The sequence below is a fragment of the Polyodon spathula genome, chromosome 12, assembly GCF_017654505.1.
Source record: "Polyodon spathula isolate WHYD16114869_AA chromosome 12, ASM1765450v1, whole genome shotgun sequence".
Classification (NCBI taxonomy): domain Eukaryota; kingdom Metazoa; phylum Chordata; class Actinopteri; order Acipenseriformes; family Polyodontidae; genus Polyodon; species Polyodon spathula.
In genome coordinates this window covers 3,705,251-3,777,339 of record NC_054545.1, presented here as the reverse complement: position 1 = coordinate 3,777,339, position 72,089 = coordinate 3,705,251, and the positions used below count along the sequence as shown (strand labels likewise).

Below are 72,089 nucleotides of genomic sequence, written 5' to 3'. Positions count from 1 at the left end.
AATCTGCTGTGGAATCACTTCCATTGGAGTGGAAATCTGGTCTGGAATCACTTCTATTAGAGTGGAAATCTGGTCTGGAATCACTTCCATTGGAGTGGAAATCTGCTCTGGAATCACTTCTATTAGAGTGGAAATCTGGTCTGGAATCACTTCTGTTAGAGTGGAAATCTGGTCTGGAATCCCTTCTATTGGAGTGGAAATCTGCTCTGGAATCACTTCTATTAGAGTGGAAATCTGCTCTGGAATCACTTCCATTGGAGTGGAAATCTGCTCTGGAATCACTTCTATTAGAGTGGAAATCTGGTCTGGAATCACTTCCATTAGAGTGGAAATCTGGTCTGGAATTACTTCTGTTAGAGTGAAAATCAATCATTGCAGTCTTAATTGTGCTATGCTGTACAGATATGGCTGACAAACAAGCCTGTATTGGTCAGTAACTGGAGGATGAATTTGACATACATCACTTCACAAGACTAAGGATGATGAATGGTTCCGGATAATCTCAGAAGACCTTCAATCATCTTATATCCCTCACACACAGGTATGCCTGAGCTAATACAATACTGGAGGAGGTGCCTCAACAGTTAACGACAGCTGGAAGGAATTCCAAAAGTTAAAACTAAGTGGTATAGGCCAGACAGTCCCCAAAAAGTTATTCCAAAGTGGTAGGAAATAGTTTTAAACAATTCTTCTATTTTCTTTTACCGTGCTGCATCGTGCTGTCACCTGTAAACTCTATTCAAAATATTGAACCTGCAATCATCCCCTTTTTATAAATACGTTCTTTATAAAACAAACCTGGCGCAGTCCAGTGCTGACAGGAGCACAGTGGCGCAATGAAAATGGTTCTTAGCCGCTGGCTGGTGCTGCGCCAGTCGACATGTGCTATCAGGTAGAAACACTGACTCACAATGTGATTTCTTTTTTCAAATGGCTTTATACACAGGCACTCCTTTGGGAATGGGATCAAAGGTTTGGATTTCTGCCTCTGACAATGTTCCTCACCCCTTAAAAGCGCCATGACTCCGGGGGGCTAGATGGCTCAGTAGGTTTGCAATAGAAAATGATGTAATCTGCTATAGGCAGGTTACTTTTAAGCCCAAGCCTCTAGCAGGTAATGACTGTCTGTTGACCTGTCCTGTGTTTCCTGTGTCCCAATAGGTCTACATCCACATATATCTACACAAACTACAGATAGGTGAGGGGTGATTTCACATGCCATTGATGTTCTCTGTATAACTAGAGGGCTTCAGCAATGTCAATTCAGAAGATTTTTCTGTAGTAAACTACAGAGAAGCTAGAGCCAACATGGCAGACACAGGAATGCAGTTTCATAATCTTTTCTACTCTTAAATCATTGTTCTTTAGTGATCTACTGGCTCATGTTTAAGAGTACCTCTGCTCACTTACCTTACCTTGGGTATTGTTGTACTCTAACCAATTATAGCCTATCTGCAATAGGTCATTGATCACTTTTTCCAAACCACTTTGTAATTATCCATGCTCTCAAGCATGAAAAGCAAGCTGGTTCAATCTGTCTTTCATACAAACGGACCTCATTCATAGCAGGAACGGAGAACCCTCTTTCTGAAGGTTACTTTGTGTGGCATTGTGAAATACGGATGCCAGAACAATATTGTGTGAAAGCCAGTCAGTTAAAGAAGTTATTTATGGGAGCTAAGGAGGGAGCTGTCATGCTATGAAACATGTGTCTCTTTGAACATTCAGACTGCTGTGCATTTTCAGAAATAATACTGTTATTGTTACATACTGCTGTTTTTCCTAATCCTAAAAGATCCTAAATCATGGAGGTACTCAATGTGTTACTGATATGCAGTTATGTGAGCTGGACAGCCCTGAACATACATTCTATATATATATATGTCTGCAATTCATATCTATTCTAACTAAAGTAAGTCAACTTGATCATGTGAGACTCTGCTGTATAAAGGAAACCCATACCGTGTGGAATGCCAGCAGGAGGTTTAATGTTACTACGCCATGTGATATTGAAAATTACATTTCTCCAGTCCCCCCGTTGAAGGATTATTTCACCAGATACCTGACAAACAACAACAGCTGAGGCGCTACTGTACATCCCTGGATTTCTCCACTTTAGCGGTTCTACGGAATTGATATGGCAGGAGCTCACAAACAACCGCACCTGACCAAAAAAAAGTTTCCATAACCGAATCAAGCAGGTCGACTCTCTGAGATATTGAAACCTGACCGAAAGAGGAATGCGGGAGTCTCTTAAAACATTATTACACATTTGCACAAGCCCCAAAGACAATGCACACATCATTTAAGAGCAGCTGCACGTAATTCCACAGCAGCTGCAGCAGGCTGAATGTATGCACTGGAGTATAGATCTGTTGTCCGCATGCAAGAAGGAGAGTTGTACACTTGTACAGTACACTATACATGCTGCCCATGTTCCTTAGGAAGGGAAGATAAAATTGCAATTGGTTGCCTATTACTGGTGTTCCTGTCAATCACGCTGGTTTGCAGCTAGATGCCACAATCAGTGCATTAGAAATACAGCTGTCCCACAATCCAACTTGAATTTCACAATGGCTGTCTGTCGTGTTTTGTAGACCTTTTGTTGTAGCATTCTGGAATACAAAGGAATAGCCTTTAACAAGAGAACCCTGTTTTGTATTGTATATCTACACTCTGAGTTTAAACCCCTTAACATACATTAACTAAGCCAGGTCTTTTTTAAGCTCAGATGTGTATTTCTCATGCGATCGAGGGCTTGATCATTTTTTCTCTCTTGATATTTAACTACAGAAGCTACATATTTGAAAAAGTACAATATAATGACATCAAATGGCACAAAAAACAAAGTGAGTATAGAGTAGTTGATTGCAATGACTTTAGGCACCCTACTACGGTACTACACCAGTTTGTAGTACAGTACTCTGTGTTATGTCATTTGGCATGGCGGGGCACACAGACAGTTTTTGCTGAACTAAGCCCATTCACTTACTAAATGAGTTACATAATAGATATATCAACAAAGGTTACATTTTGTTAAAGATCACACACATTTATCTTTGGCTGGCTTTTTAACAGGGCACTTACCCCTCTTCCTTGTTTTGAAATTGTGGTGGTGTGCTTACAGGTAGTTTGACGTGGGTTTCCTTTCTGTACAGGGAGACGTCACAGGTATAAACCACACCCCCTTGTTTACCCTTAAGATCTAGTAGCTAACATTTGGATCAGCATTTGAAAGAATAAGATTTCTGTTGATTTGCGGAATATGGATTCTAGCATTCATTATTAGGCATTAGTCCAAAGTTTGTTGTTGTTGCATGAACTGAACTTAAGGCTCATTAAATACATTACAAGGAGTTTGGTTCTCTGACCTTGTGCAGTGTTTAGAAATTCTTATTCCATTCAAATTATGGGGCGGTTCCTTGGATTTCTTGGATCTTGAAAGTATTGTTAGTATGTGAATTATGGATGGTTTACCGGTTATGGAAGACCTTACTGTTCAAAGAGAGGCTGGATAAATCCTTGGCTAAAGAATCATTTATGCTTAAAAGTTACAGGAAGCCCTGCTCTTTTACCATCTTGGAAAGAGCAGAATGGGGTATTTTGTTTGCAATAACACAACCACTATAAACAAGCCTCCTATTGTACAAGCCAGGAAATGGTACACGCTATTCCTCAAACATTTACTATTCAGGGCTTGTGAGCTTAACTTGACTAAGATTGTCTGTGCAATAGACATTAATCACCCTTTCAGAGGACGATCTTCATAGTTTTAAACAGTAAGCGCACATGGATTGTGTGCGCAGACAAAACCTTTATTCAGGGAAGAACAAATGCTCCAAGCATCCTGTCCATGCGATTCATTTTGTGGTATCTGGCACTGATTCAGGTAGGACAAGGATGCAGCTTTTTACCTCTTTCTAAACGATTTTGCGATCAACAAAGGGTAGAAGGTGCTAGACAATAATTTATGGGAATCCTGTAGTTATTTATAATAAGCGCTTTCACTGTCTAGCTGCTTCCTATACACAAAGGGGTATTATCCTAATGTGAAGAGAGCAGGCAATTCCATTGTTACCGGAGCAAGGCTTTTGAGATATGGGCTTGTGCAGGGCAGTGGTTGCCGTAATTGGGTAGAAAGGCACAGGAAACCAGATCCTGCTTGCATTTTGTAAACAAAATGCAACTGCTGGATAATATTTTGTTACAGTCACATAAGTATCCATGCCAGTGTGCATACTTTAAAAAAAAGGATGATAGTGAATTTGAATGAGGCATCCTCATCTCCCACACACAGTAATTTTGCAGTTTGCTTTGTTTTACCATGTCTAAACAATATACCACAGTAAGTTTTTATAAGGGGTGAAGATTTGACAATGCGCATGTCATCAATCAGCACATAGGTGATTTTATCAGTAAAATAATCTTTTCAGTACAGAGGTCCTAAGCACTGAGAATCATTGCCGTTCATGGTTCAGCGCACGAGAGCCATGCTTTGTGCTGTTCTTCTTCACAGGGGAGGGGCTGCTCATTTTTCCCTTGTACACTTGACTAAACACTTGCTTGTCAGAGGGTTCATGTGTAATTGATGACTTGTGAACTTAACATGTGGCTACATGTCCAAGGTATGGGCAGCTCAACTAACATAGGAAAGTGATTTAAAAAACCACCCCCTACTTATTTCAACAACTGCTTATCAGTTTCACGTTGGTGATTATCAGGAAATAGCACTGCATTCGAAATGGACTTCGAAAGGACAATCAAGTTCAGGTTCCGTCTCACAGATGACCTAATGTACTTTGAATTATATCAAAACAAGATTAAATTGCGTTGCACCGTTGCACTAATAGAAACAAACACACCATACATGGCTTCTCACGTTGCAGGCAAGAAGAAAAGCTTCACTTTGTAAAATATGAAGAATAGAATAGAAATGAAAAATCTCAGATGATTACTGATTTCGGCACCAGATGAAACTTTTGTCAATTTAAGTTGGTCAAGATAAACTGCAGTCGAGCAAAGCAATAATGAACTAAAAAATTAAGTTCTATGTCCCACCTTAAACTTGTTTAGTCATTTGTGGATCTCTTGGAAAACCTCATGACACATTGAGGCTAAAGTAGTCTACTTGATGTAGCCTTAATTAAGGAATTTGAGGGTGCAGTTTGGGAGACCATCCAACAATGGGCTTACACAGATCTTCCTGTACTTTTAAGCTTTGATGGGATTATCTAATGGTCTCGATTATTACCTTCCGGTGTAGGCTCTTCTGCGGCATGCAAAAGCATCGTATGACTAGAGTAGATTGGAAAAAGGGTGCGTGTGAGGAAACGTAAGGAATAGCCCCTGAGGATAAGGGGATTAGAATCTTTTTGTCATTAAATGAGAAAGAGCTAACAAAACAATTTTAGTTAATCTAATGTGAATTACCATCAATTCGAAGGTGTCATATTTTTCCATATGAAATTAGCACGCATTATGCTAAATGTTTAATTGTTTTTTTTTTAGCTATACTTTCAAAAAGATTGGTTCAGTAGGAAAAGCAGTGGTTGGTTCTCCAAGCTTTGGCTGTCCTCCTCAAACAGGAAGAGCTAATGTTGCCAGTTGAGTTCTAGTGCACTTGATGGGTGTTGTTTGTAATATTTCAAATTAGTTAGATTAAAAAAAAAAAAAAAAACAGGGGGAAAGTTTACATTGTTTATTACAGTATTTACAGTACAAGCAATTTCCCCAACATTTAATGCCTAATTGTTCTGTGCTTTCCTTATGGTTGCAACATTAATGTTTGTATGGTTTGCGATTAACTAATAGAATGGGGTCATTCATATCCAGCTGATGGGAGAACTGCACTCTGTACAGCAATAAAAGTGTCCCTCTATTAAAACAGGTAATGATGATAGAGAGACATAGTGCTCAAAACTGCCATGAACTTATAACAACACAACATGTGTCACCAATATTATTACTGAGTGTTGTATAATGAGTTACAATTGCAGTAATCTTTTTTAGTTTATGATAACTAGCAAAGAGGGAAAATAACTCATTATTCAGAGTACCTCACTGGACAGTCTCCCTTAATATTTTATTAATGAGCCAAAACACAACTATTTTCAGAGACTGTAGTTAGAGGTTACCTTGACATCTAAATTGCATGATGTTAGTTTTGTTTGGTTTGAGAATATATATATATATATATATATATATATATATATATATATATATATATATATATATAACTAATCTTATATATAATCTGCACCATTGTACTTAAAAAATCTGAATTTTTTAGACTATTTATAAAATAAGTAAGTAAATAAATAAATAAATAAAACATACACATTATATTCTAATGTTGGTCCTTCCTGTAAGAATATCACGTTTCTATACAACAGCCACGGCACTATAACACCAAGGATAAAGAGGTTTGTAATTACGACAACAACGAATGATTTACTTAATATTACAGAAAGGAGTATACGTACAAACCACTGTCATTCAGGGGGGTTTCTTTCCCCAAAATAACAAAAACACAAAACATGTTCCAAAGTAACTGAACTCTTTTGTTAAATCAACAATCTCAAATGGTGCCTTAGGGGCATAGACTCCACTATGTGTTGTATACACTCTTTGGCACTTGAGAATATTGCACAATTGCAAGAGACTCAGAAGCAAGAACAGCACTATAAATCAGCTTAAGACATTAGAAAAAAAAAAAAAAAAGTTAATACCAGCTCATTTTGCCTTTAAACCAATCCGATGTGTAAATATTGACAAATGACTGGATACTTAAGACGACTAGTGAAATTTGGCAACTGGGATTGCTGGTGACAAGAAATGTGTGAAAAGGAACATTTTCAGAACAGCGTTACTCAGGAAAGCCTTAATAATACCTGTTTTAAAAGCAACCCACCCATCCAGCAAAACCTCCTGAGTCAAATACTTTCACTGCAAGACTATATATATATATATATATATATATAATATATATAGAGAGAGAGAGAGAGAGAGAGAGAGAGAGAGAGAGAGAGAGAGAGAGAGAGAGAGAGAGAGAGAGACAATCTCTCATCTCTCTCTAATAGACTCTGCCCTATCTCTCACTAGCTGTTTTATAGTAATCACTAGCTGACATAAAAGAGGGGGAGTGGATAATTTATTTGACTGTAACAATTGTTCAGGGGACATAAACAATTCTTAAATGTATTCAACATAAGAACACTATGAACATAATAATTAAAAAAATATATTGAAAAACAGACAAATGTCACCAGGTTCAAGAAGCCTGACCCCTGTCACTAATGTACTTTCAAGTACTGTTCTCCTGAATACAATGTTCAGGAACTATTATAGGTGTGTCATTGTGTTTTTATTTGTATTTTTGTAGACCCGATATACAGTACAGTACTTGGTATTTAGTTTATTACCATTCTTTTAACAGTCCTGGTATCAGCTTCACCACTTCAACATTACTGTTACCCACAGCAACCTTTCTCAGCCTTCGCCCCTCTACAGCACACACGTAACAGGCTTCAACTGGCTGATACAGACGAGACAGGCTTGTGTCCCTTTCACAGGAATGATTGATAGTGGCTGTGCTTAAGGGAGATCTTAAAATAATCACAAGTGTTTCCCAGTAGCACCTGGCAGCTGACCAGAAGACAGCACTAGCATTTCATAAATGCTGAAAAAGTGACTGCCACCACAGATGCCTGCTCTAAATATAGAGCCACGGGTAAGGTGAAGTGCTAGGGGAGCCGGGGGCTTACAGGTTATTCACTCACACCCATTACCTCCCGCTTTTGCCCACCTCAATAGCTTGGTAAATGGTCTCAAAGATACAGGACAGTGAGGCTACAATTCCTTTGCTGTCCTGTACATGGGCTCTTTCGTTGTTAGTATTGTCTAAACTATTGTAAACTGAGTTATTTCTGCTTGTGTAGTTGTCTTTGTGAAATATCTTGCTGACATCTACCTGGTAAATGTGTATTTGGCAGGAAACTTGAGTTTGAGAAAATCATGACATTTGTTTTCTTTGCTACTAACTTACCCTAACCCTTGAGTTTAAAGGTAAAGCTAATCATTATTATTAGTTATTACTGGAAAACACACAAGATTACATATAATTAGACTGCATTACAGGTCAATGACCTCAACACCAGAAACATTTCTAAGAATCACAAGGAGAACAAAGAAAAAAGCATTTCATTTGATTTCTTTTGATGCAAGTGGAGGGTGCCGTCTAAAGTCATTGAGTATCGCCATTCATCACAACCATTAAAGATATTTACAAAAGTACTGTTACTTTTAGCAATGCATTGACAAATCAAAAAATTCATACCAAATCATACAAAAGAAATGTTTCTGTAAAGGTTAAAACCCATTTAGAAAATGATCTGTCCCCTGTTACTCTTACAGTAGTTTGGTGTCGTGTACAGCATGTGAATTCTATCTAGTAATGACCATGGGATGACCTCAGCTCTTTTGAGAGATGGAGGATTATGCAAAAGGAGTGTGTGATGTGTTCCATTGTGAGGTCCTGTGTGCTCCATCTCTTCTATCGTGGATTCACTTTGTGTGTGGCCCATTTATTTTGATTTCAAATTGACAAGAATGAGAGTTGAGCTATAGTGAATGTGCAACATCCACCAACACCCAGTCTTGTGAAAGGAAGATCTTTTTGGACATTCTAAACTGGGGAGAAGATAATTGGGCGCTCTAAATTAACGTTCAAAAGAACACAAGGTGTTCTGTTGAAGGTATATATAAAAAAAAATATACAAATAAAAGCCTAATGGGGTATTTAACTATGCTGGAACTGTATCTGAAGTCATTGGATGGAATGGAGCAATCTTTTTAATGTACAGCGTTTACACTGGAAAACTATACAGGTATGAACCTGTAGTGTCTAATTTCCCTGCACAGTCTTATTGTAAACTGTGTTAGAACATAGTCACATTTCTGTTTTGTTCTTCTGTTTTGCTCAGGGTGGTCAGTAATGATTACACAAGTTGAAATGTGAAGAGGGAATTTCCTTCAGTTATGAATTTGTTTCCATAATGCATCGGAGACTGACAGGATGGCAAGTTAGCGGTCTGGCTGCATCACGAGCGCTCTCTCACAGGCACATGCATTCGCTTGCCATCCTTATTATCTTACATAACTCAGTTGAAGGGATGGAAAGTAATCAATAACACATCCTTCTAAGAGCTATACATGTCCTACAGAATATATTCAGAACATGTAGTAGAGTATAGAGTAAAATGGAAATTGTGAGGGATCTGCATCAACAGGCCTGTTATTATTGGATTCACTTTTGGGAGTATCTTTTCATAACACAGAGTGCTCTGTTTATTTCTTTGCTTTTGCTAAGGTGCAGAGAGGCTAGCGTGAACCACACTGCTGTGCCAGGTTCTCAGCCTGTACTTAACTAAAGAGAAAGCCTGCTTCCTCACTGATTTGCTCTTCACAGGTTGAAAAAAGACCAATTATACACTGCCGTTGCCAAGGCAGGGTTAGTGTTGTTTGAAATTATATACAACCGAATACGCTGAGGCATTCATACCAATTACTAGATTAACACGTAATGTTACGTCTCTGGTCAAGCAGGGATATTATAGGCAAACTAACAAGCACAGTGCAGCATACCACAAGTATCATGTATCGAAAAGAGCTATTTATTATGCTCTTTTAAATATACACTATTGGGCTATTACAGTAGCCTACAAAGGCACCTCCTTCTTTCCACTATATCATTCTGCAACCGAATCAGACTGACTACCTGTAGACAAAGGAGCTTATGATGGTTGATCTGGAAAGCATGATGTTGTTGTTTATTATACTGGTAGTTTAAACAGGTATTCTTAAATCAAAATGTTTGAGAGCTATATGCTGCACGATATCTTAAACACTTCTCTCGATCCAGTCGACAATACTGTCGTCCTAAAATGTAGAGACCTGATTTTCTGCTGCCCTCAGTGCACTGTATTTGTATTGTATGCATTTATAGAGTAAAAGGGCAGTATTACGATCTGCACTGCTTAGATCATTAAGCAAAAACTCCATCCACAGGATTTGTCATTAGCCACCTCCACCAATGTTAAGTTGCTCCCATGCTGTACTCTGTTTTTTATTGTGTTGACTTCAATATTTACTATTTTGATATTCATGAAAGTATTCAAGGCTGCTGTTAAAGAAACCATTAACAATCATGAACATGCAGCTGAGTTTTATTAATAAAAAGAGACTTTGGAAAACCATTCTTTAAAAAAAACGCAGGAATTTAAAATTTTATGAATAGGTCCCGTTGCTGAATGAGTTGAAATATTAAGCCCATTAGTTTTATTATAAAGTTATTGATGAACAAACAGCTTGCTTGCAGTAATACATCTGTATCAGTTACCATTGTAATTTGTAAAGACTCTACTACTGCCATGCCCAGCTATTTTGCATCATGTGTTTACCATGGGGAGGGCCTTCCAACAGCTGGTCCTGAGACACCCACGGTACAGTACTGCAATATAGAGGTGCTGTTGAAAGCTAACAAAACAAAGAGCCAAAAAAGGATGGCACAGGGGTTGCACGCTGTTAGGAAAATTGGCTGTTCGCACCTCATCTCAGCTTACACCGTAGCCCAGGTCAGAATAACTAAAAGTGACTTTATACCTGGCAGCTGTTTTTCTAAGTTGGAAGTATCATATTCTCAGGATTTGGTCCTAATATGACAAAAAACAGACAAAAAAAACAAAAAAAACCCTTTGCTTTTAATTGTAGCCTCTTCAGGAGATGCATATATCAGCAAGAATATACTGTAGTGGAGGCAAATTCATAGGTATATACAGTATGTACCACACTTCTAACACTTCTATTTTAAGCTGCGTCTTGAGAACCGCTCAAAATATTTTAAAGGGTGAACACTGTAACACATGACTGTATATGTTACATTGAAGAGCAGGCTTGTCTCGGACAGAAGGGGTGCTGGGTTGTACATTTAAACCCCAGGAAGATGACAAAGAGACAGCCGTGTTCTTCTAGGATTAGTGACTGGTGCCAGTGTTGACAACCACAATGCTACCTTGCACAGTGAAGCGTGGGCTGCAAGCAGGCTGTAAGTGTTGGGTGCATGCCTGGGGTGGCAGCTTTTAGTTTGGCCTCAGCCCATGCTGTGCATGAAGTCCTCTGCACAGCGCTATGTAAACACAGATGCAGGCTTGCACCATGCAGACTTCAAGTCACGCCTAGTTGAGGGAAAGAGCGGCACAAATGCTGCTCGCTTGAGATATCATTTACATTAAAGGAAAAATGGGCAGGGGTAGTAAAAAACATGTTCTCTCTCTCTCTCTCTCTCTCTCTCTCTCTCTCTCTCTCTCTCTCTCTGTGTATGCATTATTGCTGTTTACCGGAACTCCTCTTCAAATACCTGTCTATGTAAATGATACAATTTCCAGTCAGTCTGCAAGTTCTATCATATCCAAACCTCTGAGGCTACTGAGCTCACATGGGGCATTGCAGGTTCCATATGATCTGTTCTTGCAAGGCAGTTTTAATCTTTTAATTGAAAAATGCTGCTGGTTGTAGGGGGGGGGGGGGGGGGGGGGGGGGGGGGGGGGGGGGTGGGGGGGGGGGGGGGGGGGGGGATTGGGGGGGGGGGGGGGGTGGGACAAGAAACCTGTACCTGGATGTGTATCTTATTAACTTTAACATTCATTAACATTCACTTATGCATCAAGATCATAAGAGTGTGCTTTATTACTGCTCTCATTCATTTTACCTGAAACCAGAAACAGAATCTCTGCAAGAAACAAAACAATGTTTGCATCATATCAACTGAGCGGATGATGTTTCCTAGAGAGAAACCTACTTCCTAGTCAGGTAATGAGGTTGATCTTCCATTCTCTTCCTTAAGAGTTTATTATTTCAAAAATGCTCACAATATATTCCTAAATGTAAAGGTGTCCTCTTTTGAATTATAAGAAACTTTCAAACTGGGAGGAGTATTGCCCTGCTTAGCAAAAAATTAAACCACCCATTCAATAACTCTTTTTATAAAAAGTGGTAAGTCAAATTTGATCCCTTTGGTGGAGTTTTCTTAATTTCTCCTTGATGGTGCAACCTGAGCCATATATACATTGGTGTGAGTCTCTTTCTCCTGTTGAATAACTATTTTTGCTTAATAATTAACAACATATTTACTGTTACACATCACCAAACATGCTGCATTAAACGAGGAACCTGGATCAGCAAATTTACCTCAAGCATTTAATGAAGAAGTTAATGAAGTTTTCAATGTTTACTGAACTGAGGGCCATATGCAATATATACCAAAGGGACTTCTCTATGATCCATCTAAACTTGTTGCATGTTAGTATTAATATTACATAGAATCAATGGGCTGTACTGTTTTTTCTTCGTCCAGAGTGAATATCCTGTTTTTCAGATGGCAATACAAGTTCAGCCTTTACTGACATTGTTCCACCTGTAACTCACACACTGTGTACAATGCAACAGAATTAGGCTTGTTGTGTTGACAGCCCCCTCTTACTGCCGAAGGAGTGATAAAGATTTTTAAATCATCACTGGTACCCTTTTCATTGTGATAAAAATATTTCGATTATTTTGGTTTAACCTTAATCTAGGATATATAGATTTGTCTAGCACAACACTGCAGATGGAAAATATATATTATGTTGCTTACCGGTACCTAGTCTGGTGCAGGTCTCATTGCAGACCACTGGACAGGAAGTGACAGAGTGCACAGGAAGTGACTAGATACCAGGAAGTAGCCACAACTTTTATTTCTATAGAGCCGTCTTCTTTATAGCTAACCTCTTAGTTGAGGAAATGTCCATTTGTAGCTTTCTATGGGTCTGATCAATGGGTGAAACAAACAGAAAATAATCTAAAAGGAAAGACCAGACGTACTGTAGAACACACTTGAGTAAAATAATGTTTTTCGAACACCAAAAGAGGTTAACACCAGGGAAAAAACACTGTCCAGAAGCTTCTCAACTCCAGATGTTCCAGTCCTCCTAATCTCTGTAGGAACATGAAAAAGACCTTGCCTGATCTTCCTTCCCCATAATTAAGATGTCTCTTGATATCGTCTTCCAAGCCTTTCTGTTTAATGTTGGCATTTTAGCACAGAAAGATCTATTATCCATAAAAAAAAAAACATTGACAAAAAAAAATCAAATATTGCATAATGGCTTTCATAATTACTACGTTTCTAGAACAATATCAGCCTGAATGTTACTAATGTTGAAATTATCTTTGTGCATTTGTATTTTTTATTTTATTTTTTAATTGCTGTAAGGGTTAGATGAAGTGTTAACAGAGCAACTATTTTATGGTACCTACATAAAAACATAAAGACAAGCCCCAACCGATACTGGAATGCAATAATCCATAATTACAGCATTTACCAATTATGACTTGTTTATGTACTTTAACTACCCCATAAAATATTGTGTTCTAAACCACCGCATGGATTACAAACACAGAGCGCTGCAGAAAGGGAAGTTCAGAAGAAAGTCATTTTTTACACACATAATAGTAGATGCATGAAACCGTTTCCCAGGTGAAGTTATTACTAAGCCTGTTAACGAAAGGAACCTCAGTGTTACGATATCTATACAACTTCCCATGCCTGGTTTGTGAATGACTCTAAGCTGACAAGTCTACATTTGCCTAATGGTGGTATTGCACACATTTAAATATAAGAGCCTCAACAGTTGAAAATGTACACCTTTTTTTTGTTATAAAAGGAAAAATATCTTGATAATGTGAAAAAGAAACAGGAAACAAAATGTATTTCTTTATGTCCTTCAACTAAACAGACAGAATACAGAGCTATATTGGTTAATAACAGACCAGAAACACAAGCTTATAACACCATATAACCTACCCTAAATCCAGTGCTTTAAGAACATTTCCACAGGACTAAGAAGCAAACCCCAGCTCTGATTCAAAGTGTGTAATATTAAGTACCAGTACTTAACTGAGTCAATCTTTGCCATAATAGTTTTCCAGAGGTGAAAGGATTTTGTATTGTCTGACTATGCTACTTAATCCCTTAACTCATGGGCACCAAAGATTAGTTCATAGTTACAGTGTACTTAATGTACACATATTTTTGCATGATGTATATATAAGTACACAATTGCATCAGAAAAGGATTAAGGTTAGGTTTAGGGCTAGGGTTAGGGATGGGGTTAGATTTAGAGTTAGGGATAGGGATAGGGTTAGGGTTAGAGTTATATCATGCAAAAAGATTTACACATTAAGTACATTGTAACAATGCATAATAACACTGCAATTATGTATAAGTGCACATGTATCTACTACTATGTAAATACACAATAATTATAGACACTCAATGTAAGGTGTTACCAAAATACTTCAATCCACAGTTAGAGAGGCAATAATCTGTTTCGCAGGTCTTTAAAATGGCTGCCTCTGTAAATGCATCCTTTGTTTACTTCTTTGGTCTTGAAATAAACCCTTTGGTTTCTCTCAGCTTTGGCTTGTCTTTGTGTTAAAAAAAAGAAACAATAAGAAACCAACACATGTACTGTACTTGTATTTATTACAGAACCTTAGCATACAAAATGGAACTTTGTTGGAAAGTTTACAGACTTCAGATCATTTAACAGGGAGCAATCGGACGCTCAGATCCTAATGCATTTCTTAATAAAAAGAATGAGTTGCATTTCAGCTTTTCTTTGTTCTCTCCGACGTATCCCAGATCTTGTGCAGGTTGATTATTTTGTAACCACTTTTGAACACAGCAAATGACCTGTATTAATTACATTAAGGTTAATGGCTGTGGGAGCACACACAGAAAACTAGATCCCTCTTTACACTGCCGGGACTTGGACCCCTTTCGCTTCCTGGCTGATGTCCACGAAAGGTCTTGATTTTCTCACAGAGGAAAGCAGGTGGATAAACTTGAGCGAAACGACCCAAGGAAAACATACAGGAATATTAACCCTCTGTTTCAAAACCAAAGGGACTTTAAGCTAATAAAAGGGAACATTATCTTTTTTTAAACAATTTTCCTCTTGATTACTTGGCCCTGCATTGTCCAATGACATGGTCGCTATTAAATTACATTTACAATAAAGTATAATAGAGCATCCATAGGTCTATTCCCTCATGCTCTGCAGATAGTGAAATGTGTGCCTATTCAAACAGCCCACTGAAAAAAAACACCTCCTTATTTATCTGCTGGAATCTGTATTGTTCACTCAGTGGTAAATGAACCCAGAAGCAAATTCAGAAATGGTTGATGCTGAACCTCCTAACGAAACAAACTGTTTCCTGTTTGAAAGATACGAAGAGAACCAGTTCAAGACAGTGACAGATAAGCCTGTACAGTGTTCAACACGGTGAACGAACGATCCACAGCATCAAAAGCAGCACTCAGAATGAGACAGCCTGTATTCCATTAACATGTGTGGGTCAATTTTAGGGGAAAAAAAATCCACTTGCCATTCTTCTATTTTTATGGTAAGAAAACATTATCACTGGTACCCTTTTCATTGTGATAAAAATATTTCGATTAAGTTCACAGTTGGTAAGTTTTAAACTTAAATGGAATTTTTTTTTTTCAATGTTTACTGAACTGAGGGCCATATGCAATATATACCAAAGGGACTTCTCTATGATCCATCTAAACTTGTTGCATGTTAGTATTAATATTACATAGAATCAATGGGCTGTACTGTTTTTTCTTCGTCCAGAGTGAATATCCTGTTTTTCAGATGGCAATACAAGTTCAGCCTTTACTGACATTGTTCCACCTGTAACTCACACACTGTGTACAATGCAACAGAATTAGGCTTGTTGTGTTGACAGCCCCCTCTTACTGCCGAAGGAGTGATAAAGATTTTTAAATCATCACTGGTACCCTTTTCATTGTGATAAAAATATTTCGATTATTTTGGTTTAACCTTAATCTAGGATATATAGATTTGTCTAGCACAACACTGCAGATGGAAAATATATATTATGTTGCTTACCGGTACCTAGTCTGGTGCAGGTCTCATTGCAGACCACTGGACAGGAAGTGACAGAGTGCACAGGAAGTGACTAGATACCAGGAAGTAGCCACAACTTTTATTTCTATAGAGCCGTCTTCTTTATAGCTAACCTCTTAGTTGAGGAAATGTCCATTTGTAGCTTTCTATGGGTCTGATCAATGGGTGAAACAAACAGAAAATAATCTAAAAGGAAAGACCAGACGTACTGTAGAACACACTTGAGTAAAATAATGTTTTTCGAACACCAAAAGAGGTTAACACCAGGGAAAAAACACCGTCCAGAAGCTTCTCAACTCCAGATGTTCCAGTCCTCCTAATCTCTGTAGGAACATGAAAAAGACCTTGCCTGATCTTCCTTCCCCATAATTAAGATGTCTCTTGATATCGTCTTCCAAGCCTTTCTGTTTAATGTCATTAAAACACAATAAACACAATGTTAATTTGTGTGTGTGTGTGTGTGTGTGTGTGTGTGTGCATAGTCTGTCTGTTACTGAACAGATACCAGCACTGTTATATACAAATGCACTTTAGCTTTGTTAGAAAGGGCAGAGTGCCTATGAAAATAGGACACTCCTGAGCAGTCTTTCTGTATAAATACACTGCTGCTGTGGGGTCATTTAAAACACATGCTTCATTTCACTGTGTTTGTTTAGTAAAAAGGAGAAAAACAGACCGGATTCCAGTATTTAACCATTCTTAGACAGTAGCCACATGTAAATTTTAATAAGCAAACACGATTTGTAGTATTACCCTGTAAATGTTTTGTGATTATGAGCACTAATTCATATTGCAAAAGTATTTAATAGAATACTACGCTGTATAGGTCGGGCAATACAAAAACCCAAGGTGAAATGTAAGAGAGAATAAAAAAAGGTTTTAATGTATTAGGAAACCTCTTCAATGTGTCATTGGAAATGGACAGACTTTAGTTCTTCCTTATTGTAGGCAGCAAGCACATTATTTGATAGGTTATTAGAATGTCAGCTGCAGAGGGTGTTAACCACCCTTCGGTTTCCTTGGCTACGTTTTCAGCTGTTATCTTCAAAGAATGATTACAGGGCTTTGCTGTGTGTGTATATCAAAGGGACAGGTAGATTGGAGCTTTGTTCCCCTTTTTATATCGTTTGGTCTGAGACTAGAGAGGATTTCAACTTGGTTTTAATCACAAGGCCTTCTCAACGATGGGAACAGATCCATTCTTCCCAGCCTCCAAGTTTAACGTGACCCTGACCTGAGGAACCACACTGTTCAGAAGCAACAGGGTAATTCAGTCTCTGTTCTAACTTGGGCCTTCATCCCATGTTGGCATCGTTTGTCAGATGTGTTGAAACCGTGCCAAGTTTCAGGGATTCTGTTATGTATCCAAACGTACTTGTTAAACTTGACACTTAATAAACCAATTTACAGTAAATGTAGGCAATGTACATTGTTGCTTATTAATAGATTTGTTTAATGCTATTTCACATACCTATTTGGAAACAATTAATCTAACCATGACAAGATAAGTTACATAACTAGAGCATGCAGATAGTTGTAGATAAGAGCAGTATTGTGATCTATAATGGTCTAAACTCGCTCTGCCTATATTTGTGGCAATTTAGATAAAACTTTACATGAAGTGTTTCTAATTTCTGTGTACTTACACAGTAGTTACCTAGTACTTACATATAATTACAATGGTATTATGCACAGTTACAATGCACTTAATGGGTAAATCTAACCCTATTCCTAAACCTAACCCTAACCCTAACCCTAACTATTTTCTGATACAATTGTGTACTTACCTATATTAAGTAACTATGCATATTAGCATTGTAATTATGTGTAAGTACACATGTATTTACTAAGTAATTACTGTGTAAATACACAGTAAGTAGAGACACTCAGAGACATATATTGTTATCACAACATATGTATTTTTCACAGGTAGTCTTTCAATCAAAACCCGGAGCTGACAAACTGTACTGCAGTGCTACCATGGCAAGAGCAGTACTGGCATCACGTCTCTGTACTTATTTCTACATTATGAAGAGCACTTCTTTCCAGGAGTATAAATCAGCATCTTGCCATAGCTAGAGGGCTCATTTTCTTTGCAGCTTTTAGGCAAAAAAATGCAATTACTAAATTTGCTTTCATTTCAATTCTGACCAGTTTTTTTCTCAACAGTAAAATGTTCCCAAAATAAGATACCATTTTGGGGCCTTGCATTCTGAGTTGAAGTTTTGATTGACTTTAAGTACATATATACAAACCTGTCCCTGCTCATTAGCAATCCTCTTCACAATCCTAGGGAGAGCAGGCTTATAGATTGGATCCTTCAGTTAGAAGAGGCCATTTAATCTTCTGCCATGTGTGTTACTAATGGACCATCCACATTCAAATTTGTGTTTCTCTTTGAGAATGAAAAAACGCAGGTGCGTAAAACCTGCACCTAATGCTGACTCTGAGAGAGTGCCGTACGACATGTGGTGATAATAGCAGGTCACAACCTTTTTAATCCGGGCAGTTCCACCTCAATGATCAAGCACACAATAGCTAGTTCTTACTCAAGAGGCCAAGGAGATAATAAGCACCTGCTCACTGATAAAGGGGCTAGCACACAGGTATTTTAACATCTGTCCATGACAGCACATTGGAGGATTGTAATGCTGTGATCAGTTACTTAGCAACTTAGACAATTACCAGTATTTTAAATGTTTAGTCTTTTTTGTAAACTAGCGAGATGCAAAGATGGACACGGTTTAAGACTGAATCATACACATAACTCATTTGGAATTCTGCGGGCCTGCTTGCCCCAAATAAACCATTGACAATTGCTTTGTTATAGTTGATAAACAAGTGAGGCTTAACATGCAAGCATGACCAACCAAACCAAGGCCCAGTCTACAGAATGCATTTGAAATGTCATGTTTGCATATGATACGGTAGTCATGCTTTTCATAGACTTACCTTGGAATAAACGTCAAGCATAAAACTAAACCACTATCAATTTCACTTAAAGATCAGTTTCTCATGTCTTTCAAGTCCAGTAACTGCCTGTGTTATCTCAACTTCATTCTAACGCAGTCTTGCACTGTAGTTCAGTTACCAAGCTACATTTACTGTAATTCTGTACAGCTTTAAAGTTATGAAACTGGATGTTGATTTGGGGTGGGTGTACACCACATGTATTGATCACACACTTCTTCAATATATTCAGAAACAAACTGTTGTCATGTGCAGTGTGATGTACAATACGTTATGTAATCATTTCCCATCTATTCTTTCTTATTCATTTTCATTTTGATAACCGTTTTGGCCAACAGCAGTTACATGTTCTTTTAACCAAACTAATGAATCGCCACTTTAAGTTATTGTCATCTTCACTGGATACAGGGCAATCGCTTTACTCCAACCCCCATTTGGAGATCTTCAGATCATCAATTTGATTTCAGTACAATTGTTAATTTTATCTTGTTACAGGGTTGGTCCGTGAAGTTATAATTGTCACTGTTGAGCATTAAGAGTTAAGTCTGTATATAAATTGTGTTGTAAGCTTGAACGGACACCTAGAACGACTTCGACTGCTATGAAATGGATCAGGAGTTATATTTTCTATCTTGAATAAAGACTTGCTCAAGACTATTTTTGCAAAGAGGGCAATAGTCGTAGAGCTGCCAGTTACAGATGTCATGTCTTCCACCATTATCAATCGGTTTTTAAAGCAATTTATAAAGATACTGTAAACAAAGTCTACTGAAACTGCAGATAACCTTTTGAATGAGTTGCCAGCTTTGTGCAATTGCTTTACAGTGTATTTAACCTTTGTGTTTTTCACATGTTTCCTCTTGAACAAGTTTCTTCATGATATTGTGGTTTGTCCCATTAAATGGTGTCTTGAATTAAGCTGAAACTCCCTGAAACAAACTACAGTATATCGATATGTGGAGCTGAGCCTGATTCTGGAAGTGCAAAAATATTTTAGGATAGTTTACTAGTATAACTTGTTTTTTAGGGTTTTAGGTTATATCATGTTACAAACAAAGTTATTTAGGGCCATTTAATAATAATAATAATAATAATAATAATAATAATAATAATAATAATAATAATAATAATAATAATAACAACACTGTGTAACAAAAAAAAAAAAAATAAATAAATAATTGTTCCTGGGTAGTAAGTGTTATTTCCTAATTTCTTATGCCTCAAAAGTATAGAAAATGGCTATTATTCCTCACAAACTTTGCTTTTGTGACCAGGACAGTGATATTTCAAAAATATCACTACAAAAAAATTTAGAAGTGAGTAGTTTTTCAAGATTTACAATTATACTGTATTTACAGTATAATTGTAAATCTCGAAAAACTACTCACTTCTAAATCTTTTGTAGTCATTTTTGTATTACTTTAGTATAAATACATGTTAATTTGGATTCATATGTTGTTTTTTTCTGACTTTATGTGAACAAAAAGACACACATTTGCCCGTTTTCCCATTGGAAATAGTGATATTTTGAAATATCACTGTCCTGGTCACAAAAGCAAAGTTTGTGGGGAATAATAGCCATTTTCTATACTTTTGAGGCATAAGCAATTAGGAAATAACACTTACTACAAAAATTGTGTTACATAGTGTAATAATAATACTTGGTTGTGAGATCAAGGCGATAATAAGAAATTTAAAAATGTTATAACATGACAATATGCTTTATTATTAAAATAATGTGAATGCTAAAACAATGTTATTCATGGTTAATCATTGTCAAAATTGTAATTCAACTCAATTAAAAAATATATTTTTAATAGTGGGTTATGTACAATATCATATTGTAAACATTATAATACAATATGCTTTAACAGTCTATCTCAAAACTTTTTGAAACAGGAGAAATGACCTACACAGATTCTGAATTAGAGTTATATACTTTAAGCCAGCTTTCTCAAACTGGGGGGCCCGACCCAAAAGGGGGTCGCAAGGGTATTGTAGGATGGTGGCGTGATCACGAACAATACTGACATAACCTTAAGATCCTTAGCATTACAGTAGAGTGCATACACCCTTAATCCTGAACAGCAAATGATGCAACATGAAGCCAGACCTCCCATCTTGTTTACTAAGTGTCCAGATGCTTGTTTGTATTTGTATATAATGTGCTAGGGCCGGTCAAAAAAACTTTTTAAAGAAAGTTTCTGGGGTTTTTTTTGTGTTTCTCAATTTGCCCCAATCTTTGGATGGTGTTATGCTTCTTGCTGAAATCATTGTGTTTGTTTGCAAGTACTTTCAGTTCCTTTGACTTCCATGCCCCTGTTTCATTTAGCGTTCCTATGTGTTATGTATAGTATTTTCATATGATATCACACTGGGAGGGAGGGGTGGGGTTAGTGGGGGGGTTGTCACAGCCTGATATATTTCCAAAGGGGGGCCCAGCAAAAACAGTCAGGTAATCCCTGCCTTATACTATATAAATACTACAAAGTATAACGAAATTACTTTTCTAAAGCTTTCCTCATCTTATACACAGAAGACTTCAGATATTTGTTTGGTAAACACAAAACACATTCAACATGACATGACCTGTGAATACTTACTTGCATGCTTTGAAAATAATACCAAAATCTCCTTGTCATTTTTAAGTATCAATAATTGTGGAAAATGAGTTGTTTTCCTTAACTGTAATTATAGATAATTTAATTGTATCCAACGTCTGAAGCAAGTGGTCTTGGGTGAAGTGCTGTATGTCTTCATAAATCAGACAGTTTTGGGGAAAGGGCAAAAAAACACACCCTTTGGATGACCTGCAGTGCAGTGTGTGTGGGCCTGAGAGAGAGGGCCACCGTTTGCACAGGCCTGGAGGCAGCAGTCTGGCACTTGCTGGCTGTCAGCTCAAGTCCCGGTGAAATGTTAGTCCCTTTGCAGCCTTTAAACCTTGTGTGTTGCTAACTGAGCGAATGGCGTGTAAGTAAATGTATCTAAGCCATTCTTTGAATGTGTTTGCAGGAGCCTGCACAAGGGTCAGCTTGAGTGTGCGCCAAGGAAACATGAGCCTGCCTCACAGGCCATGTGATTCGTATTGCTTTCTTTACCGACTCACTGAACTGCATTACAATACTGTAATACCAAAACGTCATCATTCCAAAATAAATAACAGTGACACTTTTTTGGAAACAAACACAAAGCATTATAGTGATTCCTGTTTTTTGTTTGAAAGGAATTTTAAAATGATTTCTTTGTTTGTTTTTGTTTTAAAAAGAGACGTGACAGATAATTGTTCTGCCTCGGCAGCTGATCATCCATTATTTATTGGCAGTGAAGGCTGGCTTACAATCACTGGCTGTGGAACAGAGCAGGTTAAAGGACAAGCACATTTATCTTGTGACACAAAGACGGACATCTGCAGTGTGCCTTGATCCCGTCTGCATTTCAACCCTTTGAAATGACCCTGCGATGCTAGGTTCACCATGAATGAACATGAATGAACTAATTTGTTTAGTATCTTTGCTTCTGATAAGGATACAAATTAAAATACCTAGGTCACAAATAGAGGGTAATATATGTTACATCACCTTTCGACTTTACCATAGAAAAGTTGGTGACTGCTTTCTAATATATCTGAGTTTAAAAGATAACTTACCTGTATACAGTATATGTAACACCTGTTTGAAGAAAATAACCACAGATAAAATTGCCAGTACCTGCTAACCCTGTCTACTAAAATATTGATTGGGCTACGAATAATTTATCTTTGTTTCCCTGGCTTTCAGTCTGTGGGAAACTATGTTTTTGATCTCTAACAATAAAGGTGACAGGGTAGTTATGTTAATAATGTTAACATTTTATAATACAATCATTAGCAGAGTTACAACTAGAAAAAAAAAAAACCCTCCAAAAATTCGAAACTACTGTACCGGCACCTAAACTAATTTTCTTTTTTTTCTTTTTTTTTTTACATTAATACATTAAACACAACATGTTTTTATTTCTTCTTGCTGTAAATAGTTACCATTTAAAGCACACATTGGGACATATACTGTAGCTCTGAGGCTATTCAAGAATATAGTCAACCAGCATGTTGGGAGCTACAGGATAGGCAACAACGAGCTGTTAAATATGTTTCTATCCCACAAGTGACATCATAGCCAGGAACCTTCTAAAACAGACGGATTAGGGTAGCAGTGAATTGCCAGTAAATTGTGCATACCCTTGCATTAGATTACTTTTTACAATTCTAATACAGTAGAGTACTTTTACAGTTACACTCTCAAACAAACTTTTCTAAGCTTCACTCAATGGATTTGGTATGAAGGATTTAAAAATACTAATAAAGCTGATAAGTTATTGGTATGGCTGGTAGGGTAAATACTGCATTTTGTGAAGTTTAATTTTCAATCGTTGTACCTCCTATAACTGGATTACTTTGTTAGCAACGTCACTGAAAAGATCCCAGGACAAGCTTCCAAACGTAAAAGCATCAGAACAGATGGAGAAGCTGAACATTTAATACTTACTCATAAACTTCATGGGCTGGTTTCCCAGACCCTGATTAGCAGTAACCTTGGACTAGATGATGTTATGTTGAGTATGGTAGTTCATAATTAGTGAAACCAGCCCTATGATGTGAAAGCAGGGCAATACTTTATAGGCTTATTTGTATACTCTGCCCCTGCGTGTCTTGGGTATTTCCAGATAGCATTGTGTACAAGATAACTGTTATCTTTCAATATGTAGATTAAGCATGAGAATCAGGAAAAGCAATTGCATTAGGACAACCCTGTGACAGAGAGAGAAGTGGCACTGTGCCTCAACCCTGATACCATAACATGGTTCAACAAAGTACAAGAGAAAACAGACAACAAAATCTCAACGGGGCGAAAAAATCAAGTGCTCCAAACAGTGTTTAAATATTACATTAGGACCAGACCTATGTTACTTGTCTTACTTTTAAAGAGAAATACACACAAGGGATTCACACTCACACCATTAGAGATGTTTAGATCCTTCACCATTTAGACAGCTCCATTGGGTGCATTGTTTTTCCATTTTACCAAAAAGAATAGGCATTTACTTTAGAATTTTATGGTGTTTGGACGTCCAAATACCTTTAATACATTTATGATGCAGAGAGTTCTAGGCTGTAGACAGCGATAGTGAGAATAGTTTGAAGTCAGACCCCAGACTGCAATCCAATTTTGCCCCTTGAAATTGGTTAGGGAATGGGAAAAGCTAAGTGTTCCATATTAGGCAATAGCGCTTAGTCTTCAAATAAATAATTCCGACAGGGAAAGCACTGACAAGTCCTATAAACAGGGACATCATTTGCCTTGACAGAGATACCATAAAATGTAGATGAATCTTGTCTTTACTTGAAGGGGAAATTCCTTGTTTGTATTCTTCAAATAAAGCCTAGGAAAGTCTAAAGTCTAACCTCAAACCCCCTCACCCCCACCCCCAAGTTTTTGCTAAAGTCTGACTCTTCCTAGTTTGAATTTGCCTTAGTAAAGATATAAGTTGTAACTGCACTCTGTGCTTCTTTGCATAGAGATAGGCTCACTGTATCACATCGGAGATCATACAAATCTATACAAAGAGGGACATTTTTGCAAGAGTGGGACATTAAGCGGTTTTACTCAGTTATTGAGAATTTGTGTTTAATTTCAGACTTCCTGTCCCCTTGTTATCATAACAATTTGCCACAACACATTTACTTGTCTGGCAAAATGTGGCAGAAAGCCATTTAACGTACAAAGAAAGTCAGTGTACATTGCTGAAAAAATATTCTGCCGCATTTGTGTGCCTTTAAATATAGATTCAGGATGAATAATGCATGTTTAACAGAAGCCTAATTTATTAAGGAATGTTCTATCATGTTAGTAATGTAAAAGTTTTCTTTTTTTAATGTAGAATATTACTGAGATTAAAATAATCTAAGATTACCTATTAAATGTTACATGGCATCCTGGAAAACACTCAGATGGCAATATAATAAGAGAAGAATCAAAAGCAATAGATGGAGAAAGGGAGGAGATTTCCACCCCTTGTGTTAAACTGTTGAATGAGAACACAATGCAACTGCAGTAGCATCACAAAGCTGCCAAAAACTGTGTTAACAGATTGTGTCAAAGTGAAAAAAAACAACGGGCACATACGAAAGAGTGTGATAATAAAACAGTTAAATCAAAACAAAATGCAATAGTAACCTGTTTTTAAAAGAAGAAAAAGAGCATGCTTGAAAAAAACAACATATTTTCTGTTTAGAATAAAGCAACTGTGTAATGTGTGTTTAACATCAGCGGTACGTTTTGGTACAGGCACTTCTTGAATGAAGTAGAGAACGCTATAACCCTTTTAACACTGTGTCCCTTTTCACTGAATGCGATGTAAAAAGTGACTGCCGTAGTGACAACAGGTGACAAGGTACTTTTACTGATCCATCAATTGTTAGTGGCTTTCAAAGGAAATGCTTAAGTCTCAGGTAGTTTTAAGTGGTGGATTTCTTAGGTATTTTAGTAGGCTGCAAACAACAGCCTTACAAATTATTGACATTATTAACACAAGTTGCCGGCAAAGTCTAGGAAATGAACTTGTTGGACACTTACAATAAGCTTTTTAAAATATTTGTATTACAATACAATACAATTCACATTTCTATAGCACCTTACATACGAAAAGATCCCAAAGCACTTTACACACACACACACCCATTACAATAATTAAACCATTAAATCAAAAACAGTCTAGTACAAAATTGTATTACATTGAAATGTTGAAAAAAGCAACAACAAATGTGGTTTTAATTATAAAATTAGAACGCAAACTAAGGTAAAGAGCTAGTTACTAAGATATAAAGCTAGTATTAGTATCTATGATAGTGTTGTTTTAAAAGGTTTACCACAGTACATTTGCACAGTAACTGCAGTTTCCCCATGCTTTTACCATTGTTTACCATGGTTTGCCATAGGTTTAAATAGGATTTACCATACCTCTCTAAGCTTTATAATGCTTACCAATGCTTACCCATGATTTCACCATTCTGTATTACACTTTGCAATTATTTTACTATGGCAAACTTGTATTTTACAAATAGTGTGAGTACTTGTGCTAAAGTCCTTTAGTGGATTTTGTTAGAAAAGATCAATCTTTAACATAATACATTTGAAGTGCCACAAAGGGGGTGTAGATTTGTTTTTTTAAGCATTGTATTATTTATGTTGGTTGCCAGGGCAACGGCATTATCAAGCAATGCTGCACAACATCTCTGATGGGCTCTTTTTCTCTCTCCTGAATGAGGCCCTGGGTATTTTGTAGTGACGTATGCTGCTAATAGAGGACTGGCTAAATATATATTTTATTAATAGCAGCTATTTACTACTAAAGAAGGAGAGCATTCTCGACCAGAACTTTTTTTGTCAGACCTAATCAAACAAAGAAAAGGAAATGAGAACAAAAAACAAGAACAACATAAAACCCATGTACTCCATATAATCCTCAGTGCAAAAAGCATCAAATTATCTAACAAACTATTAATATGTAATGTATTGTTTGTTTCAGTTGGCCTGGATTCCAAATGTAAGCCTCTTGGGCCTAAGCCACATTTAAATTCACAGCTGTTGTATTTTTCAGGGGTTTAGTATTACCTTGTACTCCAGAATTAATCAAAACCCACAGCTGCCTCGAATTGGTTGGTTTATTTTTTTTTTTGTGTAGAATTTCTTTTGGGGTGAATTGCAAAGTACAGAATCAAGGTGATGAAGAATGCAATTTTTTTCCTCCTATTAAAAGTAACAAGCGCACCCAAGGCCAGTCTGATCACGATTCCCTTGATTTGCATTGAGAAAAATTAAAAAATATAAAATACAAAATAAAAATCCCTCTTGGCTGGCAAAATTAAAAATACAAAATAAAACCCCCTTTTCGCTGGCACCTGCAAGGTTTTCTTAGCTGTCTTGGCTCTCAGAGGTTGCTCTTGAGGTGTGGTCATTTTGAAATATAAAAAAGAAAAACAGAGTGTTTGATTCTTATCAAATCATTGGGTGTTTTCTTTTTCATCACACATTTGAAATCTTAAGCAGAAAATCACGACCCCATGTTTAGTTCATATATCTCCCTCAAGCTAAATGATGGTAGATACGTGGAAGGAGGTGCACAGCGATTTTAATTGTTTATTCACAATCTGTTTTTGTAATGTGTTGTGAGGGCAGCTGTGTCTATCTTATTAATTAAAAAAAGGTGAATGACTGCCAAAAATCTAATTTTGAAGCCAGCATGAATATATGTTGCTGAGATAGTTGTCCTTCAACTAAAGTATTATGAAAAAAGCTTGTATATTTGAAGACAATTAATTTTGAAATTACTGATTTTTTTTAAATTTAATTAAGACTGTATACTGAAAACATTTCTGTGCCAAATTGATTTGTGGCTCTTTGTTTGCCTTACTAATTAGAGTTTTGAACATCACTCAAGTACATTTGAGTATTTTTTTTTCCTTTCAATAAAAGTGTTTTGTAACCTGCAGCTGAGTGTTTGTGAAGACTGTATACTTTATTGGAACTCCTGCAAATGTAATTGATTTATTTTCTGTATTTTGAGTAGTGACCATATAGCAATGCTGAGATACATGAATGTCATCACTGGATCCTGAATGTTAGATAACACCAACTAAAGTAATACTGCATGCACATTGTGGTGGCTTTATTACTTTAAAAGCAGTATAACTGGTACTGTAGTCTAGAGGTAACTTGTACAAATGGAACAAAGAAGGGAAACTGATATTGCCTTTGCCTCTATTTACATTTATACAGTATCCCACAACTGTACGTTGCTATACTTGAGAGCAAGTACTGGCTTGTGCTGTGGTCATGTATCCCTCATTCTGCATTCATAGATTCCCCCTTAACTTTCACTGATGTAAACAGTGAGTATTTTATCAGTATGCAAGAAAAATTGTTCTATGCAATGAAATGACATGATGAGGAAATGGAACAAGCTTTTACCTCTTACCTGAGGGTCACACAGTAGTCATGTGCCCTGCTGATAACTTTGGTTTGCCGACAATCCTGTCCATAACCTTATTTAGGACTCCTACATTACTGAGCATGTGCCTTTCAGTCATAGAAAGGCAGCCACACAATAAGTTGATTTCTCCAGCTATTGGTAAAACACTTTACGTTACTGACAATATACGCATTTGCTTCTGTGTTAACAATCACTGAATGACAACCTGATACAGGGTGGCCTTTAAACTCAGAGAGCTGTTCTGTTCTGTTTTTTTTCTTCCCCTCATTATCGTTGTTTATATTGTGTTGAATCAGTAGGTAGCACACATATGCAGAACCAGTTCCTTTATAGAGATGCAAAACTATAAGGCGTGCATATACTCTATGTATATAATTTGATTCCTGATAAATAATGTTAACACAATACATGATGAATTGTAATTGAACACCTTTGGTGATATCACAGAAAGCTTCTCTGTTAACACTCAAGACTTTTCCACCATGAGGCCTTCTATACTGGCACATCAACTATACTGTAAATATCTTTTCCAAAGTAGAACGTGGCAAATGGACATGCACAGTGTCAAGCCTCTCTGGAACCAGAGCTTTACTATTGCTGCAATGTCCTGTACAATGGAAAATTGGACCTGCTTGTTTTAGGAACTAATGCAGCTGTATACAAAATAAAGTTCCACTTCAGTACTTGATACTCCTTGAGAAATAACATGCTTTAAATTACAAGCTACCTGAAGGACAATACAAAGGTTATACTGTATTGTGTGCATGGCACTACAGCTTTTGTGGACTTTATCCAAACTGTAGGGAAACAGAAGTTTACCACAACAGTATCCATAGCAGCTGCCTGAAGTAAATATTAACTGGCATTGCCCCTGGGTTGTCTTGGAGACATACTTTCAACCTGGAGACATTGCCTATTCTGTGCATGTTTATTGTGATGCACAATGCTTGTGCACCTATTGACGTAGTCAGAGGTATAAGAATTTCTGACTGACTTAATCAGAATACAACATAGTTGTATAGCGCCTTTGTAAAATACACTGCAAGGTGATGAAACAGTGCAGAGCCCACAGCGAACCATTTTGGCTGAGCTTGGAATGTTTTTTTTTTTTTTTTGGTTATCTTATCCCTTCTATTATGCTATACCCCCGTCCCAGTACCCAGGCTTATCTTAACCAAGATGTCATGTGGTTCATTCCCTCCTTTCAGGGGGTCAGTTGTTTCCGTAACCGTGCCCCAGTTGACCCCTGCCAGCTGTCACATGTCTCACTTCCTAAGAGGGTGAAGGTGTGATATCCAGGGCCACACTGTAACAAGGACTGCTTGGAAGACAGTTGAGATGTCACCTCATTCTTTAAATACTTCATGAACATTTTTGTGTTATTTAAAAGAATATACAAATAAATTTAATTGAAATGGGTTTCAGGATCTCTGTTTCTAAGTAGGTTTTTATTGTATTGTACAGACTTAACTCAAGCACAGAGGAGAGGGCTGCTTCTGTACTGCAGTCCAGCTTATTAGAACTAAAAGATTGAATGGTATTGCAGGGAAATAAAACCCTTTGTTAGGACACCTTCAAGGAATTTTGGGAGGTGGTTTTGACTTGCTGCGTGTTCCAGGTGTGCCACCTTCGAGCGGTCCCTCCCAGCTCCATCGAGACAGCTGTCTTGTGCAGATAGAGGATATTGAGTTGTATAAAAAGCACTTTGCCAACAGCGTCCTCAAAATCTTTTTTTTTTTGTATTATTATTGTTACTGGAAAAGCACAGAAAAGAGGTGCGGCAGAGAAAAAAAAATTGTGAACGCAAACATTACCAGCTGTTTCATTGATTTCCTTTCATTGTAGCTGCTTAGCCTTGCTGTTGCACTGCATCCCTGAACAGCAATGGAATCATTAATCATGGTCACTTGTGAAAAAAGAGATCGTGCTGGAAGGGCAGCATTCTTGAACAGAAAACACACTGGACTGTTTGGAAGATTAATTTGAACTAGCATAAAGGTACCTGTCTTTTAACAGCTTATTCATGCAACAAATTTGTATCTTGATTTAATTGCTTTAAAATATTACATAAGGGATTGCTAACTTCAGATAACAAAGAAGAAACCACTTTGTTGCAGAAAGGGACAGTATAACTATTCCTCTGGGTAGCGTCTGCTCCTTTAAACTTACACTATTCAAATTATTTAGCCTTTGCACATCCCACGTTTCCACTGAAAATTCATTCATGATTTTAAACTCCATGTAACAAATAGCACTATCTACACCACTGGGCAGAAAGCCATATCCACACACAGAGGTTACCATAGAAGTGACCCTGGGTCCCTCAAGTAGGGAATGAACAGTTACCAACCGCCTGCACTATGTATGTTTGAGCACACACCCAGTGTTCTTTCTCCTGTCAAAGGCGAGAACATCCAAAGAATGGATGGCAATGGTTGCTTCAGGGAACCATGGTTACTTTTATGGTAACCTGCGTTTCCATTTCATAAGAACCATTAACATTAATTGCCTTTGGTTATCCTCTACTCAAGCTGCAGCTAGAGATACAGAACTCAATATGCCTAAAGCACGGAGGAGGGAGGTAAATCCTTGACGTTTTCTGATGATTTTGTCCCCACAGTAGCCAGCAATTCAGGACTCCTGAAGGCTCTGGTTGGACTACTCGACACATTGAGCTGGTGTCCTTTTGGGTCTAAACTGTAACTAAGACATATACTGTATGAATAGGGTTCCATAGTGTTGTTTCTTACCAAACGCATTTAAAGTACTGGGGTGAAGTAAAGAAAGAGAGAGCCATGGCTAAGGTTACCATATTAATCCGTGTTCAGTGGGACAGTTTGCAATCTGGTACATTTTACCTGTCTCGGGTACCATTCTTACCTTTAAGAGAAGCAGGACTACGCTTACCAGAATGCATTGGGTTGAAAAGCTTGAAACTGTTTTGCTGAACACTGAGCCATATGGTCACCTTACTCAAAGTATAAAACTAGACCATCACTACAGCAGAACGCCAGGGTTGTGCTGGAAGACTGAAGGATTTTTAAGATGGGACAGTTCTTTATGAACTGCTCTACCCAATAAGCAGAGCTCGTTCCAGGGAAGTAGGTTCTGCCTGGTCTGTTTGATCTCACAAAGTTACAGCTTCAAGAGGCATAATGCAAACACCAGGAGCTGAAGAGAATGGGCTGATCCTGGGAATCAGCCAAAAAACAAAAGCAGAGTTAAGAAATAAACTAGAAGCTAGTACAAATGAAGCCCTGGAGTAAACAACGTTGATAAACATTCCACCTCAGCATTGTCTGTGCGTCAAAGCATGCTGCTGGCTGGTTGGTTAATGACAGAAAAGATGACGTTGAAAGGTTGGGAAAAATATCGCCCTCCAGATTAAAAGTAGAACTTGATCTTATGCTTTAGAATCTAAAACACGTGTTTCTTTCAAAACTGCACATTTGAGACCTATATTATGAATGGACATACACAACAAGTAAGATGTATGGAACTATTTTGTTACCTAAAATATTTAATCCCACATAACTGCTTTAAAAATTAGAAGCAGCGTAACATTTTCAACTGAAATTATATAAGGACTTTAAATTCAACAATAACATAAAATACTCTGGTACAAGCTTATACAGTGTCGGTAAGGTCCGTACGCAGTTTTACATTAGTCAGAGGTCTTAAACTGCTCAAGCTACTCTGAGAATGTGGTATTAGCTTTCATTCACATACTGTACTATCCCTTTCTGTTACCATGCCCACACAATGCAAAACCACTTTGAGCTCAACACAAACTGAAGATTTTTACAACACCAGTAAGGTTTATTGTGCCATTTAAAAAGGTTATCAATGAATAAATTAAGGTTTTCTGAAGGGCATTCGTTTAGGAAAAGTTGAATATGTTCTTAAATGATTCACACACAGCTTTTTATTTTAACAACCTACATCCTACATGTACATACAATACGACTTGTTGCCTGTTCTTTTAAGTTTACCAACCTCCGGGGGGGGGGGGGGGGGGAGGAAAAGGGTTTTGGCGGTTCAGTGAGTAGAAAATGATTTGCCTCTGGGAATAAAAGTCTCGCCTTGACATTCTACCTCAGATAACTTTAAAAAGCAGCTGTGTTTCAACTGTAAACACGCCAGCACGGATTGTGGGGGGCTATCCCAAAGGTGTGACAGAAAACTGATAGCCTGTCTGCCTTGTGGAAGTCAAATATACCACCAGGTTTCTGAGAGAAGTGGGTATCGCCACCTCCTGCCATTCTGCACCCCCAGACTTCATCATGGGCGCAAGACTTCATTGGAAACAAGAACGCACACAGAACAGGAACACCTCCAAACAAGAGCATTGGATCTGCTTTTTCTAAGAGTTCAAGCAGCTAATCATCACCCTAACCCTAAGACCCAAGATAAATCTTAGAGCTAAATACCTTCCTCTACATGTATTGGAACACAAGTGAGGCTGTCACTTCAGTGTAGTATTGTATTTAAATGTAGGATTAGCCTTCAAAAGGTGTGTGGTTTGATTTTCAGTTTTGAAACAGTCCAGACTGATATGACCACCAACATGTAAAATGACAAGAAAATTAAATCAAGTTGCAAGAAGATGAGGCATCTATTTAGTAGCAGAGACAAGCATAGGGTTAGGTGTCTGTACAGCAAATAGAGAAACACTTAGTGCTTTTACCACGAAACCCAAGCTGAAAAAGAATCCTGTACTTCTCAGTGCACTCAATAGTCTTACAAAACCCCCAGCAGGCCAAGGATTCTAAAATTAGTCTTTTCTTTATAAAATATTTATGGGGAATGAAAACGAGAGGAAACAATTATTGGCCGACTGATGTCAGACCAGACCATGCGACAACTCATATGCTAGATAATATAAAAAATAAAACAAATCCTTACGAAACAGTTTTATTGATCCAGTGCTTTGAAACAATGACAATATGCCAATAGGCTGCAGCATTGTATTCTTAAAGTAGAAATGTTATCATTAATAAGTTGGAACGGAAGGGTACATATTGGGGGGGGGGAGACAATACTCTTGTTCGGCAGAGACAGGTACAGAAGTGACCAAATGTGTAAGTCACACATTTGGTCACATTTACAAGTATCTAACACTACTGCGTAACTTAACAAATAAAAAAGCAGCTTTCTTACTGTGCTGTAAACTGAGGCAAAATGCAGTTTCCACCAAGTTCAGCATTTTAAAAGTAGAAAGTAGTTGCTAGATTTTCACAATTGATATTATATCCCTCACCCAAGTGGTGGGTTCTAATCCAGAAGATGCAAAACAGAAAAACCACTAGTCAAAAAATGGGAATATGAAAATGTTAATTTTGTCTCGCCCAATATGTTTGTGATGATGGGTCCTTCCAAACACACACACAGAGATATACGTTACATTTTCATGGAACGGCCCATCTGTGAAGGTATTACATAAACTAATTTGAACTTATGATTGCGTCTCTCACCTGCATTACCTCAGTTCACATTGGTGTTTTGGGGGGGCTGGGGGGGTGATAAAGTTCATTGGTTCAAGAGAAACATAACTCTAAACATTTAATGTTCACAAAAAAAAAAAAAAAAGAAATTCCTTCCATGTTTTGTTTTCCGATTTGAAACAAAGGCGTATGGATTACATTGTTATAAAATGCTTTAATAAATATATTTAAGTTATTTCTAAAGAAAATGTCAAACAAAATGCACTAACGAACCAATGACTTTGCAAAGCAACTGTTCTTTTGTACAAAATAATTACAAATTTAAGCTATGCTTACACAAATCCTCCACCCCCAATAGTATCTATATCAGTTTAATTTTTTTTTGGTGGGTGGCTTCCTTAATTCAATTTATTCCTTAAAATAGATATATATATATATATATATATATGATATATATAATATATATTATAGCTATATACTTATATAATATAAATATATTATATATATATATCTTATATATATATATAGTCCTCTACCACTTGATGGTAACTCCATTAGGTAGAAATATAAGGTCATACGGAAAATCAAGACGACGTCATGTATTTATTTTAGGTTGATTGTCTTTAGTATATTACACAGAAATGTATATATATAATATATATATATATATTATATATATATATATATATAATATTTTTTTTAATTTGTTCCCTTCATTAGGCCTGTATCCAAAGCAGAGATCTGTTTCACAAATAGTATCACATGTTTGACATTCACAAAATTAAAAGGAAAAGGGAGATGCTCCCCATGACTTAAGTATGGTACAAACAAATTTATCTTCAACTGAAGCAGTACAAGGGTGGGACGGGGGGGGGGACGGGGAGATAAATCATTCTGTAAAGCAAACAAATATTTCTGTATACATTTACACATAACCAGTGGTTATATTTGACAATAATTATGTTCTTAATGTATAGTTATACTTTGTATAAACATTTAAACAGTCATAAAACATCCTTTGCTTCAAAACATAAATAAAAAGGAATGGCATTTAAAAAAAACAAACAAAAAAGTGTTAATGGTCTTACTAAATTCAAATATACATAGCGATTCCTTTCCTATATACATATGTACAAAGCAGTGTTGTGAATGAGCTCTTCCCTTTTTTATTGTTAAACTGGCAGGACAGTCTGACAGCTGCTATACAAACTGAAATCACAAGGCACTTGCTACAAGCACAAATACTGCAATCCTAGAAGTTACACAAAAAGGCCACTTGATTCACAACTGCAGTCACTTCACTGTTTTGGGCTAGCTGTGTGTTGCATAAGGCAAATTCTGTTGAAAAAACAAAGAAAATGACTAACAATAGAAACAATTGTAAAGAGTGCTGTGAGCTGCCATTCACGGATATCCTAAATATTGTTTTAATGTTCACAAAAGTCTTATCCCTTTTGTCCTATAAAAACTACACCAAGTAACAACAAAAAAAAAAAAAACTGTAAACAATTACAAATTGAGGCACCTTCCTCCTCTGGTACATAGAGTAAAATTAACTGTACAAAAAAAAATATATATAATCTCAGCTATCCAAAGAAACCTATCAGCCTTGTCATTGAACCACAAATAATTTAGCCAGAAAAAAAAACAAATGGAAAAAAGGTGTTCTGTAAAACAGAGATAGCCAATGGAATATTTTTTTTTGTTTTTTTTAAATGGTTTGAAGTCCATGATGAAGACAACGATATGCATTTCCATTTTTACAAGCTTAAGTAGGCACAGAGGATTATTAATTATTTTCATACGCAATTGTCTATCACGTCTTTGCTGACAGCTGCATTTACATTTTTACACCTATTGTCCTTTGAGCTGTAGGCCGTTCGGTGCGGCTGCTTCACCAGAGTGCTGTTTGCTGTGCTGACAGCATCCCCTTTCCCAGGCAATAAAGTTTTTGTGCACTTGTGGGAGGGGCACTTGTCTACTTCCATGCTGGCCCCCTCCTGCTCCTCTTCCTCCTCGTCCTCTCCATCGCAAGTTCTGTTTGGAGGAGACATTAATTTTTTGCATTCATACTGCATGTCTCTGTTACTGCATGGCTTATCTATAGGATTCCTAACAGGATTCAGTGGTTCCCACTGATTGTTGACATTCTCCTCTATGGATGGCTGGCTTCTTTCCCTCTCTTTTCTCCTCTTCCTGGTCCACCAGATACAGATGGCAATGCAGAAAACACAGAGAATGGTGAACACCACACACAGAACAGGAACCAGGTAGTCTGCGTAGAGGAGAAAAACAAATCCAGGTCAGTCTTATTTTGACTGATCAGTTCATTCAAGATGCGTTCTCAACCTGCTCCCATTCAAGTAGCAGAAGACAATGTGCCAGAACTCTATACAAGACGGACAGCCCCTGGCACCACTGCTAACAAAAGGATCTAAAATTATGTATATTGCTGAATATTTCATACCTATCTCAGAACACCATCTCGGGTCAAACTGAACTAGCAAGTGTGTCATGCTTTGATTGAGATTGGTAGAACTGAAGCTAATAGTCAGTTACATTTTCTAGTGCTGTGCTCCAAATATAATCCATTAAGGGAAGCCTTCTTCCTAACAATAGAAAATCTCTGCAAACAATTCCCAGACCATGAAAAACTCCCCACCCCCTTAAGAGAGACAGGGAACAAGCTTCATTAAAAAAGGCAGCCCAATTCACAAGCGCCTGCGACAGCCTGAGGGACAGGGAGTGACACTGAGGCTCCTCACACAGGGAAGAGAATTACAGATAAATGTTATAGAATATAAACAAACTGTATGTACGTATGTAATTAAGCACTTAATTAAAAATGGAATAGTCCAGACCAATGATTCTGCAAGGCACCAGCCAACATCAGGAAGTACAGTAGAACTGACCAAAGTAAAATCAAGCCCACCACACTCAAATACCTAGCAAGACAAACCATGTCTGGAAAAAACAGCTCCATTAGATATAGTACAGTTTAAGTTATGGATTATAAAAACACACTAAAAAAAACAAAAACAAACTGTATGACCAAAAACATGATCAAAGCACATTTTAACAAGTAACGTTGCAGGCTGAGTTGATGTTATCCAAGCGTTATAAAAGATTGATAGCCCCAGACAAGCAGCAAGTCTCTCCAAAGCAAACACTGATCAGTGGGAGTGTCCATATATGGCCATTACTACCAGCTCCACTCACCGGTTGATTTCCCCATAACTTGGGTTTCCACTTTGACTTCTACTACAGCCAGCATGAGGGTGCTGTTCTGTCTTTTGGAGAGCGTGTTGATGATTGTACTGGCAGCATCCTGGATGAGGCTGTGGTCCTGTTCGTCGTCCACAAATGACTAAGAAATAAAGAACAGAAAATAAATTAAAAAAAAAATAGTTTTTGGCACCATTAACACATTTTTAAATATGATCAAGTTATTGGCAGAAAATATTTAACCATCCAGGATTAGCTCCTTTAGGCAGCAAAGTATTTCTGCATAAACCACAGTTCTTATTCGAGAGCTGCTGTAAGAATCTGTTCTAGCCAACGTTTGCACTTTCATCTGAATCTTCACTGCACTGAAATTGGATATTTTAAGAGGATATGAAAGAGTCTCCAATGTGCTTCTTCCATCTAAATTACCACTGTACTTGCTGTAATAATTCTAACACACTAGACTTGCATGTATGAGTGAAGTCATTTACATTTCCTATTATATGATACCCCTGCATTACAACTTATATTTAACCAGTTCCTCATTTTAAAGTAACTAAAAATCACACCTAACCCGCTCTCCCTTTGTTCTTTGTGGCATGAAAGCAAACTGCATGCTATTAGATGAAATTATGTTCTCATCTTATGGGATTAAAAGACCACCTCAAAAGTTTAGAGGTTGGCCAAAATGTTCCTTGTATAGTCAGCCTAATTGTGACAGAAGCAATGTAAACACCAGGCCACTCGAAGAAAGACAAGCAGATGTAGAACTGTGTCTTCGGATATTTAAACGGGGCGACTGACAGTTTTTGGGTGGTGCGAATCTAAAACAGGAGTACTTACTATAGCCACTTCAATAGCATTTTCATTGGAGTAGGAGATGTCACAAAGCACCAGCAGAGACCTCTCCTTGGCAAGCATCCTTGTTGCTTCGAGGTACTTCAGTTCAGTGCAGATGTTCTCCACAGTGGTGCCCTGTTTAAAACAAAGCAGAAATGTAAGCTATAAGCGTCTGACAGAATCACCACAGGTCTTAGGCCAGCAAAATCAGTTTGAATCTGTGGCTTCACAGGATTTATTTTTATTTGATGTTTGGACTCACCTGTGGCACTTTGTCTTTGTTAAACATGAACGTGATCCGCGCACAGCCGTTATCCAAGTAGCCCGTATGCGGCTGACATTGGGTTTTAATGGGCACAGGAGGCTCCGGGGCACTGCAGACACCCCATTCGTGGCAAGGTGGTGAAAAACAGGTAAAGAAATTGTGTTCCTGACATTGTTGACCTGCAGGGCACTGGTGGTTATCTTGTCCGAGACGCTTCTGTAAGAGACAAGGCTTTCTACCACACAAAACCTGCAAATGCAAGGGAAAAACAAACAAGCAGTGAGGTTGTGTCTTAGGAACTTTTAATAAAGAACAGCAGCTCCTCATCATTGTCTGGCTTTCATAAAAGTATCTGAAGAGCAAGTGATAAGTTGTCTGACAGAATATTATACAAGTGTAGTGACCTCACAGATCCCTTAAATCATATGATAAACAATGTAGAGTTAACAGAGTTTAAAACAGTTTGGAAGAGAGACCTGTGTGGTCTTGAAAGCTTGAATAAAATTCTGTCCAGATCACTAACTCCATGAAAAAATAAGAAAGACCATGTCTGAGCTTTTTCTGCCATATTGGCACGAACTGTTACAACAAACTAGCAGTCATTCCTACCTGTCCCTTTGGAAGAAAGCATTGCAAAAATGAAATATTAAGACTGGTATCTACAGTACATCCTTCAGGTCGAGTCTTGTTTATGGAACATGACAAACATGTTTTTATGGTAAATCCATTCACTTCTGTATTTATTTTAAAATAAGAAGGGAACACTATATATAGCACAGAACAATTACATCTATTTAATAGCCAAATGTTTTGGGCCATTAAAAAAAAACAAAAAACACTGCACTAACTTGAAAACGAAAGCTTTACAAGAAAAAAAAAAAAAAAAATAACCCAATACCAACTCAAACTAATTCAAGATAACATTAGTTTAAGTAACATTTATATTTGCTGATTAAAAGCAAACAAAAACTAACCCTTAATTGAGCTTTAATCAACTGGGCTGTAAAACATTAAGCAGAGACTGATGAGAAATCTCTTCAAAAAGGCCCGAGACGCGGTATGAAGGCAAATAGAACCGCATTGTTCGTCTCTGCCCAACCTCACAAAACTCCCCATGTAGGCTGCTCTGCTCCAAATTGAGTGTTAAAAACATCAAAATGAAGCAGCTGTTCAACAGCCATACCAGCAGAAGGATTCAATTTAAACATTTTGGTGCACTTTAGTAACTATTGGCTCTCAATATGTATCTTTGGGAATCAAATATATAACAAAAAAAAAAAAACTTACCTTGGTACAAGCGATGTTTCCAGCTAAACACTGACAAGTATTGCATTCCTGCTCCCATCTGCTTCCATGGGGGAACTGCAGACTAGCATACCTGCATGGCTTTCCAATGCCAACAACTAGGAGACCACGGAACAAAAACAGGTCATTTCTAAGTCAATCTGTTCAAACCACCTTAATAAATGAACTGTGCTGTATGAACAGAATTTGAGTTTGTGTTTACAAGTTACTGGCTTCCTGCTTTATCAGATAAACAGTTTCACAAAATGCTTCCACACTAGTTGTGGTAAATGGACGAGTGTATATATTTTCTGGTATGCTACAACTAATTTGTTGCACTTATCCCAGCCTTCATTTATTACCATCCGTGACACACATGCACATTAAAAAAAAAAAAGCAGATGTCTCTATCCAAAACACTTGAAACAATGAATAAATTGTACAGTTAACTCTGTATACATTTACATATTATCATTACGAAGGAATCCTACCTCTCCCTCCCAGTTTATTTATACACAGCTTTGACAGTTAAACTCTCTCTCTTGTTCCATACCTAACTTATTTTAGTTAAATCACTGGTGTCCCCCACCTTTACCCCAGGGAGGCACAAGCTTGAGTAGCTTTACAGGCCAATCTAAAAGCATTATTACCGTCCTGGCATCTGGGGCCGGCTCTTCCAGGAGGACAGGTGCACCTATACCCATATATTTCATCAACGCAAGTGGCACCATATGCGCAAGGGGATGACTGGCATTCATCAATGTCTGGATAGAAAAACAGCAAATGAAATGAATCAGCAAAACTAATAAATACATTGTTGAAGATTTCCTATTATCTAATTGTGTGCAAATTAGGCATCACAATTGCCTGGCTTTAAGAGTCATCCCTTTTATCAAGATTACTACATACTACATTAGCTGACTTTAAAAAAAATAAAATAAAAGCATTACACACAGGACTTCAGTGTAGGATGAAAATGTTTTCACCAAGTTCATAGAATTAACATAAATCTCCCATTAAATCCTCCCATTAACAGGCACTGGTATGAATTGTTTACCATCTGGGAGCTTTGGGATCATGTGACACCACAAGGGAATCCTCATGTTTACACCGAAAGCTCAATGGAAACTGCATGCAAGCAAAATGTAAATCCTCCCAGTGGGCACTCTCCCCCCTCCCCCTCCCCCCCCTCCCCCCCCCTCTCATGCCAACTCTTTGCCAGAAGCATGTCAGAATAAAAGATGAGGAAAAAAAGTTACTAATTTCACAAAGGAGTTTCCATGTCAATTAATTTTTCAGGTTAGCTCTTGCTTCATTTGGGGGTACAGCTGACATCAACACAACACAAAAGGTCAAAGGCTGGGGAGTAACCAGGGAGCTAGGTCACAATGACAGCCCTACAGCCAGCCCTCCCCCTCCCTCATCCATCACATTACAGGCACTTACTGATTCTGCAGTCTGGTCCAGCGAAACCTGGTGCACACTCACATCGAAACCAATTGACGCCGTCCACACAGATGCCACCATTGTAGCTGTAAAAACAACCCCTCTTAGAGTGAAATCCTCTCACGGAACCATCACAAGCCCAGACGAGAGCTAGCGTGGGGCTTTACAAAGGCAAGCCATGTAGGGCCTTCAAATGCAAATCCCCACTCATGCTGGGATCTTTATTTTTTTCCCTCCTTTGCTTCAACAATGAAGAGAAAGAGTGATGCAATTTATTTTTTCCCCCCAAATTGTCCAGGCTTGTTTAATTAAACTGCAGAACGCAAACCAAAGAGGCACTTAAAATGTTTTTGTTAATCTGTAACAGAAGGTAAAATTCACAAAAGGACCAAGTCAATTTTGACAGTTAACTCAGAAGACAGTTTCAATCAATTCAATTAACAGCCAAGCCACCCATGGTAAGGTGAACAGAATATACTGAAAATTCTCTATTCATAGCTGTTTTTATTTGACCAAAATGCATTTTTGTGGTGTTGCATAAAATTGTACTAAAGAATATTCAAGATATTGAAGAATAAACTTACCAAGGGTGAGGATTGCAGTCATTGGTATCTACATAAAAAAAAGGAAATTAACAGTACAGTTAATCCTGATTTAAAAGGGAAATCCAGAGTAAACTATTTATGTCCATAAGTAAATTAAAACAAATTCCTTTCCAGTGCCGAGGACATGTGGGGATAAATTAAATACGGTTTACAATCCAAGGGCATACTCTCATATAACTGCTTCAATAACTTTATACTATTGGCAACTTTATTATTTAAATCATCGTAACATTTGCACAGATGATCTATGATTCCTTACTACATGTAGATACAAGAGAGCTATAAAGAAAATGAATGCAATGAAAGAAGACATTGTCTAAGAGTCATATTCGCACAGTACAAATCAAGCATTTAGTCAAGGCAGATCCTCTGGTAAAAAACAAAGAGGCAAAAGGGAACTGAACTACAACACTGTGTTCCAGCGGCTTCACGGTTAAATTCTGCTGCCTTTTGCCTTTTAAGGACAAAAAGACACATGCAAAAAGAGTGTGAAATAAAACTATTGTATATATTAACCTCTGAACCCCTATCCCAGCAGCAGAAAGCATGACATCACAGTCTAAGTAGCTGGTGGGGGACCAGCAGAAATGCTGGGCTGGACTGTTTCAGTGTGTGTATGTATGTGTGAGGGGGAGGGGTTTGACAGTTACTGTGCCATCATTTTAGTTTTTACATGCAACAGATCTAAGCTGTCTTTTCTAGTACTTAATTACATTTGCAGCTGTGTTTGTTCCACCACAACATCTAACAAAGTCACTACATTTAGAATCATCATGGAAATGTAACACCTCCCTCCCCCCCCCCCCCCCCCCCCCCCCCCCCCCACAGGGGGCAGATGTGTACACATTTGCAATATAATATATATATAGGAAATCCTTGTAGATGGATGGATGGATTTGGGGGGGGGGGGGGGGGGTTACATTCGCATGAGGATTCTACAACATTATGACTTACACATATTAAAATGTAGCTTTTTTGTCTGAATAAAAGAAAAAGGACCAATCTGGTTGACTGCAAGACACATACTTGTGCAGTGTTCAATATTTTGTGCAAGTTAAGTCTTGAAATACTTAACTCCACCTTAACTGTTGGTATGCTCCTACAACACTGAAAGGTTATCCTTCAAGGATAACAAACCACCCACTTAAACCCAGAATACAAAGCAAAATGAGTTATTTCCATGCCAATACATTCCCTGCCCAAAAGCTATTAAAACTGCAAGCATACTCTTGCAAAGATTTAATAAAAAAGAAACCACGTATTTAAACCACACAGTGATAACAATTTGAATTCTTACTCTGTGTGCAGGTGGCTCCTTCCCAGCCTTCCTTGCAGATGCATGTAAAAGTATCACCTCCTCCAACACACGTTCCACCATTCTCACAAGGGATTGGAGTACAACTGCTGTTCTTTGCTGCAAATTAGAAAAAATAATTTAGCTTAAAACTCAGATTCTTGAAAATCATTTAATGAATTATATAGAAGCAAAAGGCAAGAAGCTCACCAGTATTACAGGTACTGCCACCCCATTCAGGAGGGCAGGCACATCGAAAAGCATCTCCAACATCATAGCAGGTCCCGCCATTGCTGCACGTGTTAGCGTCACACTGGTTTTCACCTGAAAAGAAGCAGCATGCCTCTTAAAACTAAGCTAAAGCAGATAAGCTGTAACACGTTGCTGTCTCACTGAGTCTTTACAAAAGACAGAGTAAAGACAAACAAAATCAATCAAGGAAGAAAACAAAACTGCTTACGTGAATGACAGGTTTTGCCTTTCCAACCATTCTGGCACTCACAGTAGAAATCATTTACCAAGTCCACACACTTGCCACCATTTTTGCAAAGTTTGTGACGACAGTCATCTACATCTGAGGAAACACACACATCAGTATAAGACTGCAGAGCAATTAAAATAGACACAAGTTGTCTAATACAATATATACTTACTAATCTCACATAAATTCCCCTCCCAGCCATCATGACAGAAGCACTGAAATGAACTGATTCCATCGATGCATGTTCCTCCATTTTTGCAGGGATTGGTGATGCAGTCATTAATATCTAAATTAAATTAGAAAAATAAATTATACATGGTCCACACGCACACACCAAAAGCAATAGGTTTAAAATTCCTTGCTTACTTTCATGACAGTAGATCCCAGTAAATCCTTTTTCACAAGCACAAGTAAAGTTTCCTCCTGGTTGGCTAATGCATCGCCCATGTGGTCCACACACATTGGAGGAAATATACTGCAAACCTTCCTGGGTGGTGTTGGTTGCAACTGCGATGGTGCAACTGTCAATTACTATAATAATAATAAAAAATAAAAATATATAAAAAAAGAAGAAGCAGGAGGAGGCAAATTATATTTTATTCCACAATGCTCAGGTTTATTGATAGTCTATTGGCTGCACCATAATGATGAAATTGTGCAGCTTAATATGCAATGACCGGAAATCAAAATGCAATTCCCCATGCCAGCACCAGAACTACAAAATAGGTTTTCTACACGTTTCAAATACGGCATTGGCATCCAAGTACACAGATCCTTATTTATTTAGGGATTTCTGAACCTAATTTTATAGCGTTACTTGTAAAATCAAGAAAGTAGAACATTTTATTTGTTTTTTTCCTGAAATAAAGTTCTCTCATGCTGGCGATAGAATGAGGGTACCTTCGCAAGGGGTGTTTTTGCAATAATCTTTGAAGTCGGAGCAGTTTTTCCCCTCATAGTCTTCAGAACAGGCACAGTAGTAATCTCCTCCAACATTATAACATGAAGCTTGATTCTGGCAAGGGTTGGGGTTACAGGGATTACTTTTAACCTGAAAGGAGAAAACATTGTGAAACTTTAGAAATCACTGGTAGTGCGAAACCCTTCGAACACACAGATGAAAATCGAAAGGGTAAACCCAAGCAGTCTTCCTGTAATCTTATTAAGGATGATGCATCTTCGAGCCTGAGCGCTCTTACTGTAAACATCTTAGCGTCCCCAGCATCAACAGGACTAATCTTGTTAGGAAGGTTACCAGAGGCGGCTAGCTCATAGATTACAGAGCCCTATTTAACACACGACTTGAAGCTAAAAGCAGTTTGTGTCCCCCCTCCCCACTACAAGCATTAAATCATGCAGTTGCGGTCATATTATTTCTCAGTTTTAATGCTTTTGTAAGTCACACATCAGGAAAAAAAATTCTCAACTTAAACAAAACTTTAAAGCTTGTAAACCATCATTGCCACTATTGCCTTTTATGGAAATACTGGAACCTCAGTAGTTTTTCAAGTAGCCCAGTTGATTAAATTAACCTTCGAGCAGGACTTGTAGGTTGCTCAAATCCTACGATAGGATGGAGTCTATAGTTAATGGTTCGCTCACGCCTTTGTTCTTTTTAAAGCAAAGAAAATGTTGTCAATGCAATGAACGCAGACGATGGGAAATAAAAGCAGATTGGTCCTCTAAGCTCACTCTTACTATGGTTTTACAAAATGCCAGTGGAAACACCACATACAAAAGGCAATGCGATTACTTAAAGGTATTGCTTTTTCACCAGATTTTATTAACTATAAATTAAGGATAGCGATATCTATATATATCTAGATATATATAGATATCTATCTATCTATGTAGATATATCTCACACACACTAGTAAGTGTATGTTTTTACTACACAACTGAATTTGGAACAAAACAAAAAGAAAAACACCATCACACATGGAAAATCCTTTGCTGGCAAAAAAAAAAAAATCTCCAAGCATCCCCCCCCTCCCCCTCCATGTGAACAGAAGTTCAGCAGGTAGTTTTTCTAGTGTCTAAAGTGTGACAGGAGTTCCGTGCTATGCTTGAGTAAAGCTGGCCAGCTCTCACTATCAAATGTCTTTTGATCTGCTACACCCTTTTTTTTGTACGGTTTCTTGTTGCGAGACAACAGTACCCTTTCAGTAATCACACTAAAAGCAAAAGCAAGCTGCTGCTTGAGCTGCAGTCAGCATCTGATCAGTAAAGAGGCTTGTGCTAAAAATCACCAGGGTCCAATCATTACCAAACATTCAAGTGCAGTCATTACCCCTATAGTTGCTCAATTCGGTTAACACCTGGTTACTTAAATGCACTGGAATTTTTTTTACTCAATCTTTATCGTCTCCAAACTAAGTCTGCCAGTAGGTGTATGCAGAAGTTACCACTGCATCTTAAAACAAACTCGTGGCAAGTCAGAATTCTGAATGTAAAATGAACACTGTAGCTGGAACTATTCTTCAGGTCTCAGCTTTCAATTACCAAGTATTGTCCTAAGGAGTATAATACATGTCACCACAGTATCTGAATAATAGAAGTAGTGAGAAAGGCAGATTGTGCAGCTTCAGGCTGCACTGGACTCATTTGCCTGTTACACAGAACATATCGGGTGACATCCCTGTTTAACGGAAAAATGTTTCATAATGGCTGCCCATTTTTTTTTAAAAATGGTATGACTCTTTGCTTACTGCTCACCTCACAGAAAATACCAGAGAAACCCTGCTGGCACTGACAGAGGAAGCCATCTATCAGGTCCTGGCATCGCCCCCCATTCATACAGGGGCTGCTCACGCATTTGTTTATCTGGATTTCACAATGTTTGCCAACAAATCCTGGATGACAGAGGCAGTGATACCCATTCACTTCATCCTGTTAAGAAAAACAAAAACACACACCTCAGGATGCAAAAAACAATTCGCCATTTCTGAAAACAAATCGAACACACCCAAGCTTTTAGAACAATATCTCCAGCGTTGGTTCAGTAAAAGGCTTTTGTAAAAGCATTGAAGGAGGACTATACCTATGCTAATTCATTCAGAATTTACACCCACCTTACACGTCCCTCCATGTTGACATTGTCCATTGCAGTCATTGATATCTACAGATTAAAAATAAAGTTATTTACAATATATATGAAACATAAAAATCAGCCTTTTCACACACTATAAAAAACAACTTCTGGAATTTAAAAACTTCAGGATGATTAACCCTAAAGTCAAATTAAACTAGTACTCCTGTATGAAGCTACATGTCTCCAGGACACCCTTTTGCAGTGTGCTAGTCATACAAGAATGTTGAAAACAGGCAGACCCTGTCATACAGACACACATTTGTTAAATAAAATAGATATATAAAAATGGCTTGTTTAAACAAAAAAAAAAAAACTGGGTAGCAGCAAACAATGATCAATACTAACTGAAGTCACAGTTTTGGCCATCCCATCCTTGAAAGCAGTCACAATAATATCCACCAATTAAGTTTTTGCAAGAGTAAGCATTAAGGCAAGGCTTCCCCACACATTCATTAGCATCTGTAAAGAGGAAAAGGGAAGGGGGAAGGAAGACAGTAAGAAACAGTTTCCAACCACCAAAACAGATACAGGTCATGCATTAGTACTCTTGAAAGAGACAGTTTATAGATTCACAACACAGGCTATTTTGGCTTCCTGCTCCTGATCCATGACAGGCTAAAGGATGCCTTACATTCTTCAAATCAGAGTTGAACCTACAAACTATTTCTCACTTATTTCAAATGGGAGATCAGGTCAAAAATCTATTACACTGTCACTTTAAACACCACTTCATTTTGCAAGAAATCCAATCACAGATATAAACCAAATGCCAAAGACACCCATAATTTTTGCACCCCAATTTTTTTTTTTTTTTTTTTTTTTAAAGCCAAGCAGAAGGGAGTTCGCGTTTTTACTTTGCATTATTTAGTAAGCCTTATCAATTTGCAAACAATTTCTCTGGATTGCAGCTGCCTGTCTACGAAACCCAATCTCCATGCTTGGGCACCGGCAAAAATGCAGCGTCAAGAGATGAATATATAATTGAAGACGTAAAATAAAACCTGAGAACTTAAATTTCGTACCGAAGCTTGTTTACAGATTAAACAGTTTCCTTTCGGAATTTGTTTCCTGAACAAACTCCACCACCATGAACAATTTGAGAAATGTACTATTCGATCTGGTCCCAAAGATAACCCATTTAAACAAACCGAGTCCCAAGGCTAGCAGTTGCCAGCAAATGTATTATTTATAGCTTTACTCTAGATGTCACCTGGATCATATTTCAAATAGCCTGCTTTCGGTACTAAACCAATTAAAATGAAGAAGTATACCGTAAGATTACTTTCACAATTCTGGGGGCAAAAAAAACACATGGAGCAACAAACCACAGCTTCACAGAGAAATAGCTGTCTTTCTGCTGCATGTTTTGACACCTTGTTAAAATAGCAGAAACCCTTACCTATCTGACAGGTCTTGCCAACCCACTGAGATGGACAGATGCATTCAAACCCATTTACTCTGTCAATGCATGTACCCCCTCGAGCGCAGGGATTGGAGGCACATTCATCAATGTCTGGAAAATAAAATTAAATACATTCTTATTACAGTACATCCCTCAATAAGTGCCATATGTTTGTGCCGACCAAAAACTGGGAGGAAAAAAAAACACATTTCAGGAAAACTAGTGAATGCCAAATGTAGGCATGGATTCTATAGATTTATGGTGCAGAAATATTTTCCAACATTGATAAATATTTTATTGTTTCCTTAATTAGTCCGACATCAAACTACAGTCCTTTGCAGATGTTACAATAAATTAGCTTTATCTAATAGATTTAAAATGACTGTAAATCCTACTTCAAGAGCCACATCCAAACAAGCGCATCCAGGACTAGAACACAAACCAACTAGCAGAGGTCCAGCTAAGAGTCTTCTAGTATTGTGAGAACATGTAGCTGACTTCACACTGCAACACGATTACTCTTCACATAAATCAGCAGAGGGGGGGGGGGGCTACAAATTAATGCTATCAAAACACTTACGGATTCTGAATAAATGTCCCAGATAAAATAGAATACAGAGAAATCCGCTTCACACCAATATATGTTTAACCTTTACATCTCCAAGCAGTAGACTTAAACTAGCCATGCCAAGGCAGTTTTTTTCCTCCAGACACACGGCTCTGGATGGTCGTTTTTCGCAGTGAGGCGAGGGTGGGAGTTCATGTTAAGACTTCTAATAAATCAGGTCAACATTTTAGGAGGCCGTGTGGTCCAGTGTTTAAAGGGCTTGTAACCAGGAGGGCCCCCAGTTCAAAACTGCGGCTCAGACACCATCTCATTGTGTGACCCCGAGTAAGTCACTTAACCTCCTTGTGCTCCGTCTTTTGGGCGAGACGTTGTTGTAAGTGACTCTGTAGCTGATGCACAGTTCACACACCCTAGTCTAAGTCACCGTGGATAAAGGTGTCTGCTAAGCAAACAGATAATAAATGTTGTCTTAACTCAAAGCACACACTTAGTTCAGCTAGTCACTGTTCAGTAGCTAAAGTTTGAAGGTAAAACACTTACCGTTGGCACAGGTTAGACCGTTCCACCCTGGGGGACAATGACATTCAAAGCCGGATGGGATTTCATGACAACTGCCACCATTTGCACAAGGACTTGAGACACAAGCATGTTCAGCTGTAAAATTAAAATATGAACATATAACAATACATTTGCACATAAGGAAAATAAATAAAATAAATAAAAGCAGGACTTTAATACAGAGGCAGACACAAACCTGCTTATAATTAGCAAGAAAACTCTTATTTACTTATAGCTTTTCTTCCTGCTTACCAATTTCACAGTTCTTGCCAGAATAGCCGTCCGGACAGACACACTTGTATTCATCAGGCTCCGTGTTCATGCAGGTCCCTCCATTAATGCAGGGGTGATGTGTACCACAGTAGTTAAGATCTTTAAAATTAGAAGACAGAAAAAGGCAACCTTTAAATACAGTATAGGCAGGACCAGTAATACAAAACCAGAAGTGCCATTTCAGTTTAGAGTCTAAAGCAGATCAGTGCTGAGACTCCTCATTAAAAGCAGTTAATCTTTGCACAGCCTGTCATCACATTTCTCTGGGGTAGAGAAAGCATGAGAACACACTCAGCAAGGGGCGATCTGAAAACCTGCAATACACTAACTTGCGATTTGGCAACTATTTCTACAGTAGAATGGATTTAAAGAAAAAAAAAAAAACAGGACATCACATGAAGACTGACTGCACTGCGAGGAAAACACAGTCCACAGCAAAAGTAATTTATCTGAACTTCATACTGGGAAGCACTGTTTTGGTGTGGCCAGAAAAAGTAGGATTCATGTTTCAATTCACCTGCATATAAAATTAGCCAACATTTGATGGGGTAAGCCACAAGCAGACACAGATGTAGAGTTCAGCATCCCAAAGCCACTTAAAGTTGGTTAACAGTGAAAGGTGTGCCTAGTCAAGGAACAAAAATCTCACACCCATGCAAGTATGCCACATGTTATGAGAATGCATACCTTTGTTGCACAGCAAACCACCCCAGTTCTTCTCACAGGCACACTGCCATGGCTTGACACAGGTTCCATGGACACAGCCAGGGTACGGGAGACAATCGTCGCAGAATTGTCCTTGCCACCCGTACTGGCAGCTGAAAAAAAAAAAAAATGCATGGACGGAATCATTAGCGAAGAACATAGAAGCTCATCACAACCCAGTGAACAACTTGCACCGGCTGTAGGCAGCGGATGTCAAAACGTTGCTTAGATCTCCATTACTTTTGTTTTTATACACTGTGCAAGTAACATATTTGTGAAATTCTTTTGACCTGAATAAAAACGGTAGTCACGAACTGCCCGTCCCCACCCTCAAAAATCAACACATTTCAGAAGCAATTGTTTACTTCATCCTACTGAACCAGAAGACACAAGGATCTGTTATTTGGAATAGGATTTTGGAGAATATAATTAGATTGCCATTTAAGAACATGCTCTCCTGCTTCAACCACCTTTCCCTCCCCTCGTCCCAAAGGAGGTTTCAAATATTTTGCAGCAGTTGTAGTTAAAATGTTACTGGGAAGGTAGACGCTTAGGGGTTAGCAAATCTGTTGTTGCAGGGCAGCAGGCTGTTATTCCAAGCCCACGAGTGCTCAAAGTCACAGCTGTCTTGTCAATTCTCTCCATGTTATTTTAAGCCACCTTTCCCACAGAAGTAGCCCATTATGCTCCAGCTGTTGACTGAAACGCAAGCTTCAAAACTGTGCCTAAGAAACATTTCTCAAATGCATGACTGGGACCACTGCTACTGGGCCTTCCCTTTCATAGGCACTGAATTCCCGAACATCTAAAAGAAATTGGATATTTTAAGGACAGTGTAACGGAAAACAAATACTCTGATTGCAAAAAAAACAACTTGAGTGGAAATAATGTATTTGATTTATAGCAATGGCTTCCAGCACACAGCATGTAAGGTGTTCTGCCAATCCATAAATAACTTGAGTTATTTTGTAGTATCACTGAAACCAAGTGCTCCATATCTTTATAAAAAGGTCTTTTCACATGTGCGAAATTACACCAAGCTGAAATTAACCAACCAGAACAGCACTGCAACTACTGCAACAGTAAAGCTGTGTGTAAACTGTCCAATGCTGCAGCTCTGTTGCAGATTAGTCACAGAGTAGTATTAACACCCTGCGACTACAGAGTTTTATAAAAAGGAGAAATTTATCCCAGCCATGCCCAAATTAAATGAATGTTTAATAAACTGTGGCGTGAAGTGCACAGGTAAATGACTGGTGTTGAAGTAACTTGATCGCTTAAGAATGCTGTAAGCAATTGGTCACAGCCTTCACCCCAAAGCTAATCCTAAATTTAGTATACTGCTGGCCTTTCCTAACCATCTGAATACATTGCCCATCACCCCATGGTTTTGGGGGGGGGGGGGGGCAGAGAAACAAAACAGAACACACACAACCAAACACCAATATTCAGCATGCACCTCAAAATACTGAAAATGATTATGTATAAGAATCCTTTGGCTATGAACTTTGCATTTTTCTAGGAGATTAAGATTTCCAAAGTCAATTAAAATATCTCATCTATTAAACCAAGTGTGTAATTAACCCTACCCTGTACAGAAAATGCTACAGCAGGAGTACAGCTTGAACGTTTCAGTTTTTATTTTACAAATCTCTACCTCCGATTAAATTTTAATTAGTAGTTGTTAAGCTGTCTCTGCATCATAATAAACTACTAATTAAAACGACTGGGTGCAAGATGTTTTTTTCTTTGCTTCAAAATCAAAGACATTTGAAACAATGGACTAGCTATCAGTGTACACTCTGTACTGGGTCTTTTATTCTGAAAAGAATGAAATGTGATTAGGATCAGCAATGAGCAATTAAAGTAATTTGGTCACGTCTGTTTGAAACAAATTAAGTGAAACAGAAATCAGGCTCAGTCAAGATATGAAGGTAAAAAACAACAACTGATATGGTTTGTGATCAACAGCTTTTTCTGAGTTTAAAATTAGGAAAACAGAATCTGCTCAAAATAAGTTGATCAAAAATAAAAACAATAAATAAAACTTCAAGCCCCAAGTATGAGCAACTTTATTGTATACAGAAATTCAAGCAGTCCTGCAGTAATTCCAAAAGAAGTTACCAGTTCCTTACAGAATAGGCTTGTACGACAGTATTAGCAACTTCATGCCCACGTGTCAACACTGCCCGATTATTCCCAGAAAAATTCTGCCTCTAAGCAGGGTGTTTTCAGTTTAAACCCCTGTTTACAAGTCAAAACGGTTACTGCGTGGGGTGCTGGTTCAATTCTAGGGATTGTATGGAAGAGCAATCTGGGTCTTCCTGTCCAACAGGAAGTCTTGTTGCATCCTTGATTTGAACAGGTACTAAACATAACTGTTTCCATTTCCTCATGAAAAAACAACAAGAACAAAGCATTACGTGTGTTTAACAGAACAAAATTCAGCCAACAGCAGACAGACTTTGATACCAACATCTGTGCGAAATGCTCAGGCTAGGATTCCTAATTCAGCATGTTAAGAATTCCAGTACAGATCACACGGTTTCTCAGGGTGCTGCGTATTTTAATGTGTCTCTTTACATTCATTTAATGAGCAGCTCCATCGTTAGACTTCCTGCTGGTGATAATCTGACCTCTCTAAAAGGAAAAGTCCAGAACCCGCTCACTGCACAGTAGTTAGATATCAGATTATCCCAACGCTGTACTTTGACAGGCTTTATAAAAACAGAAAAAAAAAAAGTTTCATTCGGTATGTGAAGACCAAATACACACTATTCAGTTCTTTATTGTGCAATATGTGAAGCCCGAGAACTGAGACTAGTCATGGGTTACATGCTGAAAGACTATATAATAAACAAAAAAAAAAAAAAGAAATAGATAAAGGATGCCTTCAGTAGCCTAGTACGTCTCACAACTGTTTGCAATCTTGCAGCCCTTCCTATCACCGAATTAAGAGAATCCTCCACCTCACGCACTTCCAAAATGACAGCCAAAAGACAAAGCGAGTCAGAGGCATCGACGTCTGTGACGGTGGCTACATTCATAACTAGGAGAGGGGGTGGGGAAACTCTGCTCAGTGGAAAAACAGGCAACAATTTGTGTTGAAATGAACAGGATGGTGTCAAACAGCACAGAACAATAGGTCTCCAATCAAGGTCCATCAACTTAGTTCAGCAGTGGGAGGTGGGGGGGATTTACACAAGTTTCATTTGGCAGACAATGAATTTGATGACGTGACACTTCTATCCTCCGACATAATGGGATTTGTATTAACAGATAACTCTGCACTCATTTTCATTTTGTACTTGATCACCCAGCAGAAGGATTTGAGACCTGCTGTATGAAATCACCATGCAACTGTTTAAATATCTGCGCACAAGGATATCCTCTGGTTTGAAATTCAAACCGACAAATATCGTGGAATACAGGAAGCAACATCCAGCATGCCACTCAAGGGAACATTAAACGTTTACACAAATGCTAGAATTGACTTCCTCATCCAATACCAAATATAGAATAGTTTGTATTCAGCTTCTTAAACTGGAAGTCCCTCACACACACACACACTGCTACAGTTGAGGCAATTGCTAATTCATCAGTGCAGCGAAGGCAGCAACTACTGTAAAAATAAAATATTTAAATACAAATTAAAAATCACAGCATTTTGTAACACTAATGTTTTAATACTTGCGGGAAAAAAAGCACATCCTAATTTGGCTGTGTCTGTAATCAACAAGTCACCAAGTTCAAAACAGGGCCGTGTTCACCCACTTTAGCAGCAAAGACAGTTATGGAGGAAAGAGGAAGCAAGTGACAGGGTACATGTAAAAATAATGGTTACAGCTTGGCAGATCACCTGTCAAAGCATGTAGCGATCAACTTTGTCCTTGTCACTGAAGCTCCGGCTTATTAAATCCAACTACAGTACATTTCCCAACCACTGTGGAGATACAGAAGCTCTCAAAAGAATGCACTGGAAACATCTCCATCTATTTCCTCCATACCCATCTCTCACCTTAGTCTCATTCCTACATGAAAGCATTCCGGGAGCTATTTTTTGCCCAGACCTCAGTCAGTAAATAGCATGTTGTCTACAGTACAGTTCAAGTGTAACATTAACAAATTCATTTTCGTGCAAGTTACTGGAACCTAAATACTAGAGACAAGCTTGCCTTTGCTTTGTTGATTACTGTTTTTTTGCAGGGACCCATATATATTGTTAGTCAATATTTAACAGCCTGTACATGAAGTTGCCTTCAAAATTAAAGACTTCCCTTAACTAATTAACAAGTACAGGATGTACAGAAATACTTTAGAATTTTTTTTAAAAAGCAGACAATTGCTGTATAGCATATTGAGTGAATCACAGCTTTCATTAAAAAAAATCCATGCACATGTCTTGATGAAAAATAATTACTGTGGAGTTTGAAATTGTATTACTTTGTTTATAAAATAGGGAGCAGCTTTAGCACAGGGTTTAACTGAAGCTTAAGTGCTAGACTCCTAGCCCAGACTCCTGGCACCAACAGGCCTGCAGTCTCACACCCATCTGCTTTCCTCTCATTCTGCTACTTAAGGAAGCCGTCTTGTTTGTACCGGGTAAGCAAAAAGTGGCCATCTTCCAAGAGCCAAGAAAGCGTGTTGCATTTAACAATAGCATTGCTTAGGAGTTTATACTTACTCAAAAGCTCCATGAAATCTGAACCCCCTCCCAAAAAAAAAAAAAAAAAAAGAACAAAAACACCACTTTTAAATGCATATTAAAGTCATACCCTGGTGCAACAGTCTCCTGCAGGTTGCCTTCAAATAAGATTCTAAATTACTAGCAAAAAGTCACTCAAAGTCACACAGAATTTAACTAGGACACTACGTATTCATTATTCAAAGCATGGTCTGTTAGGCTGTACTAGAAGTGATTTACACATGTCCCTAATGACCACCACCATGGTTTCAAGATCCCATACCATGCGACTAATAACTTGTAAAATTGTTTTCTTATGCTTGGCTTAACCTAGTCTGCAAGAACAACTGCATCGGTTAATATCCAATCCAAATGCATTTTCCTAGCACAGAGGTAGCTAGCCGGAACCCCCCCCTACCTTAACCGACAGGTTTTAATAGCTTTACAAACAAAGCAACAGCAAGCAGGGGTGAGGGCTTGACATGCTTACTTGCATTCGCCAGGTTGAGCACAGGATCCATGGAGCAGGTTGCAGCCTTGTTTGCAAATAGCTGTGAAACGAAATAGAGGCTGCCGGTTACAATTTGTACATCAGTCAGCGAACTCCACAAAAGACATAACAGCCAATAGATATGCAAAAATACATTTATAAAAATAATAAAATTTAATAATTAAAACACACAGGAATGTACTAAACAATTAATACATTTATTTAAAATTAAAGGGTGAATTTAGGCACTACAAGTAGTATTTAAGGGCATAACTATCTGGGTCATAAATGCTACTTCTCTTCAGATAGAAGTTTGAGCTGCAAATCTCTGTAGCTGAAACTTCTCTGTATCTTACTGCACGCACTGTATAGCAGTTACCTTGCACACAGTCTTCCCCCATCCAGCCTTCCATACAGGCCTTGTTCCCATTCTGATCACAAACAAAGTGACCAAAATAGTCATCTCTGGGTCGGCAGTGCTTGTTACACATAGAGCCGTAGTCATTCTCGCCGCATTTCACACGGATTTTGTACTGGAAACTTGCAGCTGGTCCATTGTGCTGAAATGTCTGGCTGTCTTCTCCAGGGTTGATCATCCCGGTGTGGACGTGACGTTCGATCAGCAGCTCGGGATCTAAAAGCACAAAAAAAAAAAAAAAAAAAAAAAAACACAGAACATGAGATCACAGTCCCATTTATCTGCTCCCTCCATCCCCAGTCAAACTTGACATTATGCAAACAGACACAGTCTCCTACTTAAGATTTGAGAAAAACAGCCCCATTACAAAATGTAAGGGAGTAGCTCAGAACTGCACGAGTTTGATAACCGAACTTTAAGTTTCCCTGCTTTGTGCATTACTTTGCAGGAAGTCCAATTAAAAAAAAAAAAAAAAAAGGTTTGGGGGCCAGAGAAGAAATAAATTCAAAACAAACCAAAAATCTGAACAGCCCTCTTTTCTCAAGGCAGTACATCCCACCACACCCACAAACCAAGACAGAAACAGAAGAAACCCGAAATGCTTCAGCCCCGGCTTCAAGGCTGCATGAACTGTACAGTCATGCATTCTATAAAACATGGCAAAACAAGGAGGCCCAAAGCAGACCACCCTGGTGGTACATTGTAGTAGCGGATCCCCATTCAAGACTTAAATCATTCTTATTTAAAAAGGGCTGCACTTACACTTGCTATGCTTAACCTCCTATTCCCTTTAGAAGCTGCAACAAAAGAGGGAGGCTCTCCCAGAGAAGCTGCACTTGTTTATAGCTGCGCGAGAGAAAGGCCAGCCACAAGTTAGCGTTCTGGGCTGCTTAGTCTGGCTGTCAAAGACTTCTTTAAGGGTGACCGGTGGGGAGAAACAAGTCAGGGTTAGCGTTATTGCTCTTGGAGAATGAGAACACAAAAGGACACACCCTTTAAATATGCTATACAGATTACCTTATAAAAAACCACAGTTCTGAGTGATTTATCACCATGTGAATACACATTTTAGCACAGTCAAAGCAATAACCGATGTTATAATTCAAAGCATAATCTATCCTAAAAAGCATATAAGTGTGATGTGATTTAACAAAGAAGGGGTATGCAGACAGATTAAAAAGAATATAATAATAAAATGGGAAATCCAGCTGTTTACCATTTTAGATCAAAGTATTGTTAAAAGAAATACAGTGTGGCATCTTCTGTTTTTTAATGGCTTGCCTTACAACGTTAGACAAAATTAAGGAACAGAAGGGTAACAAAAATAGCTCTGGTATCCCCGATAAAGAACAATGCTCCAAGTTGCACTTAAATTCTTTATTGTATCTAAGCAGAGGGGCCAGCGTTCCCCCAAAGCCCTTCCTGCAGAGTAAACATAAAACAACAGGCTTCTTCCTGCTCTGCGAGCGTGTTCCCACCAGCACGGACCATGTACTGTAATGTAAACTAGCCATAAAAACAATCCCCTACAGATCCAATACATACAGAACACTACATTTCACCAATGCAAAGACAGCAATTCAGTAACAAACAGAGATATTGCAGCTAAACTAAATAGTACATGGCTTCTATGCTGCTCTAAAGTGAATGCTATTGCACAACATGTCAAACTGACAACTGCACTTGCAGTTTAAAATGTATGTCTGAATGTGTTCTGCAGCCAAGGGAGACCATGGCTTTGTGTAATTATTCAGTAGTTTAGTAACATGTCCTCCAGGGCAAACATTGTGGCCAAGCTTCACTCCAGCTCAAAGTTGTGCAAGGCCTGGCGAGCACCAGTGACCTCACAAGGAGGTTCATCGACTGCATCAGCACATCCACATGCTCTATGCTGTAGTGCTGCAAACTCTCATCCCAGTGCCCCTCCCCTGTGTCTCAATCCATTGCCAAATGTTTGACACAGGAGAGATCCAGCCCCGACAGTAGCTAAAAAGAATTAAACCCAAAACCTCACACCTAACCAAAAGCACACATTCCAACTAGTGACCAAGCTGTGCTCTGACCTCCTAATTGCCAGTGTTGAGGGCTCACGTACTGTAATAAAAAAGTATTTGCACTTCATGAGATTAGTAATTCAACACCACCCAGAAATGAAGTAGAGAACTCTTTTCTTCAAGACAGACCTGTATAATATAAGCCATTTTAGCACTGCACCTGCCTTGCTGGAGTTTTTGAAAATCTACAAAGCCTTGTCCTCCAATACAACTACTCATAATACCATGCTAGCCCAAGTCTAATACAACTGATCAGGTAAAAATAGAGAGAGGCTGGCAAAAATCGACAGTGTTCCAGAACAGGAATCTTCAGTTTGTACAGATTATTCTTTTCTGTTGTAATCTGTTTTATACCTATCATCCTAATTGCCTGGGAGGGCAGTAAAACGGGACCAAGCAATCCAGTGGGTTGGGTCCTCATATCATTTCCACCGGTCTGTACTTCAATCCCATTGACCCTCCTCACTTCAACTCATGGTCCCAAACTTCATGCAAATCCAGAAATGATCTATTCCGTCCTCAGAATGTCAGAGAAGATACTATCAGCCTTTGGTTATGCGGTTAAGGAATATGTAAATCACCTGTGGTTATGGCTATGAACTTTTCTAAATGTTATATCATTGACATTTCCTACCCTTAGGCAATGCATCTTGATCAATTGTGTGCATGCGTGTGGGAGGGGAGAATCTCAGATTAATCTTAATTTGACACAGTGCAACAAATTCAAGAACTTCAAACATCTCAATCCAACACTGAAGTATTGCATAACAGAACCAAAACAATCACCCTTAACAAAATACTTTTGTTCGCAAGAAACAATCCACAAAAAGAGTACAGCTGCTTAAAATACATAGAAAAAACAGTGTTATCAGCTCTGGTTTACTTTGAAATTCATTAAAAAAAAATAATAAAAACCACCATTAACTCAAAAAACCAAAACACTTCCACTACAGTATGGTTCTTTTGGGAAAGAATATTTCTGTAGTGTACAGTCTCTTATAGATCAAGCAGTGCATTGGCTTTGAGAAACACCTAGTCGCACGTTACTCGCATTGAAGATTCACCAGAAACATAAATCCTAAAACGAGATAACTCGGGCACATGGAGTGAAAAGATAAAAATCAACTTAAGTGCATACTGTAGGTACGAATAGACTCTTCTGAACTGGAACTTACATCACAGCTACCAATGGAGTAACTTGGCATGAGCTGGATTAAAAGAGCCCTAAAAATCACAACTTTCTTACTACAGAGTTTAAAGGGATCACTAGAAACAGGAGAACAGAGTTATTTATCAGAATCACGTGGCCTTTCAGAAGAATTACTGACCAGCTGCTGCTAAGAAAACACCTTTATTTGAAGACATCTGCTTTGAGGCTATTAGGCATACATGTTAAAACTCTACTCTTACCCTCATTCCCATCACTTCTCCCCCAGCACAATCTATAGCTATGCTGCATGTTTAGGGGCTCTTGCTTATATACATATATATATATATATATATATATATATATATATATATATATATATATATATATATATATATATATATATATATATAATATTATATTTTTTTTTTTTTTTTTTTTTTTTTTTTTACATAGCCTAAGAAGCCAATTCTAGTTCATTCTTAAGTTCTTACCACACAAGAGCAAGGCATGTATGAGATTCAGACAGTCATCAACATGACATTCCACATAGCTTTTTTTCATATATATCTCACACATACACACAGCAGTCATTTTCAAGATCTTTAAAATGGGGTTTGGATTTGGAGATGATTCAGACCGTGATAGATATTTAATATACTGTAGACATATACACATTGTCAATATCTTCTTTTTTGGCACAGTAACTGGTGATCTTAACAGAAAAAGAGAGGCATTGACTTAAACATCTAAAAGACTTGGACTGGCTATTTGCAACCCGAGGTAGGAAAGGGGTTAAGACGATCACAATTGTGCCTCAATGTAGACCCCCCTTTTTGGAAAAGCAGCCCCATGCTGTGAGAATAAAAGATCTGGACACTAATCCCACCACCAAGATAAGATCAGGTTACAGCCTTGCTGCATGCACGGGGATATCAACACATGCTCACTAAACACGAAAGGACACGCTACTGCCCAAAAGTGATCAGACGCTCTGGCAGTTAACTGAATAGGCCTTAAATAGCCCACTCCCAGAGAAGGCTTGGCATGGACTCAAACGGGTCAGCTATTGCAGGGTTTGAATCACCCACTTGTCATGCACCCGGTCCTGGGTTTCAGAACTTCCTTTGTTTGGGTTTGTAATTGAAATAATTTGGTAAACGTGCTAATAAATGACCACGCCTATCACCGGTATTCATGGAGACACTAATGAGATTTCAAGTGTGGTACACCTCTGAACAAAAAGATCTTAAGAAATGCACTTACCACACACACACTTTGCCAATACACTGCTTAATCTGTTCGTATTTAAATCTGTAGTTATGGCTTTTGGCAGCGGATGCTCAGTCCATTAAACATCTTTTTTTGCACAACTAAATATTTCACTGCTCTATCTGTGGGCTGAATGGAACTTATCTACTCAAAGTCTGGACTCCAATATGATCCCCCCCGGCATGTCTTCCTTGTACTCATCACCTCTTCTGCTGCTGCAAAGTCATTTCTCACTGTTCAGGCCGAGGCTCCTTCAACTTCCAGGATATTTACGCCTTTTAAATGATGCATATCTCCCCAACAAGGTTTAGTAAAAATGGACACAGATGCAGCAGGTCACACTATTAAATTGATGAACAGGTTAAAATGGATACTTACTGCTGGTTGAAGTGTTGTCCCAATCCCAAGCTTCAACAATCAATGTGTATGCTCGCTACAAAAACAAAAAAAAAAGTGAATAATTTAGCAGTTTGTTCCACTGGAGAAGTATTCAAAAGTCAGGCATATTTAGCATATCCTGAATCTAGCAGGTCTTCATTTAGATAATGACCTCAATACATAGGTTAGTGTGAGAAACCACATCTACAGTACCTCTGACCTAGCATTCAACAAATACGGCTCATTGTCTTTGTTACTCTAGCCCTAATGGTATGTGTTCTCCTAACCCCACCCACCCCTACAGTATGAGCGATTGAATGGTATTTTAGCATTCTTGCCAGTGACAAAGTCAAACTAACAAAGTGAAAAATGCCCACTAAAACCAATGACAAAAGTCTGTTGGAGCTCCAGTTACATTTACTGACCCCACTCTTTCCTGGTCTGTCTGAATGGAAACATGCCAAAAAATAAAACTAAATAAATCAGACACTACAACACGCTTGACCATCCTATTTATTTAGTCGTGAATTCTGGTGCTAGGAATGGGCCAATATATTAGCAATTCAATGCTTTGATACAACCTTAGCCTTTTTTACTGAGATACAGAACAAAATGAACAAATCTGCCACCATTTTCTAGGATGCTGAACCAGACGCTTGGAGACAATTATATCTCAATTAGAACCAACAGGTTATTGCCTGACTCCACCAAAAGTACATTGGAGAAACAAACTACCGTAGCTTTTCAGATTTCAAGGAGCACAGAATAATATTTGGAAGCAAAATTTTAAAAAAAAAAAAAAAACCAACTACAAAAGCAGTTCATTAAGATATCACATTGAACACATGGACTGTGCATACAAAGTGTGTAACTGTACTTGTATGGGGTGGGGGCTTCTAACTAGGCTGTTAAACGCACACTCCTAAAACTAAAAAAAAAAGAAAAAAGAAAGAAAGAAGTCAATAAGGGTAACACATTGCCTCCCCCCCCCCCCCCCCCCCCCCCCTCCCCCCCCCTGACTGACTTGAAGTGACCATGGAGACTTGATAACAATGATGTTCTCATGCCTTAAGTCTCCACAGACACAATCAGGCATTGATTAGTTGGATTAATTTAAGTGACAGCTGCCCAAACACCCACAGACCACACAAATTTGGAAGAAAAAAAAAGTTCCACTGGAAATTCTTTAAATGCAAGATCTGCAAAACAGTGTTCCAAATATCTACAACAAACACTACAAAAGAAAAAAATAAATAAAAAAAAATTAAAAAGCCAAAGGAAAAGGTTGGCCGGGCAGGTAAGCAGAGCAACTCCATATATTGTACACCCAGAGTAGGACACAAATCAACTTGTGCAACAGTGTATCATCTCAACTGATTAAGAGATTCTCCAGATGCACTTAACCTTCTAGAACAGCAACACACTGAAAAGCAAGTGCAGAAGGATATGCTCACTGTATCCCTGTCGTTGGAGAATAAGGTACTGGCATTATAATCAATGAATGCCACAATCATAGCCTAGCAACACGTAAGCTGTGTTTATAATGATGGCCGATGACCTCCAGAGGGTGGGAAGTGTAATAGAATATCTTAAAAAAGGCGCTTTAAAAAGCCACCAAAACACACCCAAGCAAAGCAGTTGTACTGTACCATGGGAAAAAGCTGCAACAAGTGCAATTTTCTGCACAGTGTGAACTTAAGGATTACAAAGTTGAGTGCACCCGTTAGCGGTTAACCAGCACTGCAAACTTTGAAGACTGCCCCCAGAGAAATTTACCAGGCTGGGAGATGCAAATGCAGACTCAAAACATATCAGACTGTACCCTCACCTAGGACGGTTCCTTTTCTAAATCTAGGACACAACAACACGGACCAAGCCAAGGAAATACACCCAGCTCCCCTCCCCCTTCAGAAATGGTAGCGTTTGTAATTGTTGAATATCATAATTTGCTTAGTTTTAAAACATGTATATTGCTTGTAATGATGCCAGGGTTAACAATCTCAGCATAGGAAGGAAAGGTGATGCATCTCCTTGTGACTTATTACATCATGATCGATAGAGCAAATACCAGTCCGTCTTCTTCCTTTCCCAAGGTTAAACCATCATTACTCTCCCTTATTCAATTTTTCTGTGCTAAGGTTTTTGGCAGCGTGCAGCCTCCTGTGCAAGCTAGCTCCCACCAGTATCAAATAACAGGACTTATCCCCTGCAAGCCACAGAAGGAGGCTTGAATGTTGCAGTCTTGCAGATGTTCCACACAGCTTTTTCTTTACTCCCCCCTCCCCACTGATGAACATGTCAGGTCCCCAATACTTCACACTGTTCTAATTCATCAGAAATCACCACAGGTCATTGAACTTATCAGAAGGAGGACAAGCTTCTCACCATCACTTCCGATAAAGAAGGGTTGCTACTATCAGTGTGAATGTAAAGCAGACAGCAACTTGAGACCGGGTCACACAGTAACTTAACATGGTGTTGAATAATCCACACTTAGATTGGGCAACTCCAAATAAGTATTTATGGAAATTGTTAAGCTTTAGGTCTATGCTTATGCCTGCCCATTCAGTGAGTTAACAGTTCATTTTATTTCTCATTCGAATGTACCTGTTCAATTAACCGTTACCATGACTGCACTGTACTGTCCATTTTCTCCAACACGGCACAATGCATCTATATGAGGATCTAGAGAAGTAAAAACAAATAAATAAAAGTGGTCTAACAAAAAACGTCCTTTTCGGCACAGGATGCTTTTCGGGGATTGCTAGTCACCCATTTGTACACGAGAATGATTCAGCCTATTCTACTCTCTCCAGACAGCTATGTATGTAAGCGAGACAACTGTACTTGCATGCCTTTCAACAGTTTATTTTAAACATCCTGACTCAATTTGATTACACAATGCAGAGAGGCAGTGGGGTCTCTCTGGAGTTTGTGTACAAAAAAGGCTGGCCAGTGAGACAAAACAAAAGATGCAGCAAAAACATCAGTGCTACTGGCAATGATCAGCCATCACTGTAATACCTGGCTTCCCCTCATTCTTTCGAGTTTAAACTGATTCAATAAAAATAAATCAGAACTGTGTGCAATAGCATTCACTGTAAAGATTGACACAGCAAAGGGGAATAAACCAAAAGTCATGCAATGGTCTTCTATTATCAGATCCTTTCCACAATGAACCAGCGTCAAATCTTGCAGCATTTTTGTATTTGTTTAAAAACACTTCAACATATCTTTGCATTTGTATATGCAAGAATGCCTGCAAGAGAATGAACAAAAGGGTGGCAAATTTCAAATGCAGATAAGGTTGACCTTTCTGTCTCTCCACATGGAAACAGCATAATTTGCACAAGGCCCCCACCCCACCCTACCAGCAGACACAAGAACAGAGAGAATCCCAATACCAGCTAGCCAGTCAGCCAGCACAGCCATGTCTAAAAGACAGGCAAGTCTAGACTTGGTCTCGGGACATGCAGCATATGGAAAGGTGACCCTCCTGGGTAGAGGCCATATCTATTGAAAGATAGAAGAATGGTTCTCAAAGATCAATCAAACAACTATGATGGGACGTTCTATACCCACTGTATTAAAAGCCTTGAGTTGGGTGCTGAATGGGCAGTGCCTCTTTACACCCACCGAATCCTAAGAATCACTTCGACAGGAGCCACAAGACATCAAAAGCTTTAGACCTCTAACAGGTTTCCTTTTTGTTCCTCAAAAAAATTTCACCTACTGTAAAACCAGAATTTTCAAAATTTGATTTATTTTCCCAAAACAAATACACTTCAAAAGTCTGAAAAACAACTTGCGCAGGGTACTTAAGTCTGTGAGGAAGGCATTGAATTGTTATTTCAAGCAAAAGCCAACTCTAAGAGATGCTGCACAGTAATTAATCCCTGGTTTAGAGCCAAAGATCCATTTGCTGGATTCAGATGGACATTAAAGTGGGCTTGGAGTCTGCTAGGCAAGTTAGAAAACATAGTAGCTTTATGTTGAATTGACTAGGAAATCTAACAAATGTAGTATTACCATCTACTTGACAACAGCGGTAGGTGTAAGTGTATGAGTGGTGTCAGGATTAGCTAGATCTCCGTTTACCGGAGAACATCCTGGTTACTTTAATTAGCCTTCAGCAGGCTCAAATAGACCAGAACCTTCATTCTTCCTAGGAACAGAATTTACCCTCGCAGAGATCTTGAAAATGTTGGCTTTTCTTTCAGAGATGATCAAATTTAACAGTAAGTCTGTTCCTCCCAATCTTACATTGACATGCACTGTATGACTGAACAGTTTTTTTTTTTTTTTTTAATTTATGTTCAACTCCACCTGCAATTCTTTGCCATGTAAAATAGACAATAGCAGCGTAAGTCATTGTTTTGAAAGGCACACTGACAAAGGAGTTAGAGGGCTGACAAGCTCGTCTTTTTTTAAAAAAGCTTTTACGCTCCACAGGCCAAAGGGTTCAGCCAACAAACATGGCCCAGGATCGTGCAGCTACAGAATACCAGAGCAACCTTTTAATGTACTCCTGTAAAACCTACAGAGCAGCATATGCAATACAGGATCAGATTTCTGCAAGATCTATCTTTAAACTGCTTGCTCTGAAGAGATGTGGCTAATCTCCTCAAGGGATTTCATCTTGTATGGCAATGCATGGGTGTGTAGAGGACAGTCTGAATGGCAAGAAAAGGTTGATTGTAACAGCTTAGAAGCATGACAGGTCAAAGGTTAAAAATCCTTTATACCACAGGTTAGAGGGCAAATCAAGAGGACACTGACTGAGCACGTGACCCGTCAGCATATCATCTGAAACTGCCACGACAGAATCCATTACATTACTAAAAATATAATAACACATTTAAATAATGTGTGACCCAAGGACAAGTTCTAGAGTGGACATGATACACTCCGGTCAGTCAGTTAATTCATTTAACACATTTTATTTGTTCTGTTGGTAAGCATTCTTTACTCTGCTGTTGCTATGACCATAAAATTAGCATAACACACAAACAAACTGCTCCCTAGAAGTTGATTGATTGATGTGGTCAAACAGGAGAGAGAAGTTTTCAGCTGGCCACTGAATGCAGAACAGCACTTTCCCACACACTCACTCACCAAGATCTACACAAAAGCCATCAGGGGTTCCTACAGTACATTATAATAATTACATAAACAGTTTAGAATTATTCTGACAACAGTAATAATGAACTGCTACCCTTTTCATTCACATATATAATAACAAAAAAAATGACATATTACTCCTCTATGAACTCCAAGGCTTTGGGACTAGATATTGCAGTGTACTTTGGGTGGTTAATTCCATGCTCCGTTATAATTTCAAAAGAGGTTCAAAGAGTCAAGTGGCAATTAAAGTGCATTATTACATTGCTTGTTTAATTGTTTCTGAACAGCTGAACTCCTGCATGCATTTCATTGTGTTGCTGCTTGGAAAGATTAAAAACACACGCATGCCTGGTTCAAATCTGAGACACCAAAACATGAATGAACTGCCCAGACGATCAACATGAAACCATCGACAACCAAACGTATTAAAATTAGTTCCATTTTACACCACAAAAACACAAAACAAACCCTAACCTGCATTTTGCCTGTTAATTGAAGTCCCCTCTCTATGCCTTATTAAATGCATCAAGCTGCACTTGTCCCAGCTGCAAATCACCCCACTTCTCATAAGATGGAATAACAGTCAATTATAAATTAGTCAATACAACTGCATTCATCTCCACGCAGCTGCAGGGCATCAATCCAATGCATTAAGCCTAATAGGAGCTCTGTTCCTGGAAACCAGTAAAACACATGTTCAAGATTTTATTTGTCTGAATATATTTAGAGTATTGGTGCTTACTCATTGCCACCAGGCTAGCTACCACAATATGAGAAACTGCTAATGGCGAGGGTATAAAACATTTTGAACCCATAAAATATATTAGCAAGAACTGGTCAGCATTAAAGCGTAAATCTATCTTATGACCAAGAGAAAAAATAAAGCCAGAATTGAATCCCAAGCAAGTGCACACAGTGGAGTGTCATTTAAGAAGATACGAGCAAGTTAAACAAGAGGCTGTCAAACTGAAGCACACTGTATCTTTAAAAACACATGAAGAATCCAACAGAATTGTCTGTTGACAAAAGACAACTAAAATGGAAATGTACATGCAGAGTTTTCCACACTTTGACTTGTTATTCAATGCCTTTGCATGTAAAACGTCACACGTCATTGGCTACAACACTTCTGTGTGTGTTTTTTGAATACATTTGCATACACTGCCACAATAAACAGCAATATACTCTGTACTACACATTCAGAATTTAACCTTTTACCAAAGCAAAACCCCTTATTTATAAACTACAGCATAAGGTCCCCCAAGTAGAGAACAGTTCCAAAAATATCTGCCCCATGATCTCTCATTACTGTCCATGGGAAGAGGTTATAGAAACCGAAATAACCCTGGAGATAAAAAAAAAATATAACCAAAAAATAAGTTTATTGAACTCAGAAACACAATGCTTTCTTCTGCAAGATGCAGACCATGCAAAATGGTGTTTCATTTGCTACCAAGCTGATAAACATGCAAAGTAGATATTAATCCTTAGATTTGTATTACAAAATTAGAGAATTTATTAAATGCATTTCAGTTTAAAAAGGGGAAGGTCATTTCTTTGCTTATTGTCTACACGAAAATACAACTGTAGGACTTAATGCCACCTGCCCTAACAAATCCAAGAGGAGAAAAAACATCCTTCCTTTAGAATAGTTGTATACAAATGATATTTGTACAAAAGAAAGCTGTGTTAAGGCTACCAAAACTATTAAAAAAAAAAAAATCAGACTTTGAAAGAAATAGATGACACGTCTCTCCCCACTGCACAATTGCAGACGATTGTTAACATTTAAAACAATTATAGTTAGCATGGACTTATGTGGTCATAACTCACTGACAGAGAGACATACACTAAACGAGTTCAGCTATGCAATAAATGCAGTTGGTTCAGTGAATTATAGTAGTACTAGGCATAACTTGTGGATAAAACTTAACACAATCCTAAAAGGCTGGAACTATAGGTTCTCTCCAGGTATATTATTGGGTTACAGGGAAGGGGGGTGGGGAATTTAGCCTGAACCTTGTTTTGGAAAACAATGTATGCAGAAACACACGTTCTAACCCAAAATACTATTACAAGTGTCTGTGCCACAAAAAGGTCCATGCAACCTTTCATACAGACCATGCATAGAAAGACATAGGTAACCTTAAGAACATGTGCAAAGTAATGTCCACACCAATTTTTTTTTTATTTTTTTTTTTTAAATGACATATGTGCAAATAGCGTTTCCCCCACTAGAAACCCTGCAGGGGATGAGATTTGTGCCAAGGTTATGCAATCTATTGCAGTCAAGAGGCGTATACTGCAGATGGTTACAACGTTTATTACAATATGTTAGTTAATTAGCAAAGGCATTCATAAATAAAAAAAAAAAAAATGACAATTCAAATGGGTTCCAAAGCATTTGCCAGTTATGGTAAAAACAGAATCCCGTCTCTGAAACAGTCAGGCAGGGCCCACTGGTAAGCAACCCATGCGTTATATCGCAGACTAAGGGCACAGTCCGGGGGTTAACAGGTGGCAGGCCCCTGGTCTCTGTGCAGTGCAGCACATCTCTTTACAATAAACTCTAGATTCAGTTACAAGGAACACTTCACAAGTTTATTGTAGTAAACAGCAACTTTCCAGCAGCTATTTCATTAACTCTGGAACAAAGCCTTGAACTGCAGAGCATACTGTTGTGAATATTTAATACAGCCTTTCATGATGAACTCCTTAAAAAGAAAAAGAAAAGGAAATGCAAGCTGATCGCTGCTTCATAATTCAGTTTTCTTTTGCGTAACATGAAATTAAATGATCACTTTCTGGAGATAAAACACTGCAAATCCCCATCTGTTTGCAGTCATCTCAGCCCACTTTACTATTGATGTATTGAAGGCAAATCAAAAGAAAAGGTAAAATAGAATTAGAAACTGAATTTGTCTTACAGAAGATTTTTTTCTTTGAACAAATTAAATGACTAAGATTCTGCTTTGGTTATACATTAACTTAATGCTCAGCTTTTGCAAAGGCAAGAACTAAATATGGTGCTTTGTTACCAATAACAGAATTGTTTAACAAACTGTCAACAGACTCTCAAATAACCAATTCCAAACGAGCGCCAGCGAACACACTATGGGGGCCGTATCCCTTTACTTTGCTTACTCAGGCTGTAACCCAGATCTGTAAACAAATACTTCTATATACTGAACACGCAAATGCACCACATGAACAATAAAGCACCTTGATGGACGGAGATCACCAATACGCTCTTGTCCGAGGATTACAATACATTCATTTTCTAATAACCCAAATCTTAAAAAAAAAAAAAAAAATCAAACAATAACACCCACCAAAACATGTCATACCTGTATCTCCTAGATAAGACAAACCTCAGTTTGTTTGTTTTTTGCCAGTTTCAAGAACATTCAGTCCATTTTCGGTTCATTAGTGCATTGGTGGATGTTGGCAAATCATTCTGATTAATCTAAAATGAGCTCTTACGAGTTTGCCTAGAAAATAGTTCAGCTTTCAAGATGATGAACTAAAACATTAACCCACCAACCCCTAACTAGAAAGCACTGGCCTTCAGATTGTTTTTTCAACCAGGTTGTTTAGTTTGTTAAAAGGAAGAAAGGCGCTTCACTTTCTGGGAACAAGCCTAGTCTAGTTAAATGCAGCCTTAAGTAAATCACCTCTCTGTTTCTGCTTTTCTTCCTGTCAGGAGAGCATTTGTCCATTAGCCAAGGCTATACAGTTTCCTCTCAAACAGAAACATAAAAACCCTGCCATTGGGATGGTACTGTTCTAGTTCTGCAATGTAAAGCTCCTCTCCCATTTCTATCACCCCCCCCCCATAAAAAGTAATGTTTTTCTAAAGACAGATATGTAATAATGTTTGCATAGGTTATAAGATATTACATCTGAGACATACAACTGTAAATTATTTTAGTTTCTCTCCTTACAAAACAAAACTGAGGTATTAACAACATTACACTTCTTTACCAAGTTAAAAGAACAGAATATTTGGGGGTAACAAAGAAATACAATAAAAACGACTGACAACTGTCCTCACCGACTACAAATCTGGTGACCTACAACCACTGCAAAGCTGCTGCGGTCCAATCACAATCACCACGCGCTCCCCCCACCCGAACGGGCAGTCGCGCGCTCTTCACGCGCCGTTCTACCACTTTACAGCGCATCACAACTGCACACACGTTTGAAGTTTGCTTAACCTGCATTCGCCGATCACAATTTGGCTAACCTAACTCAGAAGTGCACCCGTCTGTTTGACATTCATATTATTTTATAACCAGTATACAGTGCACTTGACTGGGACATATAGCAAGCAAGACTGAGTATGTCACTGATCCCGAATGGATCGCAAAATGCAGGTAACCTTTAAAAACTTCGATCCCTGTTACCACGAATCTTTAGCTGCTTAGATGTTACTTTAAGTTAATGCATGATTACTGTAATAGTGGACTGTGAAACTGTCACTGAAGTGTAGCCTAGTGCTGTATTATGAGGGGAGTGTTTTCAGACTGTTGAACAGACGTGAAGAGGCAGTATTAGGCTACAGCCAGTGTAACTGGAATCTGAATTTGATCTGGACAACACGCACAATGCATCGTGTGTAAGCAATTGCTTTAATTGCAACTGCTGTAATGTGAACACTTGCAAGCGCCCTGCGTGTCAGTAATCTCCACCGCCGAGTGTGTTTAACCCCTTGGATATAGCTACAATATAATGCAAAATTACTGACATCAAACACTGCTTGTGTTCAATAAATAAAATAAATAAACATTTGTGGCTAATGCTCCATCGGCGCAAAAAAAAAAAAAAAAAAAAAAAAAGAAATGCACAGTAATGAGATCAAAACAAAACCTACCGGCCAAGAAAACTGGAAAGGTATAACCACCTTGCCAGCCTCGTCGAGTCTGTTCTGCATGTTCTTAGTAGTACTCGTAAAAGAGAAAGTATTTCCACCGAGAACGTTCGTAGATCCAGCTCCGAAGGTGCACGAGCCCGTGGTAGCGACCTTCGCCTGGTATTCCTTCAAACATATTTTAAAGTAAGTATCGCATTCATCCCGGGTGCAGCGCAGGTCTGCGTTTCTGGGACCGTCACAGCAGTCCCCGTTGGACAATTCACCGTTTACATTCTGCACGGAGAGCAACTGAAGCTCGAAATAGCCCGAGGACTGGGACACCTAAAATACATTTAAAAATATGGAAAATGATCAGAACTAAAATTAAGAACCTCCAGTATATAAATCAGAAACAAATGCTATTTAAAAATCGGTTGTAAAAAATAAAATGTTAATTGTTTGTTTATATATATATATGAGAGAGAGAGAGAGACAATCCTTTCTAAAAGTGTGCATGACAACGGGAAACAGTTTTTTATTTTTTTTTTGTAGCACAACTATCTTAAAAAAATGAATGCAAAATACAATGCAAAACAAACAAATAATTCATCAGTGTGAATCGGTTTCGCATTGCGTTACCCTGCAAAACCTCGTGAAAAATGGAAGTCTGACTTTAACCTTTAAATTGATAGATAGCATTACAAGATCACATGGTTAAAACGGGCGACGTCTACACAATTCAATAAAGAATGCAATTCCCTTAATTACATTTATTTATTAAAAATGAAGGATAAGTACGATTAATACACAAACAAAAAACTTCTATTGCACTAATTTAGTAAATTACAACAAGTTTGATTTGCACGCAATTTATTAGTTTAAAAAACAAATACATGCCCTTACCTGGGTCCACAACGACAGCACCAGGCACAGTATTACAAAGCAATTAGTAATCCTCAGGAAATCCCTCATGCCTCCGTTTAATTAATAGATCATGAGAAATAAATGAAATGACGCAGCCGTTGACCGGCGAGAAGATCCTCTGCTCTTTGCATGCAAGATTCACAAAGGCGAGCTGTTCCTAGTACTATCTTTCCAAATGGCTGAGGCACATTGATGTTAATTGAAGAAACCCCCGAGTAACAGTGATGGTCCAGATTGAACTAACACACGCACGCTCTCTCCGTCAAATCGCTCCACAGCAACTGATAGGTTTCGCAGGGAAGTGAGAGAAGTGTAGGGGCTGCTGATTGGCAGCTGAATTGGCCATTCACGGGCTAATATATTCCTACATAATTAGGAGAATCTATAAGCCAACCAAAAAACATGTGGGCGTTTCTGCTTGCATGGCCTCGGGTCTTTTGTGTAAAGACGTGAGTTATTTTACTAAAGGCAATTAAATTGAAGGACTAAATTATTCCACGAGTTTAGGGCTGCGTGCGTTCGCTTTGCTTTGCACGGTGCATGGCTCTCACCCTGCTAATGTGCCCACGCACGCATTCCCAGATGAAGTTATATTAAACCTCAACAGAATATAGCCAGTAGTTTATATTCATTTCCAAAAATAAGGGAATCTAATTTATAAAGTAAGGGTATATTTATCGGTAAGCGTTATTTGTTGACCACTTTTATAACATTTGGGCGTGAAAATATTGTCAATTTAGAATTATAAAAATTCGAATATTTTAAAAATGCACTTTTTAAAAATCCGTACAGTATGTTATTAAAAACAACAACGCAGGCAGGCATATTTTTCAATGCCACCGGTACATGCCACCAACAGGTATTGGCGCATTTAGTTTCTCCCGCATGGCTGTATTGGAAAGGTGAATAAGAGTCGTTAGACAGTGTTATATCGTCGTTGTTCCCATAACCATATTCTTTTTTTCATTTAAATTTCGGAACAGATGTCAACCCCATAGATGTCAAACCTTTTAACTAAATCGTGTATCCCAATACAAACGTGGGTGTGTACGGGTTGGGCACACCCCCCTCCTCTGTGTAATAACTTATAAGAAATGCAATAGAAGAAGTGTGGTGCAGTGATCATTTGTATAGTACATTACATTACCGCATAAAAACTAGACCTGGAATACAATACCCAGTTCATTTAGCAAAACTATATATGTCGATTAACACTGATGAAACAACTGAAATTCATCTA

At 38.2% G+C, this 72,089-nt stretch overlaps 1 protein-coding gene across 2 annotated transcripts; it reads right to left on the bottom strand.

Annotated features, from left to right (window-relative positions):
- Positions 1-34,173: 34,173 nt before the first annotated feature.
- On the bottom strand, positions 34,174-71,141 carry LOC121324360 (protein jagged-2-like). Of its 2 annotated transcripts, XM_041266101.1 has the most exons (26): positions 70,829-71,141; positions 69,947-70,267; positions 59,950-60,004; positions 55,060-55,314; positions 54,681-54,741; positions 49,489-49,619; positions 48,781-48,900; positions 48,511-48,624; positions 47,400-47,513; positions 46,346-46,459; positions 45,981-46,027; positions 45,625-45,798; positions 43,810-43,960; positions 43,276-43,440; positions 43,082-43,195; positions 42,889-43,002; positions 42,639-42,752; positions 42,432-42,548; positions 41,114-41,141; positions 40,530-40,615; positions 39,734-39,847; positions 39,087-39,202; positions 37,797-38,048; positions 37,538-37,669; positions 36,689-36,836; positions 34,174-35,744 (listed from the first exon to the last, which is right to left on the bottom strand). In XM_041266101.1, the coding sequence occupies exons 1-26, from the start codon at positions 70,895-70,897 to the stop codon at positions 35,269-35,271; spliced, it is 3,702 nt and encodes a 1,233-aa protein (XP_041122035.1). In that variant the 5' UTR covers positions 70,898-71,141; the 3' UTR covers positions 34,174-35,268. The 2 variants fall into 2 exon arrangements, with proteins under 2 accessions (XP_041122035.1, XP_041122036.1); XM_041266102.1 differs by lacking the exon at positions 46,346-46,459.
- Positions 71,142-72,089: the final 948 nt, after the last annotated feature.

Bases quoted from the DNA above. Each gene is read 5' to 3' on its own strand.
- LOC121324360 (XM_041266101.1), bottom strand. From the start codon at position 70,897: ATGAGGGATTTCCTGAGGATTACTAATTGCTTTGTAATACTGTGCCTG. The intron at 47,514-48,510 runs GTAAGTGTTTTA...TTTATTTTCCAG, and splicing joins CGGTCTAACCTGTGCCAACG to ACATTGATGAATGTGCCTCC. The intron at 41,142-42,431 runs GTAAGAATTCAA...TTTTTTATGTAG, and splicing joins AGGAGCCACCTGCACACAGA to ATACCAATGACTGCAATCCT.